The 72,089-nt window shown below is 36.4% G+C and overlaps 3 protein-coding genes and 1 pseudogene across 24 annotated transcripts; 2 read left to right on the forward strand and 2 right to left on the reverse strand.

Moving 5' to 3' along the window:
- The first annotated feature begins 17,322 nt into the window (after positions 1–17,322).
- LOC126724072 (BURP domain-containing protein 6-like) lies at positions 17,323–20,511 on the forward strand. Its single transcript, XM_050428249.1, has 2 exons — positions 17,323–17,386; positions 19,573–20,511. The coding sequence occupies exons 1-2, from the start codon at positions 17,350–17,352 to the stop codon at positions 20,289–20,291; spliced, it is 756 nt and encodes a 251-aa protein (XP_050284206.1). The 5' UTR covers positions 17,323–17,349; the 3' UTR covers positions 20,292–20,511.
- A 2,704-nt stretch (positions 20,512–23,215) lies between these two features.
- Positions 23,216–24,348, reverse strand: LOC126727363 (protein NUCLEAR FUSION DEFECTIVE 4-like; annotated as a pseudogene).
- A 6,248-nt stretch (positions 24,349–30,596) lies between these two features.
- On the forward strand, positions 30,597–33,513 carry LOC126727424 (uncharacterized). The gene is made up of 4 exons (XM_050433130.1): positions 30,597–31,916; positions 32,009–32,971; positions 33,054–33,356; positions 33,437–33,513. The coding sequence occupies exons 1-2, from the start codon at positions 30,597–30,599 to the stop codon at positions 32,747–32,749; spliced, it is 2,061 nt and encodes a 686-aa protein (XP_050289087.1). The 3' UTR covers positions 32,750–32,971; positions 33,054–33,356; positions 33,437–33,513.
- Positions 33,514–41,157: 7,644 nt separating this feature from the next.
- LOC126724074 (60S ribosomal protein L13a-1-like) lies at positions 41,158–53,902 on the reverse strand. 22 transcript variants are annotated; one of them, XM_050428402.1, is made up of 8 exons: positions 53,748–53,902; positions 53,566–53,678; positions 52,786–52,925; positions 51,299–51,377; positions 50,806–50,922; positions 44,760–44,834; positions 44,159–44,237; positions 41,158–41,674 (listed from the first exon to the last, which is right to left on the reverse strand). In XM_050428402.1, exons 5-8 carry the CDS (start codon positions 50,813–50,815, stop codon positions 41,335–41,337), a joined length of 504 nt encoding a protein of 167 aa, XP_050284359.1. In that variant the 5' UTR covers positions 50,816–50,922; positions 51,299–51,377; positions 52,786–52,925; positions 53,566–53,678; positions 53,748–53,902; the 3' UTR covers positions 41,158–41,334. The 22 variants fall into 22 exon arrangements, 18 of the variants coding, with proteins under 18 accessions (XP_050284359.1, XP_050284233.1, XP_050284252.1 ...); XR_007654621.1 differs by having other exon boundaries at positions 41,655–41,674; positions 50,806–51,040; positions 52,786–52,977; XM_050428276.1 differs by having other exon boundaries at positions 44,159–44,834; positions 51,299–51,370.
- Positions 53,903–72,089: the final 18,187 nt, after the last annotated feature.

Here is a 72,089-nt window from a genome sequence, read left to right on the forward strand (position 1 = left end):
ACATCCTTCTCAAGTTGGTGATTAAGTCACGTACTGGGATCCGCGCATCTATTGGTTAGTCATGTACTAGGAGCTGTACATTGAAAATGAGAAATTGTCACTACAAAACAAGTCCAATTGGGTATTGGGGTAAGGGTTCAACTTTAAGTTAGTATAAGGTATTGCGATTCATTTACTTGCAACCGCTTGTTTTGATAATAGTAAATTCTTGGGATTGGTAACCTTAAAATCACCCGGTGGGGTTTTTGACATGTAGGTTTTCCCTATTCGTAAACAAATTACCGTGTCAATTTAATTTCCGTTGCATTTAGATTAATTGGTAATTTTTTGTGCTACCACACGTATTGCATGCTAATTGAATTAATTAATTAACTTGGCTAATTAATTTGTTAATTCATCACAAAGGGTCAATAGATATTTGGCCTATCATAGAGTCATCATGCGACCTCCTAGGTCCTCAAGCCTATAATTTTTTAAGCCTTTGTTCCAATGGACCCTTCTCGGCCCACAAGCCGCCTAGTAGGGATGCCCCTTACAATAAATAGTCTATTTAGTAATAAAAAATTATATAAAATGCAAGATTGTAAATCTAATTTTTATAAATTAATAAACAAAAATCATTCTATCTGATTTATTCAAATTATATAATTTCAACTGTAATTTATTTATTAATTATTAACATAATTTTATAAAGAAGTAAAAATAAAATAGTTCTATAAGTAAGACAAGAATAAGTTAATTAAGTAATTCATAAACAAGCTTGAGTTAAACTCAAATTTGACTCGGTCAAAATAATTAAATGAATTAATCTTAAATTTGTTTAGTGCTCGGATCAAGTCCTTTATTGCAGTACTAAATAAAGGAGCATCATATTCATGGGAGACTTCCTCATTCATACCAACAAAAAGCTTACAATATTCTTTATTTGTGGTAGTTACAAACATAAATTATTTGGCGGTTGCTACATTTTCTTGAGAAAGTAGAATATAAGAACTAAAAGGCTGCGGCATTGGTTTAAAATAGGAGAATACATATATAGATGATATTTTGCATTCAAATTATTTAACCTCTCTTCTCTTTCTTTTTCATTGTCGTCCTGTTGATAGTAGTCACATTCAGCTTGCAATTATTGATCATAGCTAGAGAGGCCTATTTCTTCATTTAAATATTCTTGCATGAGAGAAAAACTCTATAAATTGCTGGAAAATGTTTCAAAATTTTATTTGGACTTGGTTAATATTTATAGAGTTGTTAATTTTACAAAAGCTTTTATTTGAGTTTACTTGTTAATTAATAAATAAAAAATACTACATCCACAACATTTTCACAACAAATCATAGGTATTAAGTTGTAATTAGTTTTAATTTGAACCTATTACTGAAATTACTTTTTTCCCCAACAATAACAACCCGCAACAATTTGCCACTTAAGATTTGTTATGAAAATGTTGTTGTGATGCCCCAATTTGATTGATTGTGTGATGTGTGTGGGTGTGTGATGAGTCCCACATCGGGTATTTACTGGGTTGAACTGAGCTTTATTAACAACTACAAGGAGCCTCAATTGTGACTAGTCCTTTTGAGGTATGACGCAGATGTGGCTAGCGCTTTTCCTCCAATTTGATTGATTGTGTGATGTGTGTGGGTGTGTGATGAGTCTCACATCGGGTATATTGGGTTGAACTGAGCTTTATTAATAACTACAAGGAGCCTCAATTGTGACTAGTCCTTTTGAGGTATAGCGCAAATGTGGCTAGCGCTTTTCCTTGGGTCGTTACATATGGTATCAAAGTCGGCCCGATAATCCCATGTGGGCTCAGAAATACTACCCCACAAAGTGGGCCCTAACGAGGACGTTAGGGATTTAAGTGGGGGAGAGTGTGATACCCCAATTTGATTGATTGTGTGATGTGTGTGGGTGTGTGATGAGTCCCACATCGGGTATTTACTAAGTTGAACTGGGCTTTATTAACAACTACAAGAAGCCTCAATTGTGACTAGTCCTTTTGAGGTATAACACAGATGTGACTAGCGCTTTTCCTTGGATCGTTATATATGGTATCAGAGCTGGCCCGATAACCTTATGTGGGCTTGGAGACACTACCTCACAAAGTGGGCCCTAACGAGGACGATAGGGATTTAAGTGGGGGAGATTGTGATACCCCAATTTAATTGATTGTGTGATGTGTGTGGGTGTGCGATGAGTCCCACATCGGGTATTTACTGGGTTAAACTGAGCTTTATTAACAACTACAAGGAGCCTCAATTGTGACTAGTTCTTTTGAGGTATAGCGCAGATGTGGCTAGCGATTTTCCTTGGGTCGTTACATTTACCCCCTAAAGTTTAGGGATATTTGGATTTTACACCTCTAAAATTTGAAATTTCAGGATATAAAATCTAAATACCTCAAACTTTAGGGAGTAAAATCCAAAAACCTCTGAAATTTTGGAGGTAAAATCCAAATTCTAAAACGTTATGGTATAAAATCCAAACAACTCCAAACTTTAGGAGGTAAAATCCAAATTCTAAAATTTTAGGGTGTAAAATCCAAACAACCCCAAAACTTTTGTTAGTTTCTGAAGATTTAGAATTAAATGTTTAGAATCATATTTTGTATGTGTCGGCAAACCGAGGCAATGCTCAAAGGTGTAGGTTTCAAGCTTCAAGTTCGAGCTAACTATAGAAAAGGGAAGTCACAATCTACCAAGTTCAATCGATCGAGAATTAGGCTCGGCCAATCGAAAATCGCAAAAAAAAAAATTCTACAGAATTTTAAATCAGGCCCAAGCCCGCGAAAGCGTTTAGGATTTCATTCCAACTTGTCCACATATAAAAGGGAAACCTTAGCTACGTTTTTCAGACTTTTAGAAGACATATGTGTTACTCTTTGTGAGATCTAAGAGGTTTGGTACCTTCTAACTACACAAGTGTCTACCGAAGTAAAATCTACAATCAAATGGTGGTAGAACCTAGTTGCTGCTACAAGATCAACTACTGATGGTAATCTGAAACCTTTGAGTGAGATCTCAAAGTCACAAGCGTGGGTGCTTGTGTTGCAGTAAATCCAAAGAGAGAAGGAGTCCATAGATTCGAAACTTGCATGTGGTTGTGTCAGTAAGTTACTACTGAGGGTAACAATAGATTTAGGATTAAATCTGATTGTAAAAAATTCAATTCTCTTATAGTGGATTTGCTTTACGTTAAGGATAGGTAGGTCAAATCTTCCCCAAATTTTTACCTTAAAACGGTTTGTTTCATCGATTTTTCTAAGTCATCATATCATAATGTAATTTACTTTTCCACTGCTGTGCATGATATGATATATGCTTGTTTAACTTAGATCTAAATAATAAACCTAATAACCAATTTGATTAATTAATTAGATTAAACAATTTGGTTTAAAGCATACAAACAAAACAAACAACTTTAATTTTGGAGTGTAATATATATTAACAAATTCAAATGTCAATTATTAGGCCACCCTTCTTAATTGTCTCCTTCCTCTGACAGACACGGCTTAATTATACATTATCAACTTTAGAAATTGTGCGGTGATCATTCATCGTGATTATGACCCAATTCAACACAAGCCCAAAGCAAATTAAAGGTTGTGGGTCCACCACACAACGTGGAGGTTGTGTGTCTCCTGATACTGTATGTTCATCGTGATTATGACCCAATTCAACACAAGCCCAAAGCAAATTAAAGGTTGTGGCTCCACCACACAACGTGGAGGTTGTGTGTCTCCTGATACTGTATGTTGAATTCGACTCTTCTGGACACTTCATTTCTTTTCTATTTTAGGGTAGGAAAAGTCACATATAATACACCCTGCATTATTGAAGATTCCATCATAAGAAAAGCCAATTTCCTTTGCATGAATACTGATATGATAAAGAGCCCCATCTCCTTGTTCTCTTGCATTACAAAAAATCTTCAGGAAATTATTTCTGATTAATATTCTCATCCAAAGATGTTTTATATGCTAAGTTCAGAGTTTTTATTTCTTTATTTTTGCGGTATTAATAGTTTAATGGAGAGGAAAGTGTTGGACATGCCCACAATAAATGGGGTGGGGATGAGTGTTAACTTTTCTTCCGTACCTGCTCTTTTTTTTTTAATTAAAATTTTTTTATTATGATTCATTAGGATGTTTTATTATAGATTTTATATTTTATGTTTTAAGATTTTAGATTGTTTATATTTTTTTAATTGTTGTATCTTTTATCTTTAAATTGTTTTTATGTTTTTAAATACTTAAATAATTGTATTGTTATATTTTCAGTTATAATTTTGTAATGTTATATCTTGTTTTTTTTTTTTTTTTTTATGACTTTTGATTAAACGAATGTATGTGTGTAAAAATAATTGAGTGTGGCGAATGGGGCGGGTACCCACACGGATGCCCATGTATGTATGGGATGGAGAAAAAACCTGTCTCTAAAAGCGAGTCAAGAGATTAGAAATAGGAAATCCACTTCATTCCCTCTGTGCCGTTTTGAGACGTGTGCCATTGGTTACTAGTGGCCAAAGATTTGCTAAAATAAAACTAGATGGAGGTATCTCAATAGATCAATTAAAGGATTTTGTAGGTATCTGATGGTTGGACCTGATGTCACATCTTGCTCTCATGGTGACCTCCAATAATAGAATATGACGACATAAATCATATCTCCTCCTTCTTGAATGCTCCGTGGTCCTTACTTTAGGATAAGTTTTATAAAGAAATCATTAACCATGTGATAAAACTTGGCCACAAAAGGAAAGGACATTGTGATAGAATTAGCACTATGTTTGGATTGGCGGAAGGGAAAAGAAAAGAAGATAAAGGAAGATATTTCCATTGTTTGGTTTCAAGGATGGAAAGGAAATTTAAGAGTAATGATAGAGATACAAACTATTTTACAAAAAAAAAATTACAAACTGCTGATGTGGTAAATGATTATTAGTAAATGAAAAAGTGATATTAGTAGTGGGTCTAAATGAAAACTAATAAAAAGTTGACCATAACATCAATTTGTAAAAATATTATAAAATAGTTTATATATGTAGTATTATTCTTAAAAGAATTGATGAGAAAGTATTTCTCATGAGCTCACAAAAACTTGTCTGTCCAAATTGGGTAGAAGAGCAAAGAAAGCCGAATAATACAAATTGTTGGTGGGCCAATTTCAAAATAATAGGGGATAAATTTACATGTATACCCTTAAGTGGCTTCAAACCAAAAATTTTAAACATGTCAAATATAAAAGGGTATAAATGTAAAAATATATATACCAAAAAGTTTAAACCAAATAAAGGAAATGTTTCTATACTCTTCATTACCCTTTCTTTCTTTCTTTTATCCAAATACAACTAGAGAATACTTTTCTTTTCCCTTTCTTTTCCCTTCTTATCTTTTCCTCTCTCTTCCCTCACCTTAGCTATAACCAAACAAAGCGTAAATGTTACTGTAATATCAATTCTTCTACTAAAAATAATCACTCACACAAAGCACCAAAAAAAAAAAAAAGAGAGAGGAAGAGTAGGCTCTCATTGGTGTGTCACACAAACCGAGAGAGGTGAGTCATTTCCCCTAAAACCAATAAGTGATGAAGAATGTATACTTAAGTCTTTTATGAGATGCAAACCTGTATTTAGAGTGATCGTTGTTGTGATCCCTCAAACAAAAATATATATAAATATATATATATATATATATATATATATATATATATTGTGGGAACCAGGTATGAGGCTGTTGGGCCTTAACTCACTTGGGCTCACAATTTATTTGTAGTGGGCTTGAGGATTTCCTATTCTGGGTCGTTCTCGGCAGAGAAACTCAAAGCAACACTCAGTCTTTTCTTCTCACTTGACTGTTTTCTCTCTATATTTCTGAACCCCTTCTTCCTCCCAAACTTCTGCTATTTATAACCAAGGTTAGTGGTGAGATTACGATTTCAGTCTCTGTTAGTGCTATTGAAGGTCCAATATTATATGATTTAAGTGGATTTTTAGGTGAGAGTGGGGTGCAACAATTATAGCCTTGGAACTTGGTTCCAGCTTAGTCGATAGTGCTCGGTAATGCAGTTTACCGAGCATATCATGATTTTCTCGGACACGGTTAATACGCTTGTTCGGGAAAGCTTATGCCGAGCACTTATCAGAATTCAAGGCCCAAAATTAGTTTTTACGCTAAGGCAGATCCAAGAAGGGCTTAGGGCCATGGGGCTGTTCCCGTTGGGCCTGGGCCCAAGGGCCTAGATGGGTCTTGGGATCTCGGTGCCGTACATTAGCCCCCCCTTGATTCATACCCGGTTGCCGGGAAGAATCAAGGAGCTGGTAGAGCCTTTTGACCTCGGAGATTTTTATGGCCTGGGAATCGTGGTTATGGTTCCTCATTAATGCTCATCTTAAAAGACGCGCCGTTTCGCGGCGCCAGGTGCAGTTGTCATTATTGCCTGACGCTTCGTGAACCAGAGTGGCGCGCGTACTGGTTACGTTTGGCATCCGCAGGGTCGTTCGTAAATCGTGCCCATTTACTGCTTGATTAAACGTCTCTTTGCCCCCTCCCCCCTTTCTGACTCTATAAATAGTTCCCCACAGAACATTCTCTCATTTTTCCTCCACCTCTGATATTTCGCGCTTACTCTCTGCCGACCAACTCTTTCTGTGCGCTTACTCTCCTGCCCAGTGTTCCCTTCCTCCTTAGAACCCAAAGTAAGTTTTTCTTCCCTTTTTTATTCCTTCAGCTTATTTCTTCAAGTTCCCTTTTATAGCATTAGGTGTTATAGATGGGTTACTCCTATCTTCTAGAGTCCCCGGAGGCCTTGGCCACCTTTAGGAGCAAATTTAGTATTCCCGATGACGTGGATGTGGCTTACTGCCACGAGAGTGATATTGCTCTCCACCGAGGATTTGGTACAACCTTTTTTCCTCTAATGGCAATCTTAGAAGGTGGGGTTAGGTTCCCCGTGGATCCCCTTTTGACCGATACACTAAGGTACTACGGGTTGTGTCCCGACCAGCTTCCCCCCAACTTTTACCGGTACTCAGCTGCGTCAGTAGGTTGAACCATACCTTTGATTTACAGTTAAATTACCATGACATTAACCATATGTATAGCCTCTGTGGGAACAAAGCTACCAACTATTACCTAAAGACACGAGATAATCGGGTACAGCTGATATCATGCCTGCCTGATTCGAACAGGAACTCCGCCGGGGAGTTCGTTCGGGTGCGCGGCAATTGGTTTGTCGGGGACGTCCCTTGCCCCCTTTCACGGCGTGAAGTGGGTTTGTACCAATCCCTTGATCTAACTGTTTTCCTCCGCTTTTCCTTTTCTTTTTAATGAAGTAAATCTTTATAGTCAGATACTGATATGACACCTGTTCTTTTGCAGACGGAAAAGTATTTGTTCCGGACATCAGAACCGTCCACGCCAAGGATTTGAACTTCATCCTTCGTTCCGAGATATACGTGCATTGGGACGGACAACTCCGGGCTTCGCGCTTGATCCTCGAAATAGAGCCAGTTTACTCCACCTGGCAGAATTTTAAGCAGGCACTTCTAGTTGACAATCCCCTGCTGTCATACATAGACGTCCAGTACGCGAACTTCCTGCCGCCGAAACTTACAACCGGGGAGGCGAGGGATTTTGGACAGCGCTTCACCTGCTCGAATGAGCTAGCCCCATTGCGAGACGAGTCCGTGGAACGGGTGTCTCGGCGCCTTATGGAGTTAGCCCACGAAGCTATCCAACAAGAGGGCCCTGTTCAAGAGTAACCGCAGCCCGAGAATCCCTCGGCCGAGACTCAGCAACCAGTGGTTGAAGCAGCTGCCTCGTCGGTTGAAGCTATCCAACCCGGCGAAAGGATGGTGTCAAGGAGGGTCATGACCATTGACCGCTTCGTGCCCGGTGCACTGCAGCCCAACCAGCCCCCATCTTCTCAGGGCCGGGGCCAGGGGCCTCAGCCTCCACCCTCTTCTCAGGCTGGACGGGCCCGTAAGAAACAAAAGGTAACCGATCAACCTCCCACGGGCCCGGGAGATGTTGTCGTCCAGACTCCTCCCCAGCCAACAGGGGGGATCGTTATCCGCGAGCCGCAGACTTAGGCTGGTACGGGGGTTGCGTCCTCCTCCCAAGTGGCTCCAGCATGGAAGCCCAAGTTCTTATTGGACGGCAAGCCACTGCCTTCAACAGCCTGTGTTCGGATGTGGGAGAAAGGCGAGGGTGGTCGTATTGCCCAAACTTTGGCCGAAGGTCTTCTTCTTCCTGAGGACGTGCATGCCTTCGAGGAGGGATCTGAGGAGTCTGTGGGACGCCAGTTAGAGTGGCACGCCATTGCAGTAATTATTTAGTTTATTCATTTCTTCCCATACAAAAGTCTGCTTCTTTATTAACTTTTGTGCTTGCTAGGCTGCCCAACTGGCTCACATAGTAGCTAGCCAGACACGGGATCTCGCCGAGGAAGTAGAGCGTGAAAAGGGGGCGCTGGAGTCAGCGGCCAAAACGGCGAAGGAAAAGCTAAAGGCAGCTGAGTCCGCTGAGAAGAAGGCTGCCGCCGCCGAGAAGAACAGGGCATTGGCCGAAAAGAGGTGCGCGGAGATCTTGGTTAAGCAGAATGAGACGGAGGTCAAGCTAGCTGAAGCCATCAGCCTCAATACTGCCAATGCCGAAGAGCTAACCGACCTTAGGGCAGCCCTGGCAACCGCCGAGCAGAAGTGGTATAACGAAGGCTTCGCTGATGCTGAGAGATCCACAGAGCCGGTAGTGGCCCAGGCTCGGAACCTGGGTTTTGAGGCTGGGTGGTTCGCCACTCTCCAAGCACTGGGAGTTCCAGAGGATTCACACCTGAGGGACCCCGGCCAGATTCCTTTTCCGAGCCCTGTTACTACCGTGCAGAATCCCCCTGCTGCTGTTGATGAGGAGGAAACGGCAAGCATGAGGGAGCTGGTTGAACAAATTGACGCTCATGCCGAGCCAGAGGACATGGAAGCCACCAGCATCCCGACCGTGCAGGACCTTCTCGGCGAAGACTCGCATTTCCCCCTGACCGACCAGCCAGAAGTGACGGACCCGGCCCGACCCTCCAACTGATTTTCTGCAGTCCTCTTACTTTATTTATGCTTTTACTTATTTTTTTCGCATTTTCAATTTATTGGTTTATTTGCCTATGTCACCAGGATGTGGTGAACGAACGATTACTTTTACTTGTTTGATTGGTAAACCGCTTTCCTTTTCTAACTTTCGTGTTAATCTGTTGAATGAATTTCCATCTGTTTGTATGTTTTGCTTGGATTATGCCAGCGTTTTGGCTATTTAATGGAATGATACCCCCAAAACCTATTGCGCGGTGTTTTAGAGAATCCGAGAGTGCCAATGGACTTAGAGTTTGTAAAGGGTTAGGGTTCCCATATGTTCGGCGATTTTAATCCTACCGAGGGTGATGTTTTTGTCTTTTACCCTTTTGTTCCTTGGTGACGGTACGGCTTCCACCCGCTCGGCGAATTTAGCTTAACCGAGAGTCAGGTTTCTGTCCTTAGAGATTTTAGTTATAAGGTTTCCACTTGCTCGACGATTTTAATCGAGCCGAGGATCAGGTTTCTGTCCTTAGAGATTTTAGTTATAAGGTTTCCACCTGATCGGCGATTTTAATCGAGCCGAGGGTCAGGTTTCTGTCCCCAGAGATTTTAGTTATAAGGTTTCCACCTGCTCGGCGATTTTAATCAAGCCGAGGGTTAAGTTTCTGTCCTTAGAGATTTTAGTTATAAGGTTTCCACCTGCTCAGCGATTTTAATCGAGCCGAGGATCAGGTTTCTGTCCTTACAGATTTTAGTTATAAGGTTTCCACCTGATCGGCAATTTTAATCTAGCCGAGGGTCAGGTTTCTGTCCCCAGAGATTTTAGTTATAAGGTTTCCACCTGCTCGGCGATTTTAATCGAGCCGAGGGTCAGGTTTCTGTCCTTAGAGATTTTAGTTATAAGGTTTCCACCTGCTCGGCGATTTTAATCGAGCCGAGGATCAGGTTTCTGTCCTTAGAGATTTTAGTTATAAGGTTTCCACCTGCTCGGCGATTTTAATCGAGCCGAGGGTCAGGTTTCTATCCTTAGAGATTTTATTTGCAATTCTCTTGGTGCGCAGTTACGGAACCGAAAACAGCATATACAAATAACTTCATCATAATCTTGATTTTAGCAAAATACAAATTCTGGCTTACACGGATGGTCATGCGTAGAACTTCTTTAAGTTGTTGGCATTCCATGGTCGGGGAAGCGGCCTTTCGTCAAGGTCCTCCAAGTAGTAGGCCCTGCACCAGCGATGGTTGTAACTCTGTACGGTCCCTCCCAGGTTTGAGCAAGCTTCCCTGTAGCTATGTCTCGCATGTTTCCCACGACTTTTCTTAGCACCAATTCTCCGACATTGAATTCCCTCCCCTTTACATTTTGGTTGTATCTTTGGCCTAGTTTCTGCTGATACTCGGCGAGCCATATGGTCGCGGCCTCCCTGCATTCTTCTAGCCAGTCCAAACGCTCCATCATCAGGTCGGCGTTCTGGATGGGGTCAAACCCTGCGACCCGTGCACTGCATAGGCTTACCTCGGTTGGTATCACGACCTCCGCTCCGTACGTCAAAGAGAACGGGGTCTCACCCGTGGATCTTCTGGGGGTCGTACGGTAAGCCCATAATACATTGGGTAGCTCTTCTGCCCATCTTCCTTTCGTCCCGTCCAACCTCCTCTTGAGCCCGTTCAAAATAGTCTTGTTCACTGCCTCAGCTTGGTCGTTGCTTTGTGGGTAAGCCGGGGTTGAATACTTGTTCCTGATGCCGAGTTCACTGCAAAAGGTCCGAAAAGCTTTGCTATCGAACTGTAGCCCATTGTCTGTTACTAGCGAATTTGGCACCCCAAACCTCGTGACTATGTTTTTCCATACAAACTTTTTCACGTCAGTATCCCGGATATTTGTCAAGGCCTCGGCTTCCGCCCATTTTGTGAAGTAATCTACAGCCACCAATACAAAACGGCGGTTCCCCGTTGCTCGGGGGAATGGTCCGAGGATGTCAAGCCCCCATTGCGCGAACGGCCACGGGCTGCTGACAGGATTTAGACGACCTGCAGGCTGATGGATCAAAGGGGCGTGCTTTTGACACTGCTCACAGCTCCGAACATATTCAGCGGCATCCTTCTGCATCTATGGCCACCAAAACCCCTGGGTCATCGCTCTGTGTGCTAAAGATCGTCCTCCAACATGGCCGCCACCTACTCCCTCATGTAGCTCGGTCAGAAGCTCTCTGACTTTCTCGGGATGCAAGCATAAAAGGTAAGGGCCTGCAAAGGACCTTCGGTACAATTTGTGGTCCGAAGACAGCCAGTACCGGGGAGCCACCCGACGAATCTTATTAACCTCGTCTTCATCCTCCGGAACTTTATCCTCGACAAGGAAATCTATGATCGGGTTCATCCAACACGGGTTGGCCACTGCTACCTTCATAACCTCTACTCTGGCTTGGTCGGCAATACTCATCATACTGATACTTGGCTCTCTTATAAGTTCTATTATGACTAGTCGTGGCGTGTCCTCGGTAGCCGATGAGGCTAACGTGACAAGTGAGTCGGCGTGTTTGTTTTGTGACTGAGCTACCTGAGATACCTTTACCGTTCCGAATTGACCGATAATCTGCTTGGCCGCACTTAGATAAGCTTTCATTCGAGAGTCCCGAGCCTCGAAGTCTCCTGTGATCTGATAAACAACCAACCGAGAGTCCGAGTAAATCTCAACATCTTTTGCGCCTAGGTGCAATACGGCCCTCAAACCGGCCAGTAGGGCCTCATACTCGGCTTCATTGTTTGAGGCTTTGAATCCCAATCTGAAGGAGTGTTCCAACCGTATGCCCTCAGGGGTGATTATGACAATACCAGCTCCAGCCCCCATAGCATTTGAAGCGTCGTCCACAAATACCCTCCATGGGCAAATTTCTGCACTACAGATTACCTTGCCGTCATTCTTGGGTGTGAATTCCGCGATGAAATCCGCGAGAACCTGTCCCTTCACTGAGCTTCTAGGTCGGTATCTTATGTCAAACGATCCCAATCGAGTCCCCCATTTGGCAATTCGGCCTGTAAAGTCTGATCTCTTTAATAGTGACTGTAACGGATACTCGGTAAGGACGAACACCGTATGAGCCTGGAAGTAATGTGGCAACTTCCTAGTGGCATGCACCAGGGCTAGAACTAACTTTTCCAGGGGCAGGTACCTTGTCTCGGCATCTACCAAGGTCTTGCTTATGTAATACACCGGCATTTGTACTCCTTGGTCCCTTAGTAACACAGCACTTACGGCATGGTCGGTGACTGAGAGGTACATAAACAAATCCTCCCCGGACTCTGGGGCCGTCAACCTTGGTGCCTTTGCCAAGTATTCCTTCAGCTCTCGAAAAGCCTCATCACATCCCTCGTCCCAACGAAACCCCTTCCACTTCTTTAGAAGCTGATAAAACGGCCGGCAACGATCGGCAAACTTGGAGATGAATCGGTTTAGGGCGGCTAACATTCCAGTGAGCACTTGCACCTCCTTGGGATTGCTCGGTGGTTTGAGGCGGTTCACGGCCTCTATTTGATCGGGGTTAGCCTCTATTCCCCGAGTAGAGATCAGATAACCCAAGAACTTGCCAGCCCCCACTCCTAAAGTGCACTTCTCGGCATTCAGGCGCAATTTATGCCGCCGTAGTATCTCGAATACTCCCCGGAGGTCTTCCGTATGCTGTGACTCTTTTCTGCTTTTTACCACCATGTCGTCAATATATACTTCAACCGTACATCCAATTTTTTCTCGGAACATCCTCGTCATCATTCGCTGGTATGTGGCTCCGGCGTTCTTCAATTCTAAACGGCATGACCTCGTAGTGATAGTTTGCATTCGGGGATATAAATGCTGTCTTTTCCCGATCCTCGGGCGCCAAGGCAATCTGGTGGTAGCCCTGGAAGGCATCCAGGAAGCTCATCCTCGGGTGCCCATACGTGGCATCTACTAGTTGATCAATCTTGGGCATTAGGAATGGGTCCTTGGGACACGCCCTGTTCAAGTCTGTGAAGTCCACACAAACTCTCCATTTACCGTTCTTCTTCTTCACTACAACGGTGTTTGCTAGCCATCTCGAGAAGAATATTTCTTTTATGACTCCGGCCTCCTTCAGCCGCTGGACCTCCAGGTTTACGGCGTCGACATGTTCCTTTGATGCTCTTCTCGGTTTCTGCTTCTTCGGGAGAAATGATGGGTCCACGTTGAGTTTGTGGACAATGAACTCGGGATCTACGCCGAGCACTTCATATGGGTTCCATGCGAAAACATCTACGTTCTGTAAAAGGAACAACAACATCTCTACCCTTTCCCGGTCATTCATGCTTGTACCTATTTAGAAATACCTGTCAGTATCTGGAAGAATTCTAACCTTCAATACCTCATCGGCCACGTCCACCCCCGTTTCCCTTCGGGGCTTCTGTAATTGCTATGAAGTTTCTTTCTCGGACTGTTCAGCTTGTCCGAGCTGCTCATTTTTCCACCTGACCGTGGCGACAAGACACTGCCTCGCCACTTGTTGGTTTCCCCTCACCTCGGCAACTCCATACTCAGTAGGAAATTTTACTTTCACATGAAGGGTGGACGGAACAGCCTTCATGGCGTGAATCCACGGCCTCCCCAGGATTGCAGTATACGGTGAGAATGATCGGACTACTATGAAGGTAACTATAACTCCCTTGCCTTTCATGTCCACGAGGAGAGAGATTTGTCCCTCGGGAATTACGACTCTCCCGTCAAATGAGACCAGCGGCGTGTCATACTTCTCCAAATCCTAGATCTTCAATCTGAGCCCTTCGAAGAGGTCCGGGTACATGACGTCAGCTCCGCTCCCTTGGTCGATCATCACCCTCTTTACCAGGAACCCGCCTATCCTGGCCGTCACCACCAAAGCATCGTCATGAGGTTGGACCGTTCCTTCCAAATCGTCTTCTCCGAACGAGATGGTCAGCCGCTCAACTTTCTTCTTCTTCTCGGCTGAATCTCCTCCCGTGCAAGCAACTGTTAATACCCTTTTTGCTGCTGCCGTTTCTCTTGATGCGGCATGGATGACTTCGATTACCCCCAGTGGAGGCAGGAGGGGGTTCCTTTTCTGTTGGACGCCCTGGCCGGCTTCTCGATCAGTAGAGTCTACCACAAACTCTTTCAGGTACCCTGCCTTTACTAACTGACCGAGATGATCTTTTAATACCCGACACTACTCAGTGGTGTATCCTTTGTCTCTGTGATAGGTGCAGTATAGGTTTTGGTTCCTCCGAGACGGGTCGCCCCCCATTTTGTTTGGCCACCTGAAAAATGACTCGTTCTTGATCCACTCCAAGATTTTGTGCACGGGTTCTTTAAACGCCACATTAACCCCTTCGATTTGTACCTCTGGTTCCTGCATTCTTAAGTCTTTTTTGGGTCTTGCCGGCATAACGCCTTGCCGAGATCTCCCAATTAACGGAGCTTTCCCCCTGCTCTGCAGCCGGTCGTCCTCCAAACGTTTGTACTCCTCTATGCGTCTCATCAGTTGCCTCATATCCTCGAGGGGTCTTTTCGTCAACGATTCCCGTAATTCAGAGTTTTCGGGGAGCCCCATCCTTCATTCCCTCCACCAATCTAGTTGTAGAGTTCCCAGTATCGGCTGGCATAACTCTGAAGGGTTTCTCCGACCCTCATCTTCATGGAAAGTAGCGCGTCTACCGGCTGTTGCACTCGGCTGCATGTCACAAATCTACTGCCGAACTCTTGAATCAGCTCGGCGAAGCTACGTATGGAGCCTTTCCGTAACCCATTGAACCATCTCAGGGCCGTTGAGCCGAGACTAGAGGGGAATACTTTACACATCAATGCGTCATTGTGTGCATGCAAAGACATCATATGGATGTAATGACTGACATGCTCCACGGGGTCCGTTTTCCCCTCGTAGGAATTGAATGGCGGTCGCGTGAATCTGCTCGGCATAAGGGCCCGTTCAATCTCATCGGAAAACGGCGACCGGGCAGCCATACGTAAGGCTCGGCTCATGGCGTCCATGGCGGCATTGTTGTGCTGCCGTTCCTCTGGCGACTCTGACCCTCTGTCACCGTATTCATGCGACCGTGAACGGTCCCGCTGATGACGTGTCTCCCGGGAGTGCTAGTGTGACTCTTGAGAGCGTGATCGGTCTCGGAATCGTTGCGTACCAAATCGGCTGGAACCCTCCTCGCCCTGATTTCTCCTTTGCTGGGGGTTGTGATTCCTTTCTTGGCGCCGACCCCTTGCTTGCAGCTCCAAATCCATTACCAATCTGCGCAACCGCTCCAGTTCTCGGTCTCTGTCATCATACTGCTGATGCGTCGAGATGCCCGAAACCATTCGGTGTGTCTGGGCTGACCCTTCTCTCAATCCGGACCTTTCCTCTCCTCTGGGGTGCTCCCTATCCTCCCACCGTTTCTGCCTTCTCTCCCTCCACGTGGATCCCCGAGAAGATCCTATGGAACTACTCGGCGCACGCCCTCCAGAACGCTCCTCAGACATTTCCCTTGTTTGAGTCTCAGTCGAACCACAGCTTCGTAGGAGAGCCCCACGGTGGGCGCCAATTGTGGGAACCAGGTATGAGGCTGTTGGGCCTTAACTCACTTGGGCTCACAATTTATTTGTAGTGGACTTGAGGATTTCCTACTCTGGGTCGTTCTCGGTAGAGAGACTCAAAGCAACACTCAGTCTTTTCTTCTCACTTGACTGTTTTCTCTCTATATTTCTGAACCCCTTCTTCCTCCCAAACTTATGCTATTTATAGCCAAGGTTAGTGGTGAGATTACGATTTCAGCGTCTGTTAGTGCTATTGAAGGTCCAATATTATCTGATTTAAGTGGATTTTTAGGTGAGAGTGGGGTGCAACAATTATGTCCTTGGAACTTGGTTCCAGCTTAGTCGATAGTGCTCGGTAATGCAGTTTACCAAGCATATCATGATTTTCCCGAACACGGTTAATACGCTTGTTCGGGAAAGCTTATGCCGAGCACTTATCAGAATTCAAGGCCCAAAATTAGTTTTTACGCTAAGGCAGATCCAAGAAGGGCTTAGGGCCATGGGGCTGTTCCCGTTGGGCCTGGGCCCAAAGGCCTAGATGGGTCTTGGGATCTCAGTGCCGTACATATATATATATATATATATATATTGTCACACGGGGATGAACCGTATTACCATTTTGTCCTTGGAAGCCTTTATATAAGGCTACTCCGTCTATTCTCACCATGCAAGCTCTCACTTGAGCCCTCAAAAGAATATTACTATCCTTCTAGAATATAAACTGCTGCCTCAATGGAGTCCAGTATCCTTCCAGTTTTAGTCTTCTTTTGTGTAAGCTTTCACTTGAGCCCTAAGAAGAATAGTGGTCCATTTGCTTGCTTTCTTTCTCTCGTGTCTATGTAAATATATATACAACTGTCAATCCTAAGTAAGAGAAGCTAATGCATGGCAGTTTAATTTTGTGGCAGCTTGCACTGGTAGGAAGCCATGCTTCTCTACCTTCTAAGCAGCGGCGGAGCTAAGGGGGGTCGAGGGGGGGGCAACTGCCCCCCCTGACCTTCCCCCAAATAGTCTAACGCTCCCCCCCCCCCCCCGCCAGATTTTTAGATTAGTTTGCTCTTTAACCAAGAGTCAAGAGACAAGTATTACAATTTATTTTGCTAAGAAAAGATAAGTTTTACATTTTATTTGAAAAAAAAAAAAAAAAAAAAAAAAAAAAAAAACAAACAAACAAACAAACTCATAACTTAATTATAGACTCATGATAGTTTTTTTTTTTTTCCCCTGATAATTATTAGAAGTCTTATGGCACTTTTGGTGTTTTACAATAATTGAAAATCAATATTTTTAAGGGAATATCGATGAGCTAATCCATGGGTTTTATGGGTCAACAAGTTGCTATTGCTGCAAAGTTTCAAAAGGTGGGAAACACACTCTGTTTTAAAGTCATGAAACAGGGGAGTTTCACTCTAGCTCCCTTGGCTCCCTAAAGTTTTGAATTTAAAGTGTTTAGAGGAAATCCTTACTAGTTTTTAAGATGTGTTTAAAGTCACATCATTTCCAAAGGTGTTTTGTAACTTTTGTTTGTTCTAACCAAAGTCATCTATAGCCAAGGTTCATTTTGACGTTTTTGTATTTATAATTCAAAATCATGAACACAATTTCAGCTATGTATTTTGTACACATACTATGTAACTATCGCTGTTCTTTTTAATTTTGCCCCCCTAAACTAAAATCCTAGCTCCGCCACTGCTTCTAAGGTCTACTGGCAGTCAGTTTTGCCAAACACTCCCATGCTGAAAGCTGTTCAGGATTCTTTGAGCTCTGATGGTCAGATTCAAATCCAATTATCCAAACTCCTTTCCCTTTTTATATATGTATATAGGACAAGACTTAACTACAGTACTTAAATGCTATTCCTTAGGTTCCCCTCTTAATATTCTGTTATGTAAATTTTTCCTTATGAGATGGAAATATATTTTTTAGTTAAGTAGTTATATAGCTCAACCTTAAGTGGAGAACCTAAAGAACAGTACCTAAGATATTGTACCTAAGTTTATAAATATATATATATATATATATATATATAAAAACTTCCCCACCGGGTTAATTGGTAAAGAAGAAAATTACTAACAGAAAGTTTAGGGACATCAATGAACACGTTTTTTCAACTAAAAAATATTAAACAAGAGAAGATATATCATACATATCAGATATATGTATCATTCCTCTCATAGCGAATAAATCCCACACAACTGTAGGACCCAAAGACTATGAGAATGATAATGCATTTATATAATTATTGCTTGAGCAGACAATAATTGCTAATAGTTCCATTTTATCACCAAGAAGATTAATTCTTGGAACTAAAGTTATAAAACTCTGAAGAATTAATTGTAATTTCCCTATTATTCAATCATTTCTTGCTGAAAAGAGATATTAAGAAAAATTATCAAGATTAAAGATGATGCAAAACTAAAGCAAGCAATTCAAGTTAAGGTTTAGGGAAGTATTATAATAATTTATAACCACTAGACAAATTTTAGTTTATTCCCTAGAGGTTTCCTATTATTAATTAACATGAGTAACATATTCTTGCAAAACAATTGCAACTGCTTGGTATATTTTCTTAGCGAATCATTTATGCGTGTGTGCTGCTTATTATAAGAGGCAGGCTTGCAAGAATTTTGATACTTTTTTTCCTTAAGGTCAGCTTATTGCAAGTAATTCATTTGGTGACTCACTCTGATCAATACTGGCTTCATATGTGTTTGAAACCTATTTTAATTTTAAGATTAGCATAAAAAAAAATTAAAAATTAAAGATTAAAAAAAAAAAAACACCATGTAGAATTCAGTTGCAAACCGGTCAGTTTTCAACCCCTACCTGAAATCCAAGTGTCAAGAAAACAGACTTGAGAAACTCAATTTTCTTCCATGCAAAATCAATTTAGTGGTTTGATCTAAAAAAATGCAGAAGATTATGATCAATCCATTACCATTCAACAGATTTTGAAATGCATAGTGATCTGATTTGCAATCATGTGAAGGAGATTAATTGGTAGATTGCTTTAGATATTATAGTTTCTTTTTGTTTTGAGTCACAAGATAGTGCTGAACTTATGATGCTCTATATAGGCTTTTACAGAAAAATAAAAATTCCTTTTGTGTCATGAGATAATCAGCAAAAAAAAATCAGGCAGCCAGCTCAAGCTATTTTTTTTGCTGGCTTCCATTTTTCTCTTCTTCTTTTATTCAATATCTTCAACTCTTAGATTTATTTTCTTATCCTCCCTTCTCAAACTTAAAAGAATGAAGATAGTGCCTTGGGCAAGCCGCAAAAAGCTGGGTTTTTTTATTTTTTTAAGTTCCCCGTTTTTTTTTTTACTATACTTTCAATGAATAAAAAATCAACAAAGTTCATCCAAATACACTGTGAAAACTTGTGTGCACACACATGCGTGTTAAATAATGTTAAGATCAAATTTATTGACAAAATTTAATTTTAAATTAAACTTTAATTTTGATCAAATTTCTATCTTGTTTCAAAAAAAAAAAAAAAAAAGGCACTCTACGTTGATTTTTCTTTTTTTCTTTTTATGGATATATTGATATTGTTATAGGAAGAAGATTTTCAACTGTAGAGCTTTTGTGATAAATAACTTTAAAAATAATAGAATATAAAATAGTGTTTTGGTTTTTCTTTTAATTGTTTTTTGGCTTCTTCTCAAAAAAAAAAAAGTGTTTTTTTGGCTAAATACAATAATAAGGTACTTTAAGTTGTTGCTCCCATTTGGTAAAGTAAATTGATAAAGAGGTTTTAAATATGAGAAATAACAAAAGATGAGATAGTAAAAGCGCTTTATATTTTTATACTTAAACCCAATTAGTTCAGTTAATGATCAATAGTAATAATAATAATGATCAATAATAATAATAGTAATAGTAATAATATTATTATTATTATATATATCCATCATTTGAGAATATATGTCAACTTCTTATGGTCTTTTCCAGATACGAGGTTCTTCAACCCTCCTAATCTTGGCTTGAGCAATGAAAAACTTGAGGGCATGGAAAATGTTGACACCACTTTTTTCATTGAAACCGATTTGCGTCCGGGAAAAAAAATGAAGTTGCACTTCACCAATACTGCAAATGGGGCAACTTTCTTACCTCGTCAAGTGGCAAAGTCCATTCCCCTTTCAAGTGACAAGTTACCGGATATTCTAAATCGCTTTTCTGTAAAAGAAAATTCTGTGGAAGCAAAGGTAATAAAAAGCACAATTAAGATGTGTGAGACACCAGGCACTGCTGGAGAAGATGGTGTATGTGCAACATCCTTAGAATCATTAGTAGATTTTAGCGTTTCGAAGTTGGGAAAAAATGTTCAAGTACTTTCAACCCAGGTGCTAAAAGAAACTAAGAAGCAAGAGTATCGCATAACAGGAGTGCATAGGATTAATGCAAACAAAGGGGTTGTGTGTCACAAGCAAAACTATGCGTATGCTGTTTTCTATTGCCATGAAATCCATGACGCAGGGACTTACATGGTTCCATTGGTGTCCTCTGATGGGACAAAAGTAAATGCAATAGCTGCTTGCCACACTGATGCATCAGTTGCAAACGCTTTTAAGGTGCTCAAAGTTAAGCCAGGAACTGTCCCTATATGCCACTTTCTTGCTAGTGATACCCTTCTCTGGGTTCCTAATTCGATGTATAAAGAAAGGCTCTAGACCAAGCTTCTTGTATTTCTAGTGTGTGTTATATAATGCCTGCATGCAGGAGGGAAAATAACTAAATAAGGGGAAATTATGCTATAATAGTTAGCATCATGTATAAAACCTCCCTGCTACTATGCATGTTTGTAATTATATGCTTCTTTCAGTTTTAATTGCATTTAAATCTTGGCATTATCAAATTAGGTGTGTTGTTGAGGGCACAAAACTCACTCTAATAAACCTTGTCTCCAATTTTTTATTTTAAGTGATTGATTACCGAATTTGAATCTGTGATACATCACTGTGCAGAGAACTCACTTGTTATCGTATAGCCAATACAAAAATTCACTCCATTAGAGTGATTCACCCAAGTTTAATGCAAGCCCAAATTATGTTAGTCCAGTTACACACCCAAAAGTGGGCTAGCCCGATCTCAAGGGAGCTAACCCTTTTAGGTTTTTTTAGACAGGTTTAAGGATAGCACATACCAAAACTGGTCTTGATCTGAACTCTAGAAACAAGAAGCAACCATCCCAAAGATTTTGTATTGAAAAAAAAAAAAACAAACAATATATATTACTAGTAGAACAAGAGAAAAAAAAATAGTATTTATACAAAGGTAACGGGTGGTTTTAGGGCATCTATTAATTGATCATTTTAAAAATTTAATATCACTTTCATGAGAAATAATAAATATAAAAAACTAAAAAAAAAATTAATTACTTTTTCCTTTTTCCATAAAAAGTTTCTAAAAGTAATTTATAAATCAATGTCCTTAGAACACATGAAAGCAGTTGTAATTCATATTGTTGATATAATGAATTTTGATTGAAGTTAAACATGAATGTAAATTTGGAGTTGGCTAAACCGTGTTAAATTTTGTTGTCTTTAATTAATGTTTTTATTTTTTATTTTTTGTTCGTGTAAATGAATTCAAATTTGCATCAACTTGATTTGCAAATCAATTTTTCCTTTATGAAAAAAGAAAGGAGGATCAGCTATGTTAGGTATGCTGATGACATGATCATTGCTATCAAAAGTAGGGTTGATTCAGAAAAAATATATAATAGGTTTTGGAATTTCCTCCTGACCATTTATTTTATAAGAAATTTTTCTAGATTTTGACACATTGGAATTCCACTAACAAAATTCCTAAATAATAGTTTTTTTAATAAAAAAAAAATTAAAACACCTAGACGGCTAGACCAAACATAGTTAACAACTTCTGCAAACCAACAAAAAAATCATCCCCTTCTTCTTCTTCTCTCTCCATGATGATATGGTTTACACCGGTGTGAATGCTATTGCTTTAAAATTGTGGACCTCAAAATTCTATCTTACTATAAATAAAATAAACTCAATCCTTGTTATTGTAAGATAGCAAAGAAAAAAAAAATTTGTATGTGCCTTGTGTGTTTTCAAAGCAATGAATATTAAAATAGAGCATAAAAATGTAGTCTTTGAAGGCAATTTTCTTTTTTTCTAAAATGTAAATTGCAACTTCTAAATTTGATTGAAATTAATTTCAGTCTTATAACTTTACTTTTGTTTAATTGAATACTCTAAAATTTAAATTTATTTAATACAAACCTTCTGTACAATTTTGTTAAAAAAAATTGCCCTTAAAAAATATTATCTTCACATGAAAAAAATCTATAATTAATAAAATATTTTATAGAATTTTTTGTAAGAATTTTTTTTTCAAAAATTCTTTATTCATTAGTTAATTGAATATTTAATGGTAATTTTTTTTAATGAAATTAGACAAAACGCCTGAAGTAAATAACTTCGAAAGTTAGAGAACTCAATTACGCTTTATTTGTTTTAAAAATAATGTTTTCTAAAAAATAATTCATTTTACGAAAAATATTTTCTATAAAACTATTTCATTTTCTTATGTTTAGTAGTAATTTTAAATGAGTTGGAAAAACAATCTTCTAAATTCTCTTATTTAGCTTACTGTGTAATGGAGTTGTTTTCCAAAAAAATGTGGAAAATAATTTTTAAAAACAAGCCATTCTTTTTCTGTTGACCAAAGATAGTTTTCTTTTGACAAATTTTTTCTGATGTTACCAAATACTAAAAAACATGAAAAACTATATTTACATAAAGTTTTCCATTAAGACAAACAGATTGTTAAACAAACGTAAAATTAGATGATTGAAATGAATTTCGATCAAACTTAAAGGGTGCACTTTTCATTTTCACCTTTTTTTTTTTTTCAAATCCTCTGATTCCAATATCTTTTTTACCAATGTATTTTTTTTCTAGCTAAAATAAATATTTTTCAATAGCCACTCATGGAAATCAAACAAATAGAAGCTCTACCCAACAATCGCCAAACCCAAGAGAACAAACAAGTAATCAAATAAAGGGAATGTAAAAGCTCATAACCGAATTAGAAACAATTATGTTCGAAACATTCATTTTTTGTCAATGTCTAGAGAGAGAAGAGATTGACTCATGTAGAAAATGACGAAGGGAACCTTCTAGAGAGATGAAGTTTGGCAGGAGAAACTAACTTCTTTTTGTTTTATTTTCACTAATATTTTGTTATTGTAAGAGTTTTGTTAACTAGTGGAATGTGGATCATGACACAATTTGACCTTTATATTATATATAAAAAAATGTTCAAAATTTTAAGAACTCTTATGTACAAAATTCCTCAAAAACTCAAGAGAATCTAGATCGTGTGCTATTGTTAACCCCAAACTACAACATTATTTAACAATTATGATGTCCCATATAATAGTTGAAATGGAAAATGCTAGAATCACAACTTTTACCACAACTTACTTACATGGTAAGTTGTGAGTGATAAAGTTGTGGACCCACCACTTTTACTCCACCACTCATGACTTGTCACATGAGCAAATTATGGCAAAAATTGTGGTTTTAGCATTACTCAGTTAAAAGAGAAGAAGAAAAGTGTAAGAGAGTCACCTTAAAAAGTAATCGACCAAGGATATGGAATGAGACGGCCAAAGAACCCAAATGAAGAACTCAAAGAGACCAAAGCAGTTCCTGAGTACCCACGAGATGCAGCTATTTGTCCCAAGTTGTTCAAAAATACCAGGCCAAGAGATGCACCTAAAAAATACACAAAAAAGTAAAACCAAAAATCCATTCTTTGTAGCATCAAAATGCATCCAATCTCTTCTTTAACACCAACCTAAGGAGCTTTTTTGTCATCCTCCCTCTCTTTCACTCCTTCCTCCATTTTGCCTACATCACCATTAACCTTTTCTGCACACAATTCTTTTTCTGTATTTTTATCCCATTTCCCTGCAAATTTTTCTGTGACTTTCTTTACAATTGGAATGACAATTAGTGGGGCTAATAGGAATAGTCCAGTGACAATGACATTAACCAAAGGCAATATCTTAGTTGATATACTATTGCTTAATAATACACATGCTTATCACTGAATAGAGTCCAGTCAATGTTGTTTTCACAAACATTAAAAAGAACTCAACTCATGCTTCTAGATTTTCAAGCATCAATTTTTAGAGCTGGTACTCCACCAGCTATACTACACACCACCATAGGTAAGATAGAGTTCAATAAAAGATAGTGTTGAGCTTTTTACCGGTTGCAGATGGCATAACAGCATGGACAATATCTGTGAACATCTTTGCGCTTAATCCTTGGTAGCTAGTTATTATCCCTACTAAAACTTGGCGATGAGACGGAAAGTTGTCTATGATAGCAACATAACAGACCGTGTTCCTCCAACAAATGCTGTTGCCTGCGATAAAAGTGGGTGCAAAGATTGACGAGGACAATAGAAATGAAATATGGAATGTTATAGCAAGATATTTCAAACCATAACCAATCAACCCGAGAATCGAACCAATAACAAGCACAAGCCAAAGGGGCAAACGCTTAGCAGCCATCCCAGAAAGAAAACTTTTCCAGCATCGGAAGCAAAAACAATGTTGTTGAGTTGAACTTGGGATAGAGAGAGCAATCGTTTGAGTTGGGCAGGAAAGTTCGAGTTTGTTCCACTCACCAATCGAGGCCAAGTAAGAGCTACCACCATGCCCCATGAAAGAAATATTGTCTTCGACATATTGCATCAACAAGGATAATAGAGAGTGGTTGGATCGTCAATTAATTACTTTGCCAAATTAAGTGTTAGGAGGACAACAAAACATTTGGGTACTGAGGTAGTTCGTTAATTGGAAATGATAAGAATCTATGTTTTTCTAAGGATTAAGGACGATAATAACACATAATTGCACTCCCATGCGGGTTTAATTAACTAAGGCATTATTTAATTACCAGAGCAAAAAACATGATGTAAGACCATGGGGTTTTTGAGGTTTTGCTAACTGAAAAGAAAACTAGAAATATATCTATATCTATATAATAACTAATAGTCAAAATATTTGACTTTTTGTTGACCATTCTTTATTATGTCATATGCCTATATAAATTAATGCCACGTATACACTTAAAAACACCAAACACTAGGCACATTTTTGGCCAATAGGCATATTTTCAGTCACTAGGCACATTTTCATTCAATAAACATTTTTCCAGTCAATAGGCACATTTTGGTATATTCAAATATGAAAGATTATGATCTTTCGATAGACACTTTTTGGTAAATCAAATTTAAAGAGTTGTGACTTTTCAATAAACACTTTTTGGTATATATATTACAACATATCTTATATAGATAAGGTTTTACAACCTATTTAAGTGAAAATCCTATCTGCATAAAGTGACATCATTCAAATAAGCACATGAAATTTTTTTTTTCTTTTTTTTTATAAACACCAGCCTTAAACCACACTACCACATACACACCCCCCCCACCCCAAAAAAAAAAAAAAAAAAAAAAAAAAAAGGTCTTTCATCACCAATCCATTCTTAAAATAAAAAATAAATAAATAACTCATTCTAAATAAAAATAATAATCGTCAAAATTTAGAAACCCGATCAATGATTGAAGGATGTGCAGCATCATAGATTCACAATGTAAGTATTATATATATAAAGGTCATCATGTATACTGCGTGTTCAATTCATGCATAAGGAACATCAACGTTAGGGTCTTAGAGATCAAATTGGGTTCATAGATTGTTTTTATGAATTTTAATTTGCTTATGTAAAATAACATGTCTTTGATGACTTTATTAAACCCATGGGATGCTCCTTATAGAAGTTGATTGGGTTCTCAAATCTGAAAGATATTTGTATTAACTTTCATGAAAGTTCAGTGAGTACAAAGAAGAGAAGCCAGCTAATACCAATGGGAGAATTGACCAAGATTAGATTGTGATTTTAATAAACAATACGTGTTTATTTCTTTATTTTTACCATACAATCAAAACAATTATAAAAATTATATTTAAAAATAAAAGCAACAACAAGAAAAAATATAATAGGAAAAAACACACAATATGAAGAAAAGTAATTAATCTTGTGTTATGTAGGACTCTTATTCCTTCCTACAAAAACTAATAAATCAAACAATATTACTATCTTCTGTCTAACTAATCAGGGACAGAGCTAGGGTTCCAATTGAGGGGGGGGCTGAACTATTAAAAAAAAAGGGTAAATCTAAATTAGTATTCATTTAGTATTAACAAAATAATTGTTTCTTATTATGTTGCAATACAATAATCTATGTTTATTATCTCATTATATGTCGTGTAGTCTTCTAACAAAAAGAGTAATTAATTTTTCTAAGCACATAAGAAGATAAGAAAAAAAATCCAAAGATTAAAAAAAAAAAAAAAAAAAAAAAAAAAAAAAAAAAAAAAACATATGAAGAAGGCTATTTAGTAAGCCTATGAATGCCATAATATTTAATGCATATGAACACATATTACAAACTTGGGTAAAATATTAGTTAACAATCTTTAGTTTAGGAACTAAGTTAAATTTAAGGATTAAATTTGTCAATTTTGAACAATTTTAAATCTAGTTAGCATTAGCCTAAAAACTATCAATCTTATAAATTGTAAGGTAACCCCAATATGTTCTCCAAAATAAATAAAAATAAAAGCAAGCAAGGCAACCCCACAGCTAGTGATCCATGGCCCCCCATGGTCCATGAATACCTCCGTCCCTGTAACTAATAAAACTTTGTGTTATTTCTTTCCATATCATTTTTTTTTTTTTTTTCATGCATTTTTGCTTACTACTCCAACTAAAAAAAATGACTTTTTTTTTTTAAAACTCATTTTGTAGCTATTCCCATACATTACACGGATTAGCGACTAGTATTGTCTTAAAGAGAAAGCAACTAGTCAAGCGCTTCTTATAAGTTCTTGTAAGTTCTACGTAAACATTATAATATAGATGCATGCTTTCATTGTCCCAAAATAGATTTTTGTTTTATTCCATTTTTGGACTATCCTAACCTGGAATTTAAAAAATTTTGAAAGAGTATATCTCTTTAATTTTTTCTTATATTATATTTTTAGTTTAATTTATAAATTTTTCACATTTGACCCCATCTTTTTTCTAGTTTGAGCATATATAACTTTGTTTGTACATCTCAATATATCCTAATATATATATATATATATATATATACACACTAACCTCACCGCATGCGTTTTACGCGTACAATGAGATATTTAAGAAATCAAAAAGATGAATATGATTATTTTTTTTTCAAACAAATAAAAGGATAAACCGTGTATTCTTTTTTAACAAATATGCAGAAACTATAATTTATATTTTAAACGTGTATTTGAAATTAGTGTAGTGGGCCCTGCAATAATTATAAAAGTGATATAGAGAAAAGATTAGGATAAGGTTAGTATTTCTTTTTTAAAGTAGCAATAATTTGAATTCAAATAGAACATGTTTGTTTTACTTTTTTTTTTTTTTAAAGCATGTAAAAAAGGTGGGTAAGAGGTTTTTTTTTTTTTTTTTAAACTGGAGTTGTTTTATTTAGATGAAAAAGAAAAAGAAAAAAAAAAGCTAAATTTTAGGGAAAAATAAAAAGATCAACGTGAAGGAGGAAAATGAATTTAAAAAAATGGCTAAATTTTAGGGGAAAAAAATGAACGCAAAAGAAATTTTAGGGAAAAAAATGAGAAATTGTTTCAAACAAATAAAAAGGATAAACAAGTATTTCTTTTTTAACAGATAAGTTGCAATTTATTTTTTAAACGTGTAATTGAAAGTGGTGTAGTGAGCCTCTACAATAATCACACGTGTTTCGCATGTGCAATAAGACTTTTTTTGAGTTTAGTATCATAATTTTTCATTCATCTCAATTTGAGATGTTTCTTTCTTCTATCCAATTAAACCACATGTATAGTGATTTTTATTTAGGACATAGAAAATAGATTCTTTAAAATGAAAAAAAAAAAAAAAAGTACAAACAGATATGAAAAGAAAACAATTCAAATACCAACAGAAATAAATCATTAAAAAAAAGGGAGTACATTAAAAATCACCTTTTTTTTTAATAGTTCAAAAATAAAGAAGAAGAGATTTGAAAAAAACGAAAAACAAAAAACAAAAAACGTGAGATTAGAATTTAGAAGGAAAAAAAAAAGTTTAAGTCTTGATAAAGTGGAAAAAAAGGAGAAGAAAAAAAATGTGAAAACATTAAACTTATTGGTCATATTTTATAGCCAAAAAAAAAACTTGTGTCTTTATTTTTTATATATAATATTTATTTTGAGAATCTAATTTATAAATAAATAAAGCAATTTGAAAATCAATAGAAGAGTGATCCTATTTTTTAGGCAATATTTTAGTGCGAGTTAGAGTTGTATTTTTATCAGATTATCCTTTAATTTTGTCTCTACTTAAATATAGGGATGTTAGCGCATTTTTTATCCAAAAAAAAAATGAGGATCCCAAATAAGGAAAGCCTCTTAAATAGTAGTATAATTAAAAATAGAGAGATGCTACGTCCACAACATTTTTACAACAAATCATAAGTGATTAGTTGTTATTGGTTCAAATTTGAACCTAACACTAAGATTACTCTTTTGTCTCAACAATAACAACCAGTAACAATCTGTCACTTAGGATTTGTTGTAAAAGTATTGTGAAAATGTTGAAGACATATCATTTCTCTTAAAAGTAATATAGAGAAAATAATGGGATAGGGATAAGTATTTCTTTTTTAAATGAAAGTAATTTGAATTTAAATATAACATGTTTGTTTTAATTTAAAAAAACATATAAAAAAAGGTGGGCAAGAGGTTTTTTTTTTTTTTTAACTAGAGGTGTTTTATTTGAATGAAAAAGAAAGAAAAAAAATTCTAAATTTTAGGGAAAATAAAAAGATCAATGGAAGGGAAAAATGAATTAAAAAAATGAACTTGAAAGAAATTTTAGGAAAAAAAAGAGATGAACATGAAAAAAAAAAGCCTAAATTTTAAGATTTCTCTTTTTGAACGTGTGTTTTAAATTTGGTATTTGACATTGTTATCCCTATTTATAAATGAAGTCATTGTTTATTGATGAGAATCTTTTTTGAATAAAATTAAATTCTAGTTCAAGAAAAGGAATTGGTGTGACGTTATTAACCATATTCCTAAAATATTTGTAAAAGAAGTTGTAGGGCTGGGAAGCTTATGATCCGGCCCACGCTCTATCCAGGCTCAGGGCCCGTGCCGAGGAAGTAGTGTGCCGAGGACGAGTGATCAAAGGCCGAGGGGTTAAGGGGAACAGCTGAGGACGACCATGTCCTCGGCACTCCAAGGCTTTGATAAGAAGAGCAACGTCTTAGTGAAGGCCATCCCCAAATAGTCCCCTGAAGGGGATGTGAGTGGAATAGGGCCCATATGGAGGTACGGTGCAAAATAGGTTCAAAGAAAATACGTCCCCTTCGCATTAAATGCACCGGCCAACGTCCTAATCATGTTAATGAGAAAAGACGCTTGGACGGTGTAACTTCGATCCTCGCAACTAAACAGAAAAGTAAGAGGCGACAGCTGATGGGATAGGTACAGAAGTAAGACCTGCCTGACCAACAAGTGGAGGGCTAGGATCAACCAAGAAGGACTATATAATGTAAAAGTTAGTGCGCCAGGAAGGAGGCTGGGAAAGATGGCCAAAAACCAGAACCTCCCAGCCCGCCTCCAGGAGAAAGACTCCTAGGGCGAAGACGACTTAACCATGTATGGATATCACGAAAAACCCACTGCCTGGTGACCAAGGCCTAGCCTTTTAAACCCATGCTCTACAAATGATGTTGTTTGGGCCTTTTTACGTGCGAACCCAACATTGTTACGGTTCGTTACAAATCGTGTCCTTACAGAAGTTATTAGATACTGGAGTGTATTTTTTACCTTAAAAAAATATCAGATTAAGGAGGAAAATCCTCTTATAAATAGAAGGGATAATTACAGTAAACCCACCTGAGGTTTGGCCCGATTACACTTTACCTACCCGTGGTTTAAAACTTATCACTTTGCCCACCTGTACATCAATCCATTACCCTCCCATTACCCACCTCACCCTCAGACGTTAGAAAAACACCCTTCTATGCCAAATTAGAATATTACACAGATCAAACAACACGAACTCGCTCTCTTTTCCCCACGAGCCCTACAAACGCGAAAAATCCATTCTGCATCTGAGGTTTTGATTTTTCTGCCAGTGTAAAACCTAGACGAGCAACGGGTTGTTCGAGTGACTAAAATCCTGGTAAGAAATCAGTCACTCTTTGGGTTTTTACTTTGGGCTTGCGGTTGTTTTATTTTTTTGTGAGTAATCAATGAATGGTCAATTTTACATGTAATGGAATGAGAATATTGGTTGTGTTTGTTGATATTTATGAAAATTGTGACCACCTGTTCTTTGGATTTGTGTTTGTTTATGGGCATTTTTGTCTGTGGGCACTTTGTCTATCGTGGTCATTGTGTCTCACAGTGGACCCAAGTTTCTATTGGGTTGAAATTTTTAGTGTTTGCATGTGCTATTTAGTAAAACAGAATCAAAATCAAAAGAAAAGTAGAAAATGTGGTCCCTCTGTGTGCGTTGCATCCCAAAAGCAAAACTGAAACATGCAACTGTTTACTCTTTTGCCTCTTTTGTTGTTTACAATTCTTTAATTGTTGATTGTATACGTGTCAACTTGTAATTTGTTATTACAGATGGATGTTGAAGTGAAATTGGAGGTACATTATGGGGGTGCTTTTGTGTGGAACCCTAGTTTAGAGTACTTTGGTGGGAAAGTTGAAATAGTGTATAGGGATGCTGATTTGCTTGGTTATTTTGAAATAAAAGGTATATGTGAGGAATTGGGGATTGATGAACCGTGGAGGGTTCATTATTTAGGTCCTGGGGGCAACTTGGAGCAAGACTTAAGGCTCATAGAAGATGATCAAGATGTGGAACCCTAGTGAGGGAGGGCCAAGAGACACCATCATACTGTATGTGGAGAGTGGTAATGCTCCACTTGCAGTTGAAGTTCCTGATGGTGCAGGGGTTGGTGTAAGAGCTGGTGCAGGGGCTGCTATAGGGGGTGCAGGGGCTGGTGTAGGGGGTGGTGTAGGAGCTGCTACAGGGGGTGATGATGTGGAGGAGGAGTTTGATTGGTTGAATGAAGGCCTGGAAGGAGAAGACTTTGCTGATGACATTTTTGGTGAGTCTTCTCCACCTCACACAGTGCCAGATGAGCCTAACACTGTTCCAACCACTGATACACCTCATCCAAACACTGATACACCTCAGCCAAACACAGATGCACCTGGCCCAATCAATGTTCCTCCTCCAAACATAGATTTAGATGAAGAGTGGGCTGAACCAACTTTAGAGGATGATATGGCAAGTGTGGATAGTTCTAATGATGAGCAGGGGCCTGGCAATTTGGAGTTCAATGAGAGGACTGATATGGAAAATGTTAGGTTGGCAAAAGGGATGAAGTTCCCAAACTCCCAGGTGTTTAGGAAGGCTTTGAGGGAGTATGTGATTCAGAATCACATTGATGTCAAGTGGAAGTTGAATGAGAAGAAGAAGATTTCTGTACATTGTAAGAACAATTGTGGATGGAGGTGTTATGCCTCAATGGTGACTGGAGAGTGCACATTTGAGATCAAGACACTTTATCCTGAGTGTACCTGCCCCCTATCATTTAAAAATGGGCAAGTTACATCAGCCTATGTGGCAAAGAGGTATTTGGAGGATTTTGGTAAGAATCCTAATTGGGAGGCCTCAGGTATTAAGCACCATGTGATGCAGAATATTTCAGTTGATTTAAGTCTTAGTCAGGTGTATAGATCAAGAAAGGCAGCTAGGGGGCTGATTACTGGGGATGAAGAGGCTCAGTATGGCCTACTTAGAGATTATGCAGAAATGATATTAAGGACAGATGTAGGAAGTAGGGTGATTCTGCAAACAGAGATGGAAAATGAGAATGCAGAGCCCAAGTTTAAAAGGATGTACATTAGGTACAATGCTCAGAAGGTTGGCTTTCTAGGTGGTTGTAGACCCTTTGTTGGGCTGGATGGCTGCCACTTGAAGGGTAGGTTTGGTGGGCAATTATTGTCTGCCACTGCCAAGGATGGAAATGACAATATATTCCCAGTGGCAATGGCTGTGGTTGAGCAAGAGAACAAGGATAGCTGGACCTGGTTCTTGGAGCAGTTTGCTGATGACATTGGCAGGCCAGATGAGCTCAATCTGGTATTCATCAGTGACAGGCAGAAGGTATTATCATCTAGCTCATGTTCATGACTTCATTACATGCTTACCTTTTTACTAGTTTATATTGCTAACATTGAATGCTTACTTGATTGCAGGACCTTTTACCTGCAATGGAGACTCTATTCCCAACTGTGGAGCACAGGTATTGTGTGAAGCACATATACAACAACTTCAAGGTTAACCACAAGGGCATGGAGTTGAAGAGTGTACTGTGGAGGTGTGCTGGCACAACATCAGCCAGGGAATTTGAGAGAGGGATGGACCATCTTAAGAGTTTGAATGAAGAAGCTTGGCAGTACCTGGTTGATATAGAGCCTGCACAGTGGACCAGATCCCACTTTTCTTCAAGAGTTTTGACAGATTGTATGGTAAACAATCTGAGTGAGAGTTTTAACTCTATGATTGTGAAGGCTAGAGACAAGCCCATCTTATCAATGCTGGAGTGGATCAAAGTTAGGCTTATGAGCAGGCTGTATATAAAGAAGGCTGGCATAGAAAAGTATGATGGCAATTTGTGTCCAAGCATACAAAAGAAGTTGGAGCAGTTAAAATTAGAGTGTAAGAGTTTCAGTGCAGTTCCTTCTGGGAGGTTTGTGTATGAGGTTGACAATGGGAGGGAAAGGCATGTGGTGGACTTGGTAAATAGGACATGTAGTTGTAGAGTATGGGACTTGACAGGAATCCCTTGCAAGCATGGAGTTGCAGCTATTTTTGTGAATCGTGAGAAACCAGAAGACTACACCCATCCATGCTACTACAAGGATGCTTATGTGGAGACATACAAGACACCCATACCTCCCATGCCTGGCCAGTCTGAGTGGATGTCAAGTGGCTAACCCAAGCCTGTTGCACCTACTGTCTATAAGCCACCAGGCAGGCCACCCATGAAGAGGAAGAGAGATGCTGATGAGCCGAACCCTTATAAGGTGTCTAGAGGAAACAGGCCAGTGAGGTGTGGAAGGTGTCAACAGGAAGGGCACAATGCAAGGGGATGCAAGGCCAATGTCACTGGTGAGACAGCATGGGAGAGGAGGCAGAGATTGCAGAAAGGGAAATCTGTATGTTTTTACAAAAAAAATTTATTCAAATGCAAAATTCCAATAACTGACACTGTAAAAACATGCTCATATTTGGTTGAAGGGAAGTGGAAGGCCTTCTACACAGAGGCAAGGATCCCAGGCCCCATCTTCATCACAGACCCAATCCTCAGCTCAGCCCCCACCAACACATCAGCCTTACATTATGGCCTCATCCAACCAGGCAGCAGGGTCACAGCCACAAGCTCCAGCTCCACAGCCACAAGCTCCATGGTCACAGAACCCAAGTCAATGGTACTCTTCAGACTTTAGGTACACAGTTAGAGGAGCTCCTTGGTTCTCTTCAAGCCAGCCAACACCACACACTCCTGCAGAAACATGGGACAGTAGACCACAATCATCACAGGTACTGTAGTGTTAGGTTTGATGTTTTATTCATAAAACTGTGAAGCTGGTAGCTAACATGTGAATCCTTGTACTTTGTAGCCTACAAGACCACCTGCTACCAGAGGAGCTGCTTTGAGAGGAAGAGGTGATGCAGCTAGAGCTCAAAAATGTAGAACAAAAGGTGGAAAGGCCAGCTGTGGTGTGAGAGGCAGGGGCAGGGGCAGGGGCAGTAAATGAAGACTAAGTCAAGACACTTTTGTTGCTATGTATTAGGGTTATGTAGTGTTAGGGTTAGGCAGGGCAAACAATGGCAGGGCAGACAATGGCAAGTCACTTTTGTTGCTATGTATTAGGGTTATGTAGTGTTAGGGTTTTATGTAGTGTTAGGGTTAGGCAGGGCAGACAATGGCAGGGCAGACAATGGCAAGTCACTTTTTGATATAGCTGTTCAAACACTTTTTGTATTTTTGTAAGTTTTGTAAACATTGGGCAGCTGCAACTGTTTTGGTTGTTGTACCAAATGCCTTATATTTACTGGTAGTTGATGAAAGACTATTCAATGCCACCTTCAAATATGTATACAATTTCCCAACTTAATGACAGGTGTTCAGAATTATTGTTCTGATTATTGCAGTTTGTCATATGCGTTATTATTATATGAGTTTGTTTATGTGTGCAGGGTGTATGTGTTGAATAGCAGGTGTATGTGTTGAATTTGTTGTCTTTTCTTGCAAGTTGACAGATTGTCATGCACTTTAAATTCACTTTCAACACAATTGTCTTCACACAATGCACTTTATGCACAAACCAACACAGCTCACAACATCCAACAAAACACCAACACCAACAGCTCACAACTCACAAGTAGCCAATTCACTTTAAACAAAAATACCAACAGCATCTAACATAAATAACACTTTATCTTAAAAAGGCTTATATTATTAAGTGGCTTCAAGCTTATATTACATAGTTCTCATTCTCAAAAAATTCTTTCATAGTTCTATTACAATACAATTGAGGACCAGCTTATATTACAACCCATCAGGCAGACTCAATCTCATCATTCCAACATTTTCACTTGAGCCAAAACATGAAAACAACATAACCAAAACAAAAAAAAAAAAAAAAAAAAAACCATGACAGAATTAGTGCAATTCTGCACTTTCTCTCTTGCTTTAAAGCTCTCACTGCTCTCCTTGGCTTGAACAGTTGAACAGAGGAAGCTCGAAACTTTCTCTCCCTCTCAATAGCTTTTGCTGCCCTGCCTTGAGCAATTTATGCCATTTGGGTAGCTTCTGCTGCTGCCTGGGTAGCTTCTGCTGCTGCTTGGGTAGCTTCTTTTTCCCTTTCACATGCAAGTTGCAGCTCACTCCGCAGTAAATCCAGCTTTTGTTGCACCAAATGGGCAGCTTCATTCCCACGCACACAAGTGGGATTATCAATCCATCTAATGAAAGGGCACTTGGGACCAATCTGTTCATAAATTGAATTGAACACATCACATTCCAATCTCATGTGAATCAGCTAGATTAAGTAAAAAGTATACTTACCTTATATCGGCTACAACCCAGAAACCTTCTCCCAAAATTATCCACTGTCAGACTTGTTCTCAGCACACAAGTCTCATATGTACACAAATGCCCACATGAACCTGAGTAATTTCCACTCGAAGAAGACATCGATTATCAACTCCCTGTGAATCAACGCTATCATCAAAACTTGAAACCCCAGCTCAGAACCATAAGGCAGAAATGTCGTACCTGGTGATGATCTATCTTCGAATATTCAACGACTCAAGACAACCCAAAGTCAGAACCTCACCCTCACACGAAAGCACGTTCAGAAAAATCAAAACCTCAGATGCAGAATGGATTTTTCGCGTTTGTAGGGCTCGTGGGGAAAAGAGAGTGTGAGTTCGTGTTGTTTGATCCGTGTAATATTCTAATTTGGCATAAAAGGGTGTTTTTCTAACGTCTGAGGGTGAGGTGGGTAACGGGGGGATAACGGATTGATGTACAAGTGGGCAAAGTGATAAGTTTTAAACCACGGGTAGGTAAAGTGTAATCGGGCCAAACCTCAGGTGGGTTTACTGTAATTATCCCTAAATAGAATAGATATATTTAAAGTTAAAATCGAAATAAAATCCAATTGGATTTCAATTATGGTCTAATTTTGTGTCATGTGTCAATTTAATTTCTTAATTCATTTGTTGCGGTATTTCTTAAAAATTGCAAAAATCAAGAAGTCCATTTTTTTTATTTTTTAATGAAAGCAGTGGATTTGTCATATCTAATTTTGTTTAAATATGCTAAGTGGTATTATAGTTTAGAGTTCAAACACTTAGGACATGTTGGTACACTATAATGGTGATTGCGTGGAAATAAGAATAAGTATTACAAGTAATACAAAATGTTATAATTGAAGAAATATTACTATTCAATTTTCTGTTGACAACGTAGGAATAAAAATCTGTATTTAATTGGTAGAATGAAAGCATGTTTAAACCAAATTTCCTATAATGCCCATATTTATAAAATTAACATCTTATTCTTCCTATCATGATTCATAAAATAAAAAATAAATAAATAAAAGAAAAAGAAAAAAGAAGGTGATATTATAATACCAATATCACTATAACTTGTGGGTTTCAGTTAGCTCAACTGGTAAAATTTCTGATGGTTGAATTAGAGATCTGAGGTTCAATCGCCGCCTACACTAAAAATTGATTGGTGTCTTGGTCTAATGATAAAGAGCTATCATCATAAACGGACGCTATAAGTTAAAATTCTCTCAAAAAAATATCACCGTAACTCATCGTGATTTTTAAAATTTATTATAATGTCAATATCATTGAAGCATAAGATGGGGCAATAGGTTCAAGCACCTCAAATGTGCTCAAATTTTGAGACTTACTATCATGGCTAGTAGCAGGAACAAAGCATACAAAATCGATTGCAAAAATTGCTGTCAAATATTACTAGAGTAGTAGAAAATATGGAAATCTAAAAACCTTATTCGTGTATAGCAAAAAAAATATGGACCACAGCAAGCAGTAGAATTAGAAAGGGGGCAAAGAAGAAGAAGCTGCTGCTACATGAGGGATAGTGACAACTAAAAGGGGGGGGGGGGTGAAATTAAGTTTTTTAAGGGTTAAGGAATAAGGAATAGGGATTCATAACTTTAAATAAGGAATAGTTACTCCACATTTTAATAAAAAACACAACCAAACAACTTAATAAATATACCATATGAATGACCATTACATTACAATATTTATTACAGTCTACTAAACGTAACCCTAAAACATTTCATAAATCTAAGCGTGTTTGTAAAATCCAGAGATGAGTTAGTATTTCTTTTTCTTTTTCTTTGCAACACTCTACATGAGTATCATATTGTTTGTGGACCCTAAGCAAAAGCGTGACAATGAAATCTATATTTTTTTAGAAGCCATTGATGATTTAAGAGCTTATACATGCAAGTGCATATGATAATGAGGAAGTTGCTGCTAGAGCTTTTTATGATCTGGCTGCCTTAAAATACTGGGATGCTAGCACTCGCATTAATTTCTCTATGAGTTTTAATTACTTTGCAACATAAAATATAACTTCTATGTTCCATCTTTTTATTATTTTTCGTCATTTCCTTATCGATATTTTTTTTTTCTCTTAATTTTACAGTTTTCATTTTTATGCATGCAATTCGTCTTTATCTATTTCTTACCTTCTTATTTTTATGCATGTACTACATTTTTATCTATTTATTTCTTACCTTCACAATCTTTTTGGCTTAGATAAAGTATTTATCTATTCCTTCTAAAAAAATGTATTAATCTGCTACAAGTGTCTTTGCTGTACGGTTCTTGAATGAATTGACTATTAGGGACCCCTCATTCATTAGGATATATATATCCTGAGAATATTAGTTTTTATTAGATCTAATAGGTTACAACTAATCGTGCTCTCATGCTTTCCTTTTTAATGTTAAAGCAGATGTCTATCTTACAAGATTCTTTTAATGGTTTGCCTTTATTTATTTTAAATTAATGCCTAACACGTTAAATTGAGACCTCATAAACGAGGCACTCCATGGACCTATATTGATTATTTTTTTCTCTCATTTTAATGGATATATATATTGATATTTTTATAGGAAAGAAGAATTTCAATTGTAGAGCTTTTGTAATAAATAACTTTAGCAATAATACTTCCTCAAAAAAAAAAAAAACTTTAGCAATAATAGAATGCACAAATTTTGACTACAAACTAATTTATAGCCAATAGTTACAACTTACAACTTCACTTTGTATCTTTTTATTAGATGTGAATTTTTTGAAAATTTTATAATTGTATTAATTTTCTTATTATATCCTCATGCTTACAAAATTTCCATAAGATTTTTTTTTTAGAAACTTTTTTTTTTTTTGAACAATTTCTAATAGATTGAATATCAATAAATATGTTATCAATTAAATGTTTAAATTTCAAGTTTTTATAATTTAAAAATATGCATAAAAAATAATATTATGAATCAAATAGTAAATAACATTCGATTGACACAAATTTTAACATACATGTTAAGAATATAGAATATGCAATCAAACAATTAAATTTTCAATAGCTTGGTTATAGCCAAACTTTGTCCTAATAGAATATAAGAAAGAGTTTTGATTTTTAAAGTATTTTTTTGGAAAAATACAATAATAACTTTAAGATGTTACTCCCATTTTTTAAGTAAATTGATAAAGAGATTTTAAATATAAGAAATACGTCAATAACAAATAATAAGATAATAAAAGTTCTATTTTCGTACTTAAACCCAATTAGCTTATTATTATTAGTAGCCTTCAATCTCCCTCAAAATGGAAAATGGGTAAGCATTGAAAATATATGTTCTTATTGTCTTTTCCAGATATGAGGCTCACCCATCCTAATGGCTTGAGCAATTAAAAACTTAAGAGCGTGGAAAATGTTTACACCACTTTTTCATTGAAACTGATTTGCGTCCGGGGAAAAAAAATATGATGTTGCACTTCACCAATACTGCAAATGGGGCAACTTTCTTACCTCATCAAAAGTTGCAAAGTCCATTCCCTTTTCAAGTGACAAGTTACCAGAAATTCTAAATCACTTTTCGGTAAAAGAAGAATCTGTGGAAGCAAAGGTGATAGAAAGCACAATTGAGATGTGTGAGACACGAGGCACTGCAGGAGAATCATTAGTAGATTTTAGTATTTCAAGGCTGGGAAAAAAATGTTCAAGTACTTTCAACCCAAGTGCCAAAAGAAACTAGGAAGCAAGAATATCGCATTACAAGAATTAATGTAAACAAGGGGCAATGTCATCAGCAAAACTATGTGTATACTGTTTTCTTCCGCCAGACACAGGGACTTACATGGTCCATTGGTGTCCTCTGATGGGAGTATAGGACCAAAGTTAATGCAATAGCTATTTGCCACACTGATACATTAATTAGTTTTTTGAAACGCTTTTAAGGTGCTCAAATATAAGCCAAGAGTAGCTGTCCCTATATGTGCCACTTTCTTGCTAGTGATACCCTTCTCTAGGGTCCTAACTAGATGTATGAAGAAAGACTCTAGACCATACTTCTCGTATTTATATTTTATAGTGTGTATTATATTTTTCTTTTCTTTTTTTGAGAAAATGTAGGGACAAAATGGGCTTCTGCCCTTTTTGGGCAAATTAATTAGCCTTTTACCATTTTTCCTAAGCTAAATAAGGAAATGCCCCTCTTTTGAAAATCGAGTTAAAAAAAAAATTCTAGAGCCCTATAGTGACGTTTTTAAGGACTTATAGTGACATTTTAAGAACCTATAGTGACGTTTTATAACTTAATATTCATAAAATCGAGTTAAAGGCAATAAAATTGCCTATAACTTGATTTCATGGATATCAAATTACAAAATGCCACTATAGGTTTTTATAAACGTCGCTATAGGTCCTTGAAAACGTTACTATAGGACTTAAATCGATTTTGAAAAACTCGATTTTCAAAAGAGGGGTATATCCCTATTTAGTTTGGGAAGAAGGGCAAAAGGCTAATTAATTTGCCCGAAAAGGGCAGAAGCCCATTTTGTCCGAAAATGTAGTGTGTATTATATAATTGTCTGGATGGGTCCCAATAAATAAATGAAAAGTATGCTATAATTAGCATCATGTATAAAACCTCCCTGGTATATGCATGTTTGTAATTAATGTTTGCAAGTCTAATTGTGATACTATCAGTTGAATTAACATCTTATTAGAGCCAAGTAGCCAACCTTATATGCTTCTTCAGTTTTAATTGCATACAAATTTTGGCATTGTCAATTAGGTGCTTTATTTGAGGTCATATGATCTAATGCACAAAGCTCCCAATAATTAAACTTATCTTTTTTTTTCTCTATTTTTTTAGAGAATTTAATTACCAAACTTGAACATGCAATACATCACTTTGAGAGGAACGCAATTAAGGTGATCCACCCATTCGTGGGCTGGATCGGCCTCTAGTAGTTGACCCTTCTGTTCTTTTAGACACGTTTATAGTCCTAGCGTCTCAAGTAGTGACCTATTGGTTATTGGTTTTTATACACGTTTAAGGATAACACACACCAAAACTGGTCTTGATCGGAACTCTAGAAACATGAAGCAACAATCCCAAATGCATTGGTAGTCGGGATTTAATTAACAAAAAAAACAAACTTTAAATTTGATCTTACAAAATAAAAATTAAGAAAAGAGAAGATCTATGATATAACAATATAATAGATCTATGAAATTTGATGGAAAGTGGATTTTTTTTTTTTTTTTTTAGAACAAGCTGTAGTAAGCGTTGCAAAGGCAAGCATCTAATGTTGGCAATTTCCACTTCTTGAACTCTCTCGCACGCAACTATTACTTTCTCTCGGTCAAAATTTTGGTTATTGTGTACTCCCGGAGTACTATAAATACGTACTCCCTCCTCTCACATGAATGGTGGGTCCCACTAATTAAATTCATGGTGGGACTCATCATTCATGTGAGAGAAGGGAGTATGCATTTATGGTACTCCGAGAGTACCTAATAATTTTCCAAGATATATATACTAACTGGACAGTAAAATGAGGATATATTGTCACAATTTTCTTTCCATAATAAGGTTAAATTAAAAAGGAAAATATTTATTTCTTGATTAGGCAAGGTATTAAAAAATGAAACGTGATGAAGGTCTTTTTTTCTTTCTTTCTTTTTTAAATTTATATGGCAGTATAGAGAGATCGCTTTTTGTATGCAAGAAATTTTGGTCTAAGATATGGTCATAAGTGATAAAATTTGCATATTAGCAGTTGTTTGATACAATAACTAGTATGCAGATTTATAGATCACCTTCACCAAGCTGATGAGATTTTCAATTTCTTTGGTGATAAACTTACAAGCACATGGATTGTCAATACCTTCCATTACCGCACAACACTTTGAAGATGGTGGAATTTTCAGTCCACTTGAACTGCGAGAGCATTCGGTAATAAGGGCTGGAGAATATATTAGCTTGGCATTAGGCTGAGACTTGATGGTTTCCACTTTCCAGAGATTAAGGGACCGTTTGGTAACATTGTTCTAATAACGTTATTTGTATTTTTTTTGAAATACATGTGGATGAAAAAGTGTATAAAAATACGTGTAATGTTGTTTAAAAACTGAAAACATGTTATTAAACCACTATCCATAAGCATTGCCAAAGCAACGGCAAGCTACAAAAGTACAGATCTGACAGCATCTAATCAAGTTGGCTTGCAAACAGTTCGCGAAAAAAACATTCTGAGTTATGAGTAATAGAGCAACTGAGGAAACAACTGGTATCGATACAAATCAAGTCTCTCAATAGCTTACATAGAAAGTTCAATACTACAAAGCCACAACTAGCAGCTGCCTACACTATCCAGATCATTGTGAATAAAACTTCCGTGTACGAGCATAGAGGACCAAAGCTATGAAAAAACCAAGACAACAAAGAGAACCCTAGAGGATGAAAGTGCTTCTGTAGCATTCCATTCCAATGCATTTTCCATCTCCACTTAGAACTCCTTCCTTGTGGTAAACATGAGAAGCCAACTGGCCAAAAACGAGGGATCCTAATGGAATATTTGCAACCATAATATTATGATTTACAGGGAAATTCACTGTCCCGAATAACTCAGCCGTGATGGATATCGCAATGGAAGAAATTGCCCCAGTACAGGTTCCTATAATGGCAGTGCTGATAAAGAGGGAGGTGTTGGCACTGCTGAGAAGTAAGATGAAAGCTGCTGCCTCTGGAACCATTAATATTGCTACTAATGCTGGTCTTGAAATTTTATGCCTACTCAAATATTCAAACATATATCAAACTACAAGTTTTAGTCATAAGCAACATAGTCTTAACATGAATACATTGGTACGTACTAAAAGAAAATAAATATATTTGCATTTTGGGATTAAGTGTACATGACTTATTTGCAATAACTTTTTTATTAAAAGTAAACTATGTTAGGTTTTATACATGTATAGCGTTAGGCTCTAAAGATTTAGGTTTAAATGTTTAGAATCATATTTTAAATGTATTGGCAAACTAAGAACAAAATATGTCTAGGCTGTGTGTTAGGCAATGCTTAAAGGTGTTGGTTTCAAGTTTCAAGTCCAACTGACTGCAGAAAAAGGAAATCAATTTTTGCCTTGCTCGATCGATCAAGAATTAGGCTCGATCGATCAAAAATCGCAGGAAAAGAAATTCTGCAGATTTTTAAATCAGGCCCAAGCCCACAAAAACGTTTAGGATTTCATTCCAACTTGTCCACATATAAAAGGGAAACCCTAGCTATGTTTTGGAGACTTTTGAAAGACTTGTGTATACTCTTTGTGAGATCTGAGAGGTTTTGTACCTTCTAACTACACAAGAATCTACCAGAGCAAGATCTACAATCAAGCGTTGGTAGAACCTAGTTGTTGCAACAAGATCATTACTGATGGTGATCTGAAACCTTTGAGTGGAATCTCAAAGTCACAAGCAAGAGTGTTTGTGTTGCAACAAATCCAAGAAGAGAAGAAATCTGTGGATTTGGAGTTTACACGTGGTCGTGTCAGTAAGTTACTACATGAGGTAGCATTAGATTTAGAGTTAAATCTTTTGTAAAAACTTCGATTCTCTTATAATGGATTTACTTTACCTTGAAAATAGTTAGGTCAAATCCTCCCTAAGTTTTTACCTTGAAACGGTTAGTTTCATTGGTTTTCCTGGGTCATCATATCATGGTGTTATTTACTTTTCCACTTTTATGCATGATATGATATATGCTTGTTTAACCTAGATCTGAATAATAAACCTAATAATCAACTTGGTTAATTAATTAGGTTAAACAATCTAGTTTAAGGGGTCTAAATGAACAAATATATAGTTTTATTGGCAAACACGTGAACATAAACTTGTCTAAATATAACTCATAGAGCCTAGAAGTATGATTGGACAATACTCAAGGTACAGCTAGTTTGTGTGCAAAATAGAAAATTTATTGATTCAAGAATAGAAATTTCATCAATTTCGACCAATCGAAACTTAAGTTCGAACAATCGAAATGTGTATCTGCAAAATCAAAAATTCAACCCATCAACCCATTAAACGTTTACAGTTTTAGACCTACTTCACTAATTATATAAAGGAAACTCTAAGACACGTTTTCAAAGACTTTGAGAGTTGCTCATTTGAGATCTAAAAGGCTTTGTGCCTTCTCCTTTCAAAGTCAGTACCATAAATCAATCTACATACAATCTAAACCAGTAGATCTGAAATTGTTGCAAACCAATCATCAAAGGTGCTGGATCTAAACCTACAAATGCGATCTTAGAGTCGTAGATTGGAGGTCTACATTGGAGAAAACCTTCAAGGGTGATCTTGGAGTCATGCGTTAGAGGTTCATGTTTGGAACACATCTATATTAGAAACATTTGCGGGATTCAGAGCTCGATTCGGTAATTGTAGTTAGAATTACAACTAATAGGGCTATTTTGATTGTAAATCTCTATCTAATGGTGGATTTGTTCATATTGGGATTGATCCTCCCAGGTTTTTCCTTTGAAACAAGTTGTTTCATAAGGTTTTTTGGGTCATCATATCGTGTCTTATTTAATTTTCTACCCTTGCATGATGTGTATGTTTGTTTGTTTAACCTAAGGCTTTTATAATTGATCTAATTAACAATTTGACCTTAAAACTGGTTAAACACTATTTGTCTCGAGGGTATAAATCTAACAAACTATAACACGATGTTATTTTTGGATGAAGGGAGAGAAGAGGGGAGTAGAGGGCAAGGGTTAGAAAGGGGTTTCTTCAATGAACATGGAGTGAATTTCTTCTAATAATAGTTTGAGTGTATGTCTATTTTTATGTAAGAGAGCTATTGGGTACATTAGGGCTTTTGGATTGTGAGTTTATATGTGTGAAATTTGTGAGTTAGTTTGTGTGTGAGTTAGTTTGTGTTTGTGTTTGTGCTTGTGAGAGCTTTTGTTTATGTTTGTGAATTGTGAGGTTTTAGAATTAATTTGTTTGTGTGAGCACGTGAAGTTCTTAGTTTGGTTTGTGAGGTTTAATTAAGAGTAGTTGTAATTCATATTAATGATAGTGAATTTTAGTCGACATAGGCTTGAAGTTGGGAGAACCCCATTCAATGTTGTTATCTTGTGTTGATGTTTTTATTTTCATGTTAGTTTACATGCACACTAATCCCAAATCACAACATTATTCAACAGTTATGATGTCCCATATATATAGTAGTTAAAGAGAGACAAATAAGAGAGTGGTTAACAGATTCACCTTATATAGTAGTCAATAAAGGATGGAATGAGACGGCCAAAGAATCCAAAGGAAGAACTCAAAGGGACAAAAGCAGTTCCTGCATACCCACGGGATTCAACTATTTGTCCCAAGTTGTTTAAAAATACCAGGCCAATAGTTGGACCCAAAAAATAAACAACAATGTATAACCAAAAATTTAATCTCTGTAGCATCAACTTCCATCCAATCTCTTCTCTAACAACAACAATCTCTTCTCTAACAACAACCTGAGTTTCTTTGTCATCCTCTCCCTCTTTCTCCATTCTGCCTAAATCACCATTACTCTTTTCTCTAACTTTTTCTACAATTGGAATGACAGTTAGCGGGGCCAACAAGAACAGTCCGATGACAGTGGCATTGACCCAAGGCAATATCTTAATTGATAAACTACTGCTTATTATTGAATAAGCTCCAGTAAATATTGTTATCACAAACATTAAAAGGAACGCTACTCTCATGTTTCTAGGTTCTCCAAGTCCAACAGCATCAATTTTTAGAGCTACCACGTTAGCTATAAATATAACACACACTACCATAGGTAAGATAGCGTTCAATAAAAGATAGTGTTGAGCTCTTTTACCGGGTGCAGATGAAACAACGTGGACAATATCTATATAGATTTTTGTGCTTAATCCTTGATAACTGGTTACTATTCCTGCAGCAACTTGGTGATTAGACTTAAACTTTTGTATGAAAACAAGACAAACAGTGTTCATCCAACAAATGCTATGGCCTGCGATAAAAGAGAGTACCAAGAATGACCAGAAGGACAATAGAAATGTAATATGGAATTTTATAGCAAGATATTGTAAACCATAACCAATTAACCCCAGAATTGAACCAAGAAGAAGAACTAGCCAGTCTAGCCCAGGAAAATGACTAGCAGCAAGCCCAGAAATAAAACCTAAGAGTTTTCCAGCATCAGAGGCAAAAGCAAAGTAGTTGAGATGCCTCTGGGAGAGAGAGAGGAGTTGAGAAGAGTAACCAGGAAATGTGGAATTAGTTCCACTAAAGGATTGAACCCAAATGATAACAGTTACTAAACTCCATGAAAGAAACTGTGTTAAAGTTAAAGACATGGCTTATATATAACTTGCCAAAATGGGGGAGACGGGCAGAGATCACCAAAAGGGTGGGTTATTTCTAATTTGGAATGGGTTAGGGTTTTATACTCAGCTGCTATATATCCAGTTAGGTTGACATTACGTGTTGGGAAATTGCCTCAAATTCCAATTGTGAGTTGGAAAGTCAATTAGGTTTCTTAGTTGAAAAATGAAAAATTAATTTGGGTTTCCGTGTTGTAAAAGGAAAGACTATTCCTTGGTGTGAAGGAAGTCTATTCCTTGTTAAAGAGGTAATATATTCCTAATCCAAGAGGGAATAGATTCCTTATTAAAGAGGTAATGTATTCCTAGTCCAAGAGAAAATCGCAAAAGAGTCTTATAACTAGACAATGCTACAAAGAATTTGATGGCTTTGGCCCAATGGTCCTCCCTATGGGGAGAGGGAAAATAGAGCGTGAAACCAAGAGAGAGAACATGGATTTTCAATTAGGAGGAACACAAGAGAAATGAGAAAGTAAAGTATTGCCGCCTTCAAGAAGATAGCCAAGGAGAAGAGAGCAAAAGATTGCCGCCTTCGAGAAGATAACCAAGGACGAAAGAGCAAAATGTTGCTGCTTTTGAAAAAGATAATTAGTGTGTGTGTGAGAGCAAAGAAAAATAAGAGAAAATTTTCTTTAACTGTGAGACATACACAAGAATTATTGTAATTGATTTGATAATAGTGAAATTATTCAAAGTTTGTCCCATAATTTTTTCTCTTCAAAGAGAAAGGGTTTTCCATGTAAATTTTGAGTTCTTGTGTGTGATTATTATTTTGGATTGCTAATATTTGTGATAATATTATTTGGGACCTAACAAGTGGTATCAGAGCTAAGGTTAGAGTGGAAGCGATAGCTGGAGAAGAAGGCAAGACTTCAGGAATTGAGAAGTTTGATGAAACAGACTTTGGATATTAGAGGATGCAGATTGAAGATTATCTCTATGGGAAAAAAGTTGTTTCTGCCTCTTTTGGGGATGAAACCTGAAATTATAAAGGATGAAGAATGGATCCTTCTTGATAGACAAGTATTGGGAGTTATTCGATTAACTTTATTAAGATCAGTTGCGCACAATGCTATGAAAGAAAAGACCAACAGTAGTATTAGACCTTGGTTGATTTAGTGGATGACTCTTTGTGTGAATTAAGATGGAAGAGAATTGATTGTTTTGATTAAGGTTGAGCTATTCCAAGAGGACTACTTGATTAAGGTAGGAGCTATCCCAAGAGGAAAGAAGATAGCTGAGGACAATTGATGGAATTTGAGTCAAGGTGGAGATTGTTGGAAAATTGTCTCAAATTTCAATTGTGAGTTAGAAAGTCAATTAGGTTTCCTAATTGAAAAATGAAAAATTAATTTAGGTTTCCGTGTTGTAGAATGAAAGACTATTCCTTGGTGTGAAGGAAGTCTATTCCTTATTAAAGAGGTAATATATTCCTAATCCAAGAGGGAATAGATTCCTTATTAAAGAGGTAATGTATTCCTAGTCCAAGAGTGAATAACAAAAGAGTCTTATAAATAGATAATGCTACAAAGAATTTAATGGATTTGGCCCAATGGTCCTCCCTATGGGGAGAGGGAAAATAAAACGTGAAACCAAGAGAGAGAAAAGGGATTTTCACTTGGGAGAAACGCAAAAAGATGGAGAGAGCAATGTATTGCCGCCTTCAAGAAGATAGGCAAGGAGAAGAGATTAAAGGGTTGTTGCCTTTGAGAAAATAGCCAAGGAGGAAACAGCAAAATGTTGCTGCCTTTAAAAGAGATAAGTAATGTGTGTGTGAGAGTAAAGAAAAATAAGAGAAATTTTTCTTTAGCCGTGAGACATATACAAGAATTATTGTAATTGATTTGATAATATTGAAATTATTCGGAGTTTGTACCATGGTTTTTTCCCTTCAAAGAGAAAGAGTTTTCCACGTAAATTTTGTGTTCTTGTGTGTGATTATTATTTTGGATTGCTAATATTTGTGATAATATTATTTGGGACCCAACATTATGATGATGTAAGAATCACATCTGATAGGGTTAGGGTTTTATACTCAGCCGCTATATATCCAGTTAGGTTGACTTTATGATGATGTAAGAATCACATGTAAATAACTAATGCTTGTCGTTTGGACCGAATGATGCCAAAAGAATTCACTTTAAGGCTAAAGCACTAATTCACTAGGGTTAATTTGTGATACGTACGTACATATATATATATATATATATATATATTTATATATATAGTTTGCAAACAGTAAAATATAGAAGCACTAGTGCTCTCTTTTTACCAAAACATATTTTTTATTGAATTTTGGACTACCCTTTTATTTATTTATATATATATATATATATATATATATGATTAAATTCAATAAGAATATAGTGTAAAACCCAAGTTTTACCCTTCCAATCCTGACATATGACATCATCATATTACATATTAAATAATAAGCACAATCTCACTCAATCAATTTTAATACTCATTTAAAAATCCAATTTAACTATGAGTTTATTGAGATGTTATTATGTGTGGTATGATATATTGAATTTTAAGTAAAAAGTGATGTGGCAATCTCTTATTAGATGGTGTAAAACATAGGTTTTACATCCCATCCTTACCAAATTTTTATATATATATATATATATATAATTGAAAGACTAAGGAGTATATCTTTTTTTTTTTTAGATTAGAAAGTATATTTAGTATAGATTTTTTTTTTCTTTTCTTCTTTTTCTAGTTTTTGAGCTTAACTTTCTTAGTACACCTAGCTAAAGGCATTTTAGAAAATTATTATGCTTAATGTGTTCCACTTAAATATGAGAATTTCTCAAACTCCAATCTATTTTTAGAGAGGTGTAAATAGATCTAAAATTTTTAAGTTTAGCGTGGATAGTGTAAATACACTACAAAAAAAAACGTACTATTGCGATGGATCAAAACCGCTGCTAAAGGCACATTTGATCTTTAGCGGTGGGTGCAATTGTAGCAGTTCTTCCCGCCACTATTGCGGTGCCGCTATAGATCTATTTGCAACGATAACAAAAAGTATCGCAATAGATTTGTCATTTAACGGCCCTTTTGGTCTATTGCGACGGGCTTAAAATCGCCGCCATATGAGGTTACCATTTGAGTCAAGTGACCTTTTAGTGACAGGCAATAAGCACCTCTATAGGGCTTCATGACAACAGACCTTATGTACCTTTTAGCGGCGATTATGCCCACCGCTATATGTGAAGCTTTAGCAACGACTATAAACGCTGCTATAGATCTTCACTTATAACATAATTTTAAACCTTTAGCAACGGTTTTTGCCCGCTACTATGGTTAAATTTTTTTTCCCCCTGGGTTTTTAAACCACAAATCTATTACAAATAATCTATAATAATTTTAGCTCCACTAAGTCAAAACCACAAATGTAACTAGATAACACCACAAATGTCTCCAAACTAACATTATATTAACATAGAAATATATTATCAAATACATAACATTGTCTATAACTATCATCATAAAATTAACAAAAGAAAGATGTGGTCCTTTGCACACAAAAAGTCTTTCAACACTTAAATTAAGCTAATACCATAATCAAAGTTTCAAAGTGTTTCAAAATATTTTTCCATACTTGCAAAAAATGTGGTTGTTCAAATATGGTTCTTTGTACACAAAATGTCCTTAAACACCAACATAAAACTTATAAGCTACTTGGTTGATGGGATGCAGCTGATGATTTTTGGGGAGCTGGGGATTGTAGGATCGGAGGAACGTCCTACATACACAAAAAAAAAGGCAATAATTAGGACACAACGATATCAAATATTGGAATCCAAAATTGCTTTGCAACATCAAAAACAAGCAATAAGCTCCTATTGAGCACTTCATCTAACAAAAAATCAGCCTACTTATTCAAAACAAAATGGTGAGTCAAAAACCTTCCTGCCTTCAAGTATATGCTAATCAAATTTTTTTATCAAGAACTATTTCAGAAGATGCTGACAATTTCAACTTTAACCAACTATCCAAAATTATCTTAAGTTAACCTTATACCCTCAGTTCAAAAAAGCATTCAAACAAAATCATAATTCATCAGGAAAAAGAAAGTTGTATTCTTGTATACGAGGGTAATATACAAGTCAGCCCTCAAAATTCAATCACACAAATATACAAGTATATAATAATTCAGTTATTTCACTTGATTTCAAAGACTGAGTTTCATGTTAGGTCATTGTCATGATTTTGCAGTAAGTTAGAAAAGAGTCATTTAAACATTAATAACCAAATGAACTAGATCATAGAACAAAACATAAGTTGGCAAGGGTGGGGGAGGTTTAACACCAACTTCTACAGCCTTGAAAATTAGTTCACATTTTTTATACACCTACGCATACTCAAGAGCTTGTTTATGCATATGATTTTTTGTGCAAAGTCAAGTCAAGAATTCAGAATGCCCAATAATGTAAAAGTTATTCCATATAAGTCCACATTCTGACAAAGATAGGCCACAAGTCAAGACCCCACTTAAGAAAAAAGGTGCTCAATTACAATGTAGGCTTCAAAATTCCTTCCACTGTCAAGGCATATGATATGATATGAGGCTGGATGACACTAGAATAAAGTACTACTAGTCTCAACCACGATTTTGAACTCCATACATAATAATTTCTCACTACTAACAAAAACCCACCTCAAACCACACATACATTCTGCTCTAGCCATGTCCGAACCTACCATGCCCTAAAATCCTCATCCTAGTCCTCACATCCTCAAGTAGCTGTGCATCCTTGAATGCATTGTCTGTCAAGTGTGAACAATATCACCTCAAACATTTCTCACTTCACACAAGCTTATCAACAAACAAAATGCAAACTTGATTATTTTGCTTACACATTCACAAGCCAAATATTCAACAAACTAATAAGTTTCACAACTACCACATAGATGAGTATCCCAATCTATACATCAAACCCAAAAACCCAGCACCAACACCAAAGTGAAAAATTACCCTTTATTCTTTGCTAATAATCCAACACAAGCAACGCAACTAAACAAAAAATGAAAAAGAAAGTTGAAAGCTGTTCTTTAAGGGGGAGTTAGAGAAAGTAGCGGTAGCATAAGGAGTGGTAACCAAATATCATCACAACAAATTGCTCAACTATCAGTAGTAAGAAAAATAAAAATTTGTACACAAGTTTTCATTTTGATATTGCTGAACAAATGTACCCCAAGCCCTAGGGCGAGGGTTAGTGTAATTGCTTAAAAGAACATCTGAGAGATTATATCCACTAAACAAGTGTGATAATCAAAATCATGGTCCAAGCATTAATGACCTCAACCAACAAATCAAAGATATTTGGAATTTCTGTCAAAAATATTATTTCCTTAAACTTGCAGTTGTATAGCATTCTTCAATTCAATTTAACTTGCTAATTTAATTTGAAGATGCTGTGTTGAAGTCCAAAATAATTTCAGAGGGAATTAGAATAAAAAAGGCATTACAGTGCACAGACATGACCATTATTATAAAACCGTTTATCATACCTGACTGCATTGTGAAGTTATTTGTTGCATTTGTTGAAGCATGCGAGCCATTCTTTGCTGCATCTCTTCAAATTGGCTAAGTCTTTCCTTCATTTCTTCAAAAGATGATAGTTTCACCTGCATATTAGCCAAGGAAGCCTTCAGTTGTGCAACTTCGTCGTCCCTTGCTTGCCTTGATCGTATTTGAATGTCTGTGAGAGCATTCTTACTACTTCGGCCACTTGGGCAAACACCTCTTTACAATGTCATTTCCGACTATCATCCACAATAAAATTATATTTGTTTTGCTTTAAATGTAGATTAGAAGTGGTTTAAATGTAGATAAAATGCATTAAGACACTTTATATATATATATATATATATATATATATATAAGTAAAACTATTAGCAGAGAATAAAGATTATAAGAGAAATAGAAATTTGTGGGAAATGAACATCTGACTAAGGCAAAAAGAAATCTACAAAGTTGAAACAAAAAGAATGAGGGACTAACCTTAATAGTGTCATAGTGGTTCCATCCAACCTCAGATGAAAGCTTGCCCAACAAACAATACTTATGTCCAGCCTGAAGCCTCAAAACCATCAAGAATAACCATTATCATACGGAATGAATTTAAATATGAATAAAGTTTTGTATTAGCTTTTGTACCCATTTGGCATTGTTGAACATTCATACCAGACTCTATTTCATTTTACATATTATTTATTTCTTTATTCATATTTCAAGACCCAAACCCAAAGCACCCACCTATTTTAAGGAATACCTTCACAAAATACAACTTATTAAATTCTGACTTTCTTTGTGACCGAATTGAAAGAAATCAATTTTAAACACACTAATTACCATACTCATGTCACAAATTTAAGCATATGTTCACATTAAAATTATTCAGCAAAAAATAAATTAAAAATAATACTAACAATTCCAAGCCCATGAGGAAAGTGTCTGAAACCCCCAATCATGCATAAACAACATGTTAACATTGATTACAATTATTTTGGAAATCCACAAAGTGTGGCAGGCCCAGTTGGTTTACACATTGAAATCAACACTATCAAGGAAATACAAGAAAATTTTTAATTCAATTTAAATTTTAAAACACCTCCCCCCCCCCCCCCCCCCCGCCCTCCACTGCAAAAACTCTTTATGAACTTTTAAGCATGCATTTCATAATAAAAAGTATTTCTTAGAAAGTGCAGCTACACCATTCCCATGGATGATGTTAAAAGGAGCCATGTAGTTGGCCTATAAAGAAGAATGCTTATTCAAAGTTACCAATATATTCACCTTCTAATTTAAATAAGATATCAGAATCTATTTTTTGTGAAATAACTTTCAACTGCATTTAGAAGTACCTTTACCTCCATTTAGGGAAAAAATAGTTTGATTTTTTTTCCTCTTTACCTCCATCAAAATAAATTAATGCATACTATATAACTTTGGAACTCTTAAAAGTGTCTAAAAGGAATGGTACAGTACAGCCTGACACTGTTGTGCTTAGTACTTGAAACAAAGACCAATAAAAAATTAAAAGGAAAAGGAAAAGAAAAGATGACAGTAGAGTGTAGAAGCTATTGTATCAAGATCCTCTTCTAAAGAGGTGAAGTTGCATATGAAATTTTGGAAATGAAAATTACAAGGTATAATTCTTTTAAAACCTCTTAAATGAACCTTTTGCTTAAAGCTTCTTGGAAAAGCAAGTGTTACATACACATACTTTTGTTCGAACCAAGAAGAAGAAGCATACTCTTGGTTCCGAAATGAAAGTAGAACAAGTGAGCAAGTTACATATTGTAGCCAATAGGAAATTTATCTCCAAATTGTCTCATACGCACCCCAACATCATCTTTAAGGTATGAATAACGTAGGTATAATGAACATATTATGCACATATTTTGGACATATATTATATACATGCCTATTTTATTTTTAACAATGCCATATATGTATATATGTACAAATGTATGAATATAACTAACACCAAAGGTACATTCCTTCAGGGTGAGCCATCTTCTGCATGGCTATGGAAGCAATCATGATGGGCATTGAGATTTTGAAGCCCAGAACAGGTGTGGCCATGTCTATCTTGCTTACATCAACAAGAATATGAGGCCGAAACCTATTTCCAATAAACAAAGAGAAATTTTGAGAGATGAGATGCAACAACAAACCTGAGGTAAAAAAATAAAAGAATTAGGAACATAACCTACAATTGGGAAAAGGAAGAACTACAATTTGTTTTCAGGAAAAGAGGGAAAATATCAAGTACAAAATAGATATCAAAGCAAAAGCATGGATCACGAGAAAAAAGGCAAATGAAACACATCAGAGCAAATGAACAATAAAGCATAAAAACAGGCACTTCCTTTAAAGCCTCCACCTAATTCAATAAGAGAAGAAATAAATCAATACCCATTTCTTTGAACACCTAGAAAGACCTACCAAACTGAAAGTTACACACAAATTACACCTGAAACATTAATTGGGAATAATAAAAAAATCATTTTTTTTATAATTATAACTATGCTTACCATAAAATTAGAAGTGTTAAAACTATAATCGTACTTGCCATTTCTTTTAGACCACACAATAAGTATGCCTTGCAAACTAGTAAGAAGTGTCAAAGCAACTACAACAACGATCTTATAACAATAACAAACAAAATTATAGAATTTACTTACTAATCTTTCTTAATTACAACATGGGTATTGATTGGAATTTGAAAAAGAAAAAGAAAAAAGAATAAAAAGAACTCATACTTGAGCTTCCATTTGGACCAGTCAACAGTGGCACCTCCCAAGGTGGGCACATTAGTCACTGAAAGAGGTTTCTGGCTTTCTATGTCGTCTCCACCACCATTTTCATCTTCGTCCTGCAAAAAAAGTGTTATAAAATTGATGGATATACAGGATATGAGTGAATCAAAGGGAAATAAAGGTACTTGATCTTTGAGTTTTCTATATTCCAGCGACGACGGCAACTAGTGAGGATGGCCTATGAGGATGGAGAGAGAGAGAGAAGAAGAGTGACAGCTTAGAGAAAGAGAAACAAATTTGGGGGAAAAAAACCTAAGTAAAAAACCTAAAGTAAAAAGTCAGATTTTGACTTTGGGGGGGAAAAAAGCTAAGTGAAACACGTGAGGAGGGAAACAAATTTTTGGGAAATTTTGGGTGGGAATAATAAAAGAAGAGAGATTTATTTTGAGGAAAAAATAAAAATAAAAGAAGACAATTTTAATTAATTACCATTTTTTACTTGCAATTACCATTTTGTCATGCATTTTGTTATTGTACATGAATCAAACGCATCTATATATCTAAGTGAGTTAATGAGTGCAAAATATTAAGAATCTAATATTAATGAGCTATGAAATAAAATTTAAAAATAAAAAACAATCACATATACTCAATAAAAATCACCACACAACTTTCTCCCCAAAAAAAAAAAAAAAATACCACACAACTAAAATTATCACACATTCTATCTTATTAAAAATTAAAGGGTAAATTTCAAATTACACTCCTAAATAGGGATGGCAATTTTTGCCCGACCCGTGGGTATCCGGTCCGGCCCGACCTTAATGGGCCGAGTTTTACCCGGTCCGATTAGGAATAGGGTCGGGTATGAGTTTTTTTTTAAATCCGAAGCGGGTCCGGGTCGGGTTCGGGTTTTATCAAAAAAACCCAAGACCCGACCCGAAACTCGGCCCGAATAAAAACCCGGTACCTGAAATTACAAAAATACCCTATATATATATATACCTATAATCTAGCCCTAATCCCTCATTTCCCTTCCGCAGCAACTGAACTCAGCAACCTCCCTGTCTCAGTCCGACACTCCCTCTCCCTTATTTCAGCTCAGCCCCCATCAACTGAAATTTACAGCAAGTTTGAAGCCAAATAGGCAAAAAAAAAAAAAAAAAAAAAAAAAAAAAAAAAAAAAAACCTAGTCAAAGCAACACCAAAAAAACCCACAAATTTCTGAAATATCAAATACCCATACCCAAATCTAACCCAAAACAGATACCCACTGCCATGGGCATTTTCTTTCAAATCAACTTTCTTCCACTCCAATCTCTCAACAAAATCCCCAAAACCTAGCTTCTCAAATATCAAAACCCAACAAAATTTTCAGCTTCTGCGTTTTTTAGCTTCTCAAATATCAAAACCCAACTTCTGCCTTTCTAGCAAACCCAAAAGCCAACAAATTTTCCAACAAATCTTTACCCAAAAACATGTGATTTGAGACTACACCATGAGAAAGAGGGAAATCGGTGAGAGAGAGAGACTAAGATCACGAGAAGAAAAAATCACAGCTGCGGTGGTGGTGGTGAGTGACGGCAGGAAGGACCTTGAAGTGAGACCGGCCATGGTATGTGAGAGAGAGATTAATTTTTTCTGGATTGGGAACGTGAGAGAGAGATTAAGTTGAGCCTCCATGGCTGAACCTAAACACTCTTCCCTCTATCTCTAGATCTAAAACCCAAGGCCAAAAACCTCAAGCTCTCTCTCTCTGATCTCCAACTCAGGGCCAAGACTCTCTTCTCTCTCCATTTCTATTTTTATCTTCTTCTTTATATTTATTTTTTGTTTGATCCAAAATCTCCTCCGTTGGTTTGGTTATTTCTGGGTTTGAGGATTGAAAATGGGATTTTTATTATTATTATTATTTTTAATATTTGGGTGTTGCTGTGGAGATTTGAAAAGAAGGGATTTTTGGGATTGGTTGTTTGGCCATGGGTTTGATGTTGAGTTTAGGGCTTGTTTCAAAAAAAGCTTCCTTTCTAGTTGTGCTTAACGGGGCCCGCAGGGCCCGCGAAACCCAGTGGGGGCAGGTCCGGGCCCCGGGAAAAAAAAAATCCGTTTAGTAAACGGATCGGGTCCAAGCCGTGGGTCTTGGCCCACGGGTCAGGTCCGGGTATGGAAAAACCCGGCCCGAACCCGACCTGTTGCCATTCCTACTCCTGAAGTTTGGGGTTGACAGGATTTTACACCCTGAGATTTGATTCTGTTAGCAATTCACATCCTACGGTTAGTTTTTGCTGTTAAGTGACACATACGCATGTTGACGTGTTTTATTTTTGCCAAATTAGCCTCAAAAATAAAAACTTACCTGGCACTATACAAACGGTACTGTATTTCCTATGCTAAAACCAAAAAAAAAAAAAAAAATCCAATCCTAAAACTACACCGTTTCAGCCTAATAAACCTATTCCTTGGCACCGTTTCAGTGAATCCCTATTCCCGTTCATCTGAGCAACTATAGCAACTTGAAGATTGTGAACCCAGGTAGCGACGGCGGTGGCTCTTGTGAACCCAAGCATCGACAGTAGCTCTAGGCAGCCACGTCAACGGTAAACTAAATAAACCCAAGCTGCTCTTCTCGTGTGATTGATTTGTTGATTGGGTTTGGTAGGGGGTTTTGTATAAATGTTTGGGTGATTGATTTGTTGCTGGAACTGTCTATATCTTTAAACTTTTTTGTTTGATTCAAACATAAGCATATACAAGAATGGTGAACAATTAGGAATTAACTCAGCTTAGTTATGTGAGAAGATGATAAAATGATTTAGACTATTATATCTCATAATAATCCACAACTTCTATAGAATGACAAAAGATCTCAAGTAAAATATTAGCCAAAAAGATTTATAGAGTTTCTAATGTTGTGGCTTCTGATCTGATCTTGCAATTTGTACTGCTTTTATTATTGTTGTTGGACCTCAACCTTTCATCTGCATATCTTGAATACATACAATTTTGCAACTCTAATCGCTGGAGTAAGTGAAGCCTAGACATATTGCATATGTTCTTAATCATTTGTGGGACCTAACTCCAATTTCTGTGTGTAGTGTAAGCCAATGCATCAGAAAGAAGCACAATCATGAAATATACCCTAATAATAATCTACAATTTCTAACAATTAAATTATCAAAAAAAAAAATTACATAATCAATAAAAACTTTATTATTCCAAAAATTATATAAATCCAGAAGCAATAACCCTAAGAAAAATCGAGAGAGAGAAAGAGAGCCAATGGTTTTACCATCAATGTGGCTGTCGCCATGGCCGCCGAGGCTACCTGGGTTCACAAGAGCCGATGGGTTCGTGGGGTTTGGGTTCAGTCTGTTTGGGTTCACACGTGCAATTGAAGCTAGGGGGTTTAGACGTCACCGCCGAGGCAGCCTAGAGCCTTCGACTCTGCTGCCACCGCTGCCGTCGCCACCTGGGATGAAAGGTTTAGGTTCATAAGATCCCTGAGTTGTTCATGAGTCCTTGTTTTTAGATTTTAGAACTTTGCTTGAAACTGTGTCGTTTATGGAAATGTGCAAGAAGTTAAGTTTAGGCTTGAAACTACGTAGTTTTAATGCATGCTAACTCTTCACTTGGTCATCATTAAAACTACGTAGTTCTGAAGTTGATTTGGCAAAAATAAAACACGTCAGCATCCATATGTGTCACTTAACAGCAAAAACTAACAATGGGGTGTGAATTGCTAACGGAATCAAACTACAAGGTGTAAAATCAAGTTTCTAAAATTTTAGGGTGTAAAATCTAGTCAACCCCAAACTTCAGGGGTGTAATTTGCAATTTACCCAAAATTAAATAAAAAAAATGATCATAGCTATTATTAAATTTATGTAAGAATTTTAATATGTGACTAACTACGTTTACTTTAAAAAAAATAATATGACTAATTGGATGGTTAGATTGAGAGAACATAACCATACAAGTACATAGCACATGTCCATCACGCACCATACTTAGATTTGAAATCTAATCGTTAGATTTGAAGAGTGTAATGAAAGGTTGATTCTGGTAAATTATGGTCACAATCAAACGATTGGATTTAGAGAAAGGCATGGTTAAATTTTAGTCCCAGTTGGTCAAAACCAATCAAATTTAATAGATGGTCCCGAGACCACTGGACTTGGTGAAATTCATATTCAAATCTTGATCAATAGGATTGAAGAGTATAGCGCCATATTGACGTTGGTGAAATTTGAGACCAATTGGATAGTCAAATCAAGTAAACATAACCATACAAGTACACAACACATGTCCATCATGCGTCTGTAGGGGCCTTTTTTGTGTATTGTGCGTTGGGCTGGGCTGCCTCCTGCTGTAATAGGCTCGGATGTTTCTGAGTAAGGGAGTTGGAGCCGGTCCAATTGGAACTCAATTTAGGCCGGTTTGTGCATAAACTTATGCCTTGTCTGCCAGGAGTAGGCTTACGGCAAGCAAAACTGTTTCAGATGAGTTACGGCAGGCAGATATAATAATAATAACAAAAACAGGGTATTCTGACTATTTAAATAAATGGCTAAGTAATCCCTACTTATAGAACATGATTACAGTCGTGATAATGTCATTCACAGAGAAAGTAAAGGGGAAAGAAAATAATATGAACTAATCAAGAATGGACATAAATCAAGTTTTAAGTTTGGTCCGCCGAAGCAAAGCCAGAGAGAGGAGAACACCTCCTCTCAATGTAAATAATCCCCTAGGAAAAGATCCTGCTGTGGGGATTAATGGCTTTGAGGGAGTCGGACCTGAATGGTTATTGCCTAAAAGGAATTCTTGTTACGTTTAGGAAGAGAGCAGGATTTGAAGGGGGAGAGAGGGAAACCGACCTACTGGTGCATGCCCATTGAACTATCTCTCTTTTTTCCTCAATTTCCTCTCTTTTCTTCTCTGTTTTCTTTCTTATCTTTTTTCTTTTCTTTTTACTCTGTTTTTCTTTTTTTACTCCGTGAATACCCTGTTTTTCGGTCCTTTTTTCAGGGCATGGCAAGGGCCCTTTTATAGTGCCTACCGTAACCAATGTTTTACCATTTTGCCCCTTAACTGTCTTTGTCTGGTCTGGGTGTACTTGCCGACCACCAAGTCTGTGCGACATTCACCCTTGCCAGACAAAGGCAGGTTTGTTTCGTTCCTCAATCCACCGTAGCACTCTTACCTGCCACGGCATAAATGCTTTCTCTCTCTTTCCCTCAAAGCATGCACCCAACAGTTCCCCCCTCAACCTTGCCTCTTTTGGGTGGTCTGTCATCCCAACATGACGTACCTCCCAAAAGGGCTTGGGCAGGAGCCGCAAAATAGATCTTTTCCCCTCTCCCCACCACCAAACTATATCCCCTTTACCTCTTACCTTTGGCCCATGGCCCCACCACGTCCTATATTGGCTGGGTACAGGCTAGTGGTGCCTAAGCCTTGCGCGTGCTTTCCTTTCAGATATGTCCAAGAGTCTGCCTGCTACTCATGCGTTTGCCGTGATCTGGAGGCTCTCCATCTATGTTTTCTGACCTTTTATGTGGGCTTTTCTTTGGTTTCCCTCTCCATTCAAGAGCTGGGCTTTGTCTGATGATGGGCCTTACATTTCTTTGGTCCACTCTTGATTTTCTTTATTTCTTGCAACGTTGTACTGTTATTCCTGCCGTAATAACTTAATCTTGCTGGACCTCTTTTGGACCAGCCGTTTATTCCTTTTCTCAGTGGCTTGTCATGGCCACTGTTTTGCTTTTACTTATGGGCTCCTATGTCCCTTTGGGCCTTCCTTTGAACATCCACGGCCCGTTTACTTTCTTTGGGCTTCCTCGGCTCATCTGCTAATTCCACACTCCCATGGGCTTTTTACTAACTTCATTGAGTTTCCCTGGCCCAATAACCTTATTCTCATCCTTGGGGTTCATGGGTCTACCATAAACCCCTTACTCTCTTAGTTTGCATTGCCTTGGGCCTGCGGCGGCCCTTTCTCGCTTTTCTACCTCATACACTACCCATGGGATGCTATTTCTTTTTTTCCTGGCTTCTTTGAGCCCACTTGCCTCTTCAAGACCCATTTGTTTATTTGTTGGGCCTGTGATCCATTATTTCTACCGCTTGGGCCTAATGGTTTTTTGCTATCTATTTTGTCAGTTCTTTGTTGCCCTTATTATTGGGCTTTCTTTTGGTTTGCCTGGGCTTTCACAAATGGCCCTCAACAGCATCATACTTAGATTTGAAATCTAACCATTAGATTTGAAGAGTATAATGAAAAGTTAATTCTAGTAAATTATGGTCACAATCAAATGATTGGATTTAGAGAAATGTGTGGCCAAAGTTTAGTCAAAGTTGATCAAACCCAATCAAACTTAATAGATGGTCCCGATACCACTAGACTTGATGAAATTCATATTCAAATCTTCATCATTAGGATTGAAGAGTATGGTGACATATTGATGCTAGTGAAATTTAAGACCAATTGGATGGTCAGATTGAGAGAATATATATAGCCTATAGGTACACAACACATGTCCATCACATGCCATACTTAGATTTGAAATCTAACCGTTGGATTTGAAAAGTGTAATTAAAGGTTCATTCTAGTCAATTATGGTCACAATTAAATGGTTGGGTTTAGAGAAAGGCGCGGTCAAAATTTAGTCAAAGTTGGTCAAACCTGATCAAACTTAATAGATGGTCCCGATACCACTACTTGGTGAAATTCATATTCAAATCTTGATCATTAGGATTGAAGAGTATGGTGACATATTGGTATTGGTAAATTTTGAGATCAATTGGATGGTCAGATTGAGAGAATATATATAGCCATATAGGTACACAACACATGACCATCACGTGTCATTCTTAGATTTGAAATATAACCGTTGGATTTGAAGAGTGTAATGAAAGGTTCATTCTAGTAAATTATGATCACAATTAAACGGTTGGATTTAGAGAAAGACACGGTCAAAGTTTAGTCAAAGTTGGTCAAACCTGATCAAACTTAATAGATGATCATGATACTACTGGACTTAGTGAAATTCATATTCAAATCTTGATCATTAGGATCGAAGATTATAGTGACATATTGGTGTTGGTAAAATTTGAGACCAATTGGATGGTCAGATTGAGAGAACATAGTCATATAAGTACACAACACATGTTCATCACGTGCCATACTTAGATTTGAAATCTAACTGTTGGATTTGAAGAGTGTAATGAAACGTTAATTCTAGTAAATTATGGTCACAATTAAATGGTTGGATTAGAGAAACGCGCGGTCAAAGTTTAATTAAAGTTGGTAAAACCCGGTCAAACTTCATAGATGGTCTCAAAACCATTGGACTTGGTAAAAATCATATTCAAATCTTGATCATTGGGATTGAAGAGTATGGTGACATATTAGTGTTGGTGAAATTTGAGACCAATTGGATGGTCAGATTGAGAAAACATAACCATAAGGTACATAGCACATGTCTATCACGCGCTAGACTTAAATTTGAAATCTAACTGTTGGATCTGAAGAGTGTAATAAAAAGTTAATTTTGGTAAATTATGGTCACAATCAAACAATCGAATTTAGAGAAAGGCGCGGTCAAAGTTTAGTTTAAGTTGGTCTAACCCGGTCAAACTTAATAGATAGTCCCGATACCACTAGACTTGGTGAAATTAATATTCAAATATTGATCATTGGGGGCTTCAATCGACTAGCGGCGGCAATGAGTGCTAATAGAGAGAGGCCCAATCTAGGGTTTGAGAGTGAGAACGCATGGTGGTGGTGGGAAGATCGATCTTTGGGTATTGAGATCAACGATGTGAGATTTTAACTTGAGAGAGAGAGATAGTGTGTGTGTGTTTTTAGAGGGATACAATCGGATGGGAAATGAAAAGGTTAGGGTCTAAATTGATAAATTTAGGTGGGGGAAGAAAAGGGGAAAAAATTGAACTAATTATGGACAATTCAAAGGTCTATTGCGGCGGTCACAAAACCCCCGCTATAGACTGAAACAAACGCCAATAAATCTTAGCTATAGCAACGAGTTTATGGGGCGCCACTATCACTAGGTATAACGCTGCTAAAACATACATATTACAGCACTCCATCAACCCACCGCTGTAGTACACCGCAAAAGACTAGATTTATAGCAGCGGTCCACTTGAACGCTATAATAGATCTGATGTATAGCAACGGTCCGCAAAAACGCCACAATAGGTGACATACAGCGACATCTTTCACACCCGCCGCAAAAAGTCCACCGCAATAGATCAATTTTCTTGTAGTGTGTATTGTATTGTCAACTCTGTCTCTCTGTCAATCAATGTACTATCTGTCTATATCTCTCTCCCTCTTGCAGCCATGGCTGAACTTCCCATGGAGAAGCTCGGAATACCAAGTTCTTGCCCTTGTCTCAATTATCCAATCCTTCTCCACAACTGTGAGCCCCATAAATGGCCTCCTCTTAAGGGCCATACTCTTTCCTTATGAAATATTATTCAAGATTTCACCGGTAATAGTCATGAATGATATCCACTATACATCATTATGGGAGAAGAGAGATCATAGTGTTTCTTGAGTTATCAACTATACTTGCTCGCTTTATCAACTCTTTCTTTATAGGGGTGCGGTCAAGAAATTTAAGTGGGTGGAATCAAAGTTGCGGGAGGTAATTAGTAAAAGGTCAACATAGGGGTGTCCAACCCACCCACCTAACCCGACTATACCTGACCTGCCGCCCCTGATCTGATTACTCTAGCTTTCAGATGCAAGTCCCAACCTTTAAAAACCCAACCCCGGCAAGTCAGTTGTGGGTCACCTCCTTCAAAACCCATGACACTCGGCCTGCCCAAAATACAACAATTCCAACGATTTCTCAAGCTTTTCGGTGACTTTTTCAGCTTGATTTAACGGATTTCGATGACCAATACAACAATATCTAGTAGAGATGCATCAGACCCGGCAAGTTCTCCACACAATTTTGCAAAAATCTCATTGGACATGGCTAAATCTCATAGGATCTTGGACAGAACTGGTGAGATCTCGCTGCTTTTCAGTGTTTTTTTAGCAATTTTTGGTTTCACCAAAAATCGATCACCACCTGACAAAAACCTAAACCGTGAAACCCAACACTCTTATGGGTTGATTATAGGTCTCATAACTCCCCACCTGATCTAATTGGGTCGGTTGTGAGTTGGGCACAAACTTGACTCAAACTAACCCATGAACAACCCTAACTCAACATATCAGGGATAAGAATGACTATTAATAGGTTGATATATTTGGAGCACATACGTGAAACTCATCAAGGTAGCATACCAGACTCTTCAAACTTCCCCCCATGGATTCCCACAAGGTTTTTATTTATTTATTTTAAATAAATGAATTAGAGATTTCTTTCCTCTTAGACCATTATTAGTTTACATGAATAATGGAATATAAAGTGTGTTCCCCTTTTATATTCATTAATTATTCGAGTAATGCTAGAGACACAAATTATTTTACAACATTTTTACAAAATGCTGATGTGGCTTTTGCATTTATCAAATAATTATTGGTAAATAAAAATGTGAAGTTAATGGTAGACCAAATTAGAACTAGTAAGAATTTGCCACATCAATAGTTTGTAAAAAAGTTGTAAAATAGTTTGTGGCTGTATTATTATTATTTCTATCAATATATATAAAACCGAAACCTCTGAAACTCCCACAGTTTTCCACGTCAGCATTATTTTAAAAAAATAAATAAATATTCTGATTTTCTTTCTTCTAAAACCCGATAATACAAAAGCCTTAATCTCATTAAACGCAGACCTCCTTTCTTTCTCCTCAGTTTTTTGACAAATCTTCTTCTTTCCCTAGAACTCTTCCCTACACAAGTCATCTTTGTTTTCCCATTCCCAATCCGCAGGCTAACCTACACAAGCCATCTTTATTTTCCTATTTGACTTTGAAGACCTTTGCTTTATTCCTCTAATCTTTGTTTTCCTATTTGACTTTGCAAATCATTGCTTTATTCCTCTAAGCTAAGGATGAGGAGCAAAAGAAGAAGATTAATGCCGAAGCATAACACCCAAATAAACGTACTTATTGCCCAAAAGATTAATGGGAGACACAGGACAAGCATCTGAAATTCCATTTAAACATGGTACCAAAGATTGTGTTTTACGCAAGGAAGTGAAAATCGTATCGTACCGGCCCGTACAACCCAAAAAATTCATACCGGTTACCAAACCGGTACCGAAAACGTCTTAAAATGTACCGGTTTAAATACCGGATGGTTTCGTCTGTACCGACCATTTCGAATTGTATTTGTGCTTCCGGTCGGTATAAGAAATGCTTTTCAAACCTAGTCGCAAGCGCCTTCAATTTCTTCTCAGTCGCTACGTTATTTTTCTCCTCTCCTTTTCATCGACGTCAACAACTCCTTGTAATAGTGTCTTCATCGTTTCTTTCTTTTAGCTTCTCTTTCTATCTTTTGCTTTCTCTTTTTTACCTTACTCTTTTATTTCATTACCTAGCTGTACCCCATGTTTCAAAAAGTAAGTGAAAGTATATGATCTACCCACTAAAAAGTTGTGGACAAATCAATGAATTTATGTGGTTTGTCAACCTTCCAGGTGGCAAATATTAAGTTACTAATTATAAGTTTTGATTTTTTTTTTTTTTCATTCTCAAATTAGTAGTTAATATCTATTTATATTAAGTTTTAACACTTGGCTGGAGCTCAACATATTAATTTGGGATGGACTTCTCATCAAAAATAAATTTGGGATGGACTTAATTACAATTTTCAATATCTTTAATAGATTATATAAAATATTTATTAATATAATAATAAAATAGCGGTAAACCCAAAATGGTACACCGGTATTAACCGATACCAAAACATATCCTTTTTTTGCCAAACCAAAACGGCTTCCGGTACGAAATTGACTCTCTTGGTTTTACAACCATTGATCTTTGTACGCCCCTTTTTATTTTTTTAATCTGGGTTTTCTAATTCTTTTGCTTTATAAATATATAACGATTAACCATAGATCCAGTACCTATGATTGTTTATGATTATTTTTTGTTCATTGTTTAAAGTTTAGACCCATTAAAAAATTTTGTTAATGGTTTTCCACGGATTTTTTTTTCCCTTTTCCTTTTGTTTTTGTAGGTTTGCTAGGAGCACAAACTAATAGGTGAGAAAAATATTTCATTTTATTTTATAGAACTATGAATGACCAAACCCTATACCTATAATTGTTTAATGATTCCATTTTTTTTTCATTATTTAAAGTTTAGACCCATTAAAACTTATTGCTTTTTAGGAACATGTATTTCGCTTTTGAATAGTCATATATATTTTTGAATTGTTTGAATAACTTCTAGGCTCTAAATCTTCTAATTCTTTAATTTTGTGTGTGTGTGTGTGAGGCATTTTAGAAGTAGTAGAATCTGAATTTTGCTTTAGTTTTTGCAATATTTGAACATGTTTGGTAGATTTCAACAATCAATTTTTCTCTTATATTTCTTTATTATGTAGTCATATATATTTTATTTTATTTCAATAATCTATAAGAAGTGAATCTTATGATTCTTTGGGCTTTCAAAAGTTTTAACATCTAGACTTTTTTAGTTATTTTTTTTGTAATATCTAAAATTATTTGACAAATTTCAATAACTATAGCCATGAATTATTATTTTGAGGATAACATATCTTTCTCTTATATTTTCCTATTATGTAGTCACATATATACTTTTTTTTTCCTATAATTTGTAAGCTCTGAATCTTTTAATTTTTTTTTATAAAAAATTTATACCTTTTGGAATTTTTGAAAATCTATATTTTTTTAGATTCATTTTTTTGCAATATCTAAAACTATCCAGTAGATTTCAATAGTTATAGTTGTAGAGTCCCGATTTGTGGCCCAAACCCAAAGTGTATGGGATCTCGACCCAATGAGCCTAATACAATAAATTTGTAGATAGTGAGTCAAAGAACTAGGCCCTAATGAGTTAAACAACGGCTCGTATTGAATTAAATGACAATCAAGCATAAATAAGAGGTATTGATATCAATAGACTTTCAGTCCGAGGAGGTCACAATTATATATATATATATATATATATTGATCACAGTTGGATACAGAGACAATTTAGATTGCTACAATGTTCTCTCTCTATTTTTCTAATCCCCTTCTTCACGAAGAGTCCATCACATTATATATCCTCCTCTGGACCGTTTTCATCCTATACTTGTTGATCATCCGAGCCTTTACTTGAGTATCTGTCCTATCAGACACCCTCTCTAGTTCTCTGTGAATTGTGGTAACCAAGGTAGCATTGTTCAGAGGTTTTCTCCACATAAATGCGGTTAGAAAAGTAGCTGCAGTGCATTTAATGCGGTGGTGACAACTTTCCCTTAGATATTTTTAGGCCTCCTTCCTTCTCGTATGTTCATGAGGCATGTTCCTATCATTGGACCTTCTTGGAAGATCACTCTAATTGTTGGATTACATACTTTGAACTACATTCATCAAGTCCGAGGAAGAGCTACTCCTCGGATAGCTTTTCATTTGCTCTCTACTTATGGGACCTGAACTGGAAACATCTAATAATTATTTACTCCTCCTTAGACCTATCTATATCCTCGGATAAACCTCAAGACCCAATATACGATCTTGGGCCCTTACTCCTACAATAGTCATGGATTATTATTTTGAATTGAACCATTATTTCTCTTATATTTCTTTATCGTGTAATCATATATATTTTGCTTTGTTTAAATAATTTCTAAGATGTCATTTCAAAAGTTTTAATATTTGAATTTTTGAGTTATTTTTTGTAAGCCATTACACATTTAAGCAATAACTTTTTCATTAAATTGTAACACAAATTGAAGTTAGATGAGTCTACCACACAAAATGCTAGGTTCCCGTGCATAGCATGGGCTTGCGACTAATTATTATAAAATCAAAGCCTCGAGAGCTCCCACAATTTTCTTTTTCTTTTTACTTTAGGTTTTATATCTTATATAAATTTATTATTTATGTTCAACGTGTAATTATCTTATCAAGTGTTACAATAGTTTAGTTTAAGTGAAATTCTATTAGATATATGTTTATTGAATTTTACGCACCATTCCTAAAAAAATAGTTACTGCATTTGCTCTAAAACGTGTCCTCCATGTCATCGTACACATTCTAGCCAACAAGAAGCTTCCGTTTGATGCATTTTGATTATTCATCGGTGTCTCCTACATCTCATGAACTAAAAAAGAAAATTTCAATCAAGTATTAAAAGTGAGCGTTTGGATTGCAAGGAAACTGGCGTTTCCTTGCGTTTACGTTTTGCTCTGCTGGGACCCAATTTGTGTTTCTATTATTTTATTTTTTTTTTGGCAGCCGTTGTTTTTGACTTTTCAACCGATTTTTACTGTACACTTTTGATCCACTTATGCACTGTTCACAGCAAAATAAGGGGCGGAATGCACATCAGTGGGTCTCATTTACTGTTCACGGACCCACAAATATCACTTTTCAGCAACTTTTTATTAAAAATGGGTCCCATGGTACTATTCACACATTTAAAAATTATTTTGCTACAGTGTTTTCAGTTTTTAATTTCAGCAACTTTCAGTTTCAGTAACAATAAGCTCAATCCAAACGGACCCAAAGTTATGAAGTATCAGGTCAGATTTAACCCTAGCGAATGTATTAGGGTAAATTTGAAAAATTAATTTAACTTTTCAAGAAATAAAAAGGTGTTCAAAATAATCTAATTTTTCCTGTTATCTTTGAATAACACTTGCTGTATTTAAATATCGTGCACTCACAATTTTTCACGTTAGCACAATATTTAAATAAAAATTATCATTTTATTTAAATAAAATTATTTTTGTTTAGTCCAAACTTTTGTGTATATATATAACCGAAACCTCTAAAACTCTCACAATTTTTTAAACAAAATTATTTTTGTTTAATCCAAACTTAACAATGAGTGAAACTCTATCTCTCTAACAAGTCAAACTTAAACTCAAACTCAAATATTGATAATTTATCTCTAAATTTGCGAGTTTAATCATGAACATTATAAAAGTAAAGCAAACCCCAAATTTTCTTTTTTTAAAGCCGAGTAGAAGTATGAGCTCTTCTTATGTTATTTTCTTGTTCTCTACTTTGTTTAAAAAAAATATATATATATATATATATATTATGGTTTTTCATGTATTTTTTAAAAAATAATTTTCGTACATGAACAACCAAAATCTCTTTAACTGCTTTTTACAAGATAAAAAAGCTTGCAATAATTGAAATTATTTTTTCGAATGTAACCCATTTTTCTCTTATATTTCTCTATTGTTTAGTCATATATATTTTGTTTTGTTTCAATAATTTCTAAGCAGTGAATTATCTAATTCTTTGATACTTTTTTGTCTTTCAGAAGTTTTAATATTTGAATTTTTGAATTTGTTTTGTAGTATCTGAAAATATTTGACAATTTTTTTGTAAGCCATTGCATGTTCAAGCAATGACTTCTTCATCAAATTATAACACAAATTGAAGTCATACAAGAGTAAATCATGCATTAATGGTGTAGTTTCTTAAATTTTTTATAAAATTATTTTAGTTTACCTCACAAATAAGTAGATTCTCATGCATAGTACGGGTTAGCGTCTAGTTATTATTATTTACATTCTTCTTTTTTGGGGGTTTTTAATTTTTTTAATTTTTTTTTTATAACTTTATAATAAGTGACACTGATCAGGGAAAAAGAAGAGAGAACGGTCAACAATTTTGGATTTACTGATTTCTTGGCTAAACGATTGATGCAAGTCATTATATATGTGCTCATTTAGTGCATGTTGATGTTGGTCCACTGTCCATTAGAAGGTGCTAATTTAAACCGCGAAGGAGCATTATAATAAAATTAGTCTAAATTTAGGGGGGTTAAGTTGCAAAATTGCAAAACTTGTATGGATATATATATATATCATAAACCTCCCTAGACAGTTGTGCTCGCAAGTAATTTTTAAAAACCAGAGAGGAGGGAGTTCAGCTGAGAGACTAGGTCCAAATCGAGTTCTTTAATAGTATATTAGATATTCTGAGATTTGTTTAAAGCCATGACTTTCCGATCAGTGAGGGTGACATGAAGGTCCAAATCGAGTTCTTTAATGGTTAACAGAGGTTTTTTTTTTCTTTGCGGGTAGTTGGATCCAAATGGTTTGGACAGGAAGCAATGTTTAATTAAGACACTGCAAAAAAGTTGGCTCTTTTTAAGTGTAAAAACCTATGAAAATGTTATGAAAACCTACCCAAAAAAAAAAAAACATTGTTTTGAGAGTTCTAACCCTTGATGACCTTTGAAACATACAGTGTATTATCAAAAAATAAAAATAAAATAAAATACAGTAAGGAAAACGAAATTTCAATTGCCTTCATGACTAAGGCTGCGTTTGTTTCGGCAGTAAAAGGAATCCGAAAATCATTTTACACCACAGGGCATGTTTGGGAACGGCCGGAAAATTCAGTCAAATGGAAAATGATTTCCATTGACCGTAAAATATCAAGCCTTTCGATGTAAAATCAATTCCACTTCTATTTTACCTTCAAACTATTTTATCTTATTCTGTAAAAAAAAAATAAATAAATAAAAATAAAAAAACATTTTTATCTTAGATTTGTGCATTTAAGAGCAACTGCATCAGTGAATGCAAATTTTCCTTCTATTTTGCACAAAAAAGCTACTTTTTCTATTTTACACACCCATTTTTACAAAATACCCACATCAGTTTATCTATTCTACACATTTATTCACTAAAATATTCATTCTTTTACAATTTTTTATTACTCTCTCCCTCATCGCCCCTATCTCTCACAGACCTAGTCACCCAACTTTTTATTACTCTCCCTCACCGCCCCTCTCTCTCACAGACCCAGTCACCCAACACTCTCTCTCAAATCCTGTGTAATAGAAATAGAAATAGAAGGAAAGTGGTGGAAAATAGTAGAAATAGAAGGAAAGACGATCGGCAACCAAAGATCTGTTGATTTTCTCTGTGTTTGGTTAATTTTCTTTATTTCTTGTTTTCTCTATGTTTTTCTCAGCAGCCAAACAAATCATGTGTAATACTAATTTCTTGTTCTACTTGATTTTGGAAGAGATTTTTTGATGTGGTGTTCTCTGTTGATGCATGGTATGGCGTTCTCTGATGATCGGCGACAGTGAGAGCAACCAGAGAGACAGAGAGAAGGAGAGAGAAAAATCTAATAAAATAATAAATACAAATGCTACAATAACTGTGCATGTGCATAAATGCACAATTTTACACCCATTGATGTGGGTGTTGTTTTGCTCAAAATGTGCAAAATGAGCACCTTTTTCCATTTTGCACAATTTTTCATCAACTGATACAATTGCTTTGAGATTAGATTTTCATCTGGCTTTTTGCCTAATTTATCTACTGTTTGCATGTCCCTACTGAAAATTGGGTCCCACTGCGTTTAGCTTTTTTTCCAACCCAAAAATACTGTTTGAGTGCCCCACGAAAAATAATTTTGGCAACGTTAATATCACTTTCTAATCTATGGCTTTCAGATGTAACATATTTTTATTTCTAAAATATACATATAGAGAGTAATTTCTCTTTCAATCGTAGTACTTTCAACAAAACAATAAAATAAAAAACAAGCTTATTTTTACTTAGGCTGTGTTTGTTTTGGGTGAAAAGCATTTTCGGAAATGCTTTTTCGTATTTACGGGTGTTTGGTTACGCACGGAAAATGCATTTTCCGGAAATGCTTTTCAGTTGGCCTGTCAATGGGTGTAAATTGATTTTCGTTTTCATTTTACCTTCAAATACCCATTTTCCAGAAAACAGAGAGAGAGGTGAGGGAGAGGGAGACGTGCCCGCGTGCAGAGAGAGAGAGAGAGAGAGAGGAAGAAAAGAGAGGGGACGATCGGTTCGCCGTTCGACTTCGAATCTCACCCTTCGACTTCACCGTTCGACTTCGCCTTCGCGTCGATCGCGATCGCAGTCACAGCACCAATTCGTCGTCCCCGATCGCGATCGTCGCACCCCAAAACCGATCGTCCTCCCTCTCTTCCTTCTTCTCTCTTCCCCGATCGCGATTTTTTGTGTGATTTTCTCTCAATGTGAGAAAATGTGTTTTCTATGTGATTTTGATTTTTGTTGTTGTTGTGGTGGTGTGGTGGTGGTGTTTTGGTGGTTGTGGCTTTTGATTGCCGAAGTTTGCTGTCGTTGCCGTGTGAAAAATTTGTAGGAAAATAGCATTTTCAACCATACAATCAAACACCAGAAAATATTTTTCACAACATTTTCTGAAATGCAACCAAACACTTAAAAATATTTTCCTTTCCAGAAAATAGCATTTCCGGAAAATAAGTATTTTCCGGAAAATCACTTACATGAAACAAACACAGCCTTAGCTTTTAGTTTTTAACTTTTATTTATAGTATTTTCGACAGAAAGTTAAATAAGCTTTTCTTAAATAATAATTTTACTTTTTGTGGGTCCCATACTTAAATCATTAAAATACACTTTTAATCACAAAAAGTCTTGTAGTTCAAACTGACATTTCCTTTATTTTTTTTTAACAGAAATGCCCAGAGTTTAAATCTTTTATCGCTTATTGTAACTATTGAATTATTCAAATAAAGAAAAAAATTATATTCTCAATATGGTCATTTTGTGTAGAGAAGTGTTACGTCCACAATATTTTCACAACAAATCTTAGGCAGTAAGTTACTAGTTCTATTTTGAATCTACCACTAAAATTACTTTTTTTTTCTTAAATTACCAATTTTCCCAAAAATTTAAGCTATTAGGAAATAATAAATTTAATCATTTAACCACATTATTCTAACACTCTCCCTCGCGTGTGAGCTCAAACTCCCTTTTAATAGGTGAGACCCAACACCTGGGTATAGGAAGCAAAAATTTGCCAAGCCAATTGCAAAATGTCACGTCAAAATTTAGTGATAAATTCCAAATTTATGTGTCATTAAAGTAATTAAATCAAATGATGACATGTATCATCCAAGATGATATCACATTTGCAAATTAAAAATTTTCAAATGTCATTTAGCCCATAAAATAAAGATAAATTTCATACTTATGATTGATGGATAATTATCTTTATTAAAATAAATAAATAAATAAATAAATAAATAAATAAAATAGAAATAATTATTTACAAGTAACAAATTATAATTGGACTCTTTGTTGATTATTATCTTTATCAAAATAGATAAATAGAGATAATCATCTATAATCAAAATTTGGTCCAATCAAAGTCTACTACTTATCTTTAAGGACATCAATTCAAAGTGAGACTTATCTTCTGAAACCACTATAAATAAAGGACACCCACCTCTCATTCTCCACCAACTTTTCAAAACATCAAAACTCTGGAGAAATTCTACCTCAAGAACGCCCGAAGAACATCCAAAGAAATTCGTTTGAGTCTTTCTTCCAAGATTTGAAGTTCTATTGGGATCAAGCTTGAAAACCT

Source organism: Quercus robur, chromosome 1, assembly GCF_932294415.1.
Source record: "Quercus robur chromosome 1, dhQueRobu3.1, whole genome shotgun sequence".
NCBI classification, from domain to species: domain Eukaryota; kingdom Viridiplantae; phylum Streptophyta; class Magnoliopsida; order Fagales; family Fagaceae; genus Quercus; species Quercus robur.

Coding starts and splice junctions, on each gene's coding strand:
- LOC126724072 (XM_050428249.1), top strand. CDS start 17,350: ATGCTGAAAGCTGTTCAGGATTCTTTGAGCTCTGATG. Junction 17,387..19,572: donor GGATTCTTTGAGCTCTGATG/GTCAGATTCAAA, acceptor GGTCTTTTCCAG/ATACGAGGTTCTTCAACCCT.
- LOC126727424 (XM_050433130.1), top strand. CDS start 30,597: ATGTGGAACCCTAGTGAGGGAGGGCCAAGAGACACCATCATACTGTAT. Junction 31,917..32,008: donor TCATCAGTGACAGGCAGAAG/GTATTATCATCT, acceptor ACTTGATTGCAG/GACCTTTTACCTGCAATGGA.
- LOC126724074 (XM_050428314.1), bottom strand. Junction 41,675..44,158: donor TTTATTGACTACTATATAAG/GTGAATCTGTTA, acceptor ATATTTGAGTAG/GCATAAAATTTCAAGACCAG.